The 72,089-nt window shown below is 33.5% G+C and overlaps 4 protein-coding genes across 4 annotated transcripts; 2 read left to right on the top strand and 2 right to left on the bottom strand.

Annotated features, from left to right (window-relative positions):
* The first annotated feature begins 29,286 nt into the window (after positions 1–29,286).
* On the top strand, positions 29,287–35,931 carry LOC109804342 (protein unc-13 homolog). The gene is made up of 6 exons (XM_020366159.3): positions 29,287–29,796; positions 30,709–31,147; positions 32,347–33,225; positions 33,751–34,209; positions 34,336–34,522; positions 34,712–35,931. Exons 1-6 carry the CDS (start codon positions 29,423–29,425, stop codon positions 35,665–35,667), a joined length of 3,294 nt encoding a protein of 1,097 aa, XP_020221748.1. The 5' UTR covers positions 29,287–29,422; the 3' UTR covers positions 35,668–35,931.
* Positions 35,932–38,453: 2,522 nt separating this feature from the next.
* On the bottom strand, positions 38,454–40,497 carry OTP80 (Tetratricopeptide repeat (TPR)-like superfamily protein). The gene has a single exon (XM_020365796.3). It carries the CDS (start codon positions 40,384–40,386, stop codon positions 38,488–38,490), a length of 1,899 nt encoding a protein of 632 aa, XP_020221385.2. The 5' UTR covers positions 40,387–40,497; the 3' UTR covers positions 38,454–38,487.
* Positions 40,498–49,539: 9,042 nt separating this feature from the next.
* On the top strand, positions 49,540–51,859 carry LOC145953042 (uncharacterized). The gene is made up of 5 exons (XM_083066531.1): positions 49,540–49,556; positions 49,673–49,883; positions 49,995–50,700; positions 50,803–51,027; positions 51,837–51,859. The coding sequence occupies exons 1-5, from the start codon at positions 49,540–49,542 to the stop codon at positions 51,857–51,859; spliced, it is 1,182 nt and encodes a 393-aa protein (XP_082922657.1).
* A 9,453-nt stretch (positions 51,860–61,312) lies between these two features.
* On the bottom strand, positions 61,313–63,002 carry LOC145953038 (uncharacterized). Its single transcript, XM_083066499.1, has 3 exons — positions 62,884–63,002; positions 61,602–61,863; positions 61,313–61,528 (listed from the first exon to the last, which is right to left on the bottom strand). The coding sequence occupies exons 1-3, from the start codon at positions 63,000–63,002 to the stop codon at positions 61,313–61,315; spliced, it is 597 nt and encodes a 198-aa protein (XP_082922625.1).
* Between the last annotated feature and the right edge of the window lie 9,087 nt (positions 63,003–72,089).

The raw sequence follows: 72,089 nt of genomic DNA, 5'->3' as shown, positions 1-72,089 counted from the left end.
GGAGTAATATAGGAATGGTTGACCTTCTAGAAGTTTCCAGAAATTGTGTAATTAAGGACAAAACATGCTAAAAAGTTAAGTATTGTGAAATAAAATCCTTGAGAGGCCAAATATGAGTGGTTCGTAGCGACCAAATTTGTGATGTTTATAAAATTTAATAAAATAAAAAATAAATATGTAGCGACCGATTTATTCGGTCACTAATTTAGTCCCATACACTTCAGCGACCAAAATCATTGCAACAATTATGCGACCAAAATTTTCGGTCGCTAAATAGCGATCGAAAATTTTTCTGTCGCTAAACGGCTTTGTGACCAGGGTTTTAGCGACTACTTAAATTCAGTCGCTAATTCTGTTACTAAGGTAAATAGCGACCGATTTTAGCAATTTAGCGACCAATTTTGGTGGTTGTTAAATGCCATATTTTTTGTAGTGTAACGCCCTTCCATATGCCCCACCACATGCATGCAATGTGGTTATACTTGTGTTTTATTCTTAAAAATGTAATTCAAATTTTAATGTTGCGAAATTAAATTATACGCATTAGGGTTAATGTTGACGATTCCTTTCTGTCCATGCCATTTTTTATTATTGCCGAGATATATTCCTTTGAACCCGAGGTTTTAGTGGCTCCTTAATTATTTGGTCAATGTGTAGGCAAATGTGACACCCTTTATCCCAACATACATATGAAATAATTATAAAGCAAAACATCTTATTAGGTTAAAAATCTTTAGAATTAAAACAATTATAATAACATGAGAGTAGAGAATTAACATTCATCAACTTAAAACATTATCAAATGTGGAAAAGATAAAACATAAGTTCTTCCAAACAAAATACATTAATGAAATCCTAACAACACCTAGCTATGCCCCGATGTCACATATCCTATCAGAGCATGCCCAACTGAAGCCTAAGCCTCATCACCAACATCCTCATGCTGATGATCACCTGCAACACAATTGTAAACACATACAAGGAACAACAAGGGAGTGAGAAACATCTCACTTGGTTCTAGATGTAGAAATAATAGTTAGGTAACACACACAAAGCATACAATCACAGTCATAACTACTCATTAATCATATGCAAATTCAAATTATACATACAACAATAACACATGCATAATCATTCATCATGCAATGATCTCATGGACTCGACTCATAGATGCATGCATGCGGTGCCAGTCACGTATCTCATGATCACATTTCTCGTCATATCATCTCTTCATATCATCATGTTACGTTGTGGGTGACCCTAAAGTACACCTTGTTAGCATGTTACATCACTGGTGACTCTAAGGTACACCTTGTTAGCTTATTACATCACGTGGTGACCAAAAGGTACACCTGTTAGCTTGTTACATCACGTGGTGACACAAGGTACACCTTTTACATCACTTGGTGACCAAAAGGTACACCTGATTAGCTTATAAATGCAAATGATGCATGTCACACATTCACAATTTCATGGACTCATCACTTTACTTGTCATGGAATTTCCTGTCTTATCATATTCATCACATCTCACATTCATCACATCTCACATTCTCATGGTTATAGCTTATCTCATTTCATCACATTTCACATCCCCATAGTCATAGTGTTCACATTAGCACATTCTCATTCACATCATGTCTCATGTCATTTGTTCATATTTCACACAGTCTTATTCATAATTGTTTCTTATAGGGTTTCGCACAGGAACCCATAGAGCAATCTAATTTATATCAAAACATATCTAATTTTGAAATTAAATACATATTTACACTTAACATCACACAAGGAACGCAACAAAGCATTCAAAAAGCAAAACAGAAAACATTCCTATTTTGCCTGTTTCACATAGGGTTTCCTGTAGGAACCCATAGAGCATTCTAATACATATCAAAACATGATCATTCTCAAAATCAATCACATATCTACACATCACATCTAAGAAGAAGCCCAACAGAAAAATCAGGAGGCAAAACAGAAAACGTTCATAACGTTCACACGTTGCCTATTCCTAGAAGCATGCATCAGGCAAAGGATTAGAAGCCAATCCTACTACCCAACAATTATTCCCATACCCCCGAGCGAGGTTTCTCACTCCCCCTTACATGGATGAGTAGAAGACAAAGCTAGAGCGAAATCTGGTCGATCTTCTTCTGTTGGTTCTCCTTGGTCTCTAGAGAGTGTGTCCAGAAACACTGCCAAAGTGCTCTATTTATAAATTTCAGGAGTGGTCAGAACGGCTCGTTCTGGATCCTTTCATCATGTGTTAAATTCTCACCTGGAACGGCCCGTTGTAAAACCAGAACGGCCCATTCTCAACTAGGGTTACAAGCCTTTTTGGTGGTTTGGAACGCCCCGTTCCCATCTAGAATCTGTAGGCCATTTTAGTAGTTTGGAACGGTCTGTTCTAGTTTGGGAATGGCCCGTTATGGGCTACTAAATCACACTTGTTTTGGTAGTTTGGAACGGCCCGTTCTGGGCTACTAAGTCACCCTAAAAATTACTAAATTACCCTCATTAAAAAGCATGAAAACTGGGGTGTTACAATTCTCCCCCCCCCCCCCTTTTAGAAATTTCGTCCTCGAAATTTACTAAACACCTGAACGGATGAACTTCATGGATCTTACTATTTACTGCCAAATAACACTTTCCTAATATTTATCATCACGTTTCCGTTGCGCCACTCTGATGTAGAAACTATAATAGTAGAAAATCACATGTAACTTCACTACTTCGCTGATGTACAACTCGATTAATCTTCCCAAGGGACATCTAATATGAATAGGATAGGGTGAGCAACCTTGGTGAATCTATCCATTAACCAAATAAGATCAAATTTCTTAAGCAAATCAGGAAAAACTACAATTAAGTTCATAGATATAGAATCTCACTTCCAAACTAGAACATCTAAAGGCTGTAAAAATCCTTAACGCTTTTAGTGTTCTACCTTAGACTTCTAACATACTAAACATAAGTACACAAATTCCTCTACTTCTCTCTCCACCTTAAGCCAACTGAACATCTTCCTAAGGTCTTGATACACCATAGTAGTTTCCGAGTGAATATTAAGAATACTCCTATGTCCTTCCTCTAAGATCATTCTCTTAATTTAGGATTACTAGACACACAAATTTTGTTCTTGCACCTCAAAACAACGTCGATTCCTACTTAGAACAGGCTATCTACACTTTTACCAATCTTCTCCACTTGGTTCACTATGAAAGGATCTAACTCTTGGACTTCTCTAATCTCATCCATTAGTTTGCTAGTCACTTTCAACATACTCAATTAAATGTTCCTAAGGGTAATCTCACACACCAAGCTTAAGTTTCTAACCTCCTCAATCAGGTCCAACCCTTAAATCATCAAAAATGATAGATGAATATTCATCATACTCAAGACATGTGCTGCAATATCATCTTTACTTCTATGACCTTCTCAATAGATCAAACACCTAAGCGTTAGTTCCCTAGGTACACATACTTGGTCTCCAAGTCTTGTCACCAAAATGAATTAACTAATTATGCTCCTTCAATTTTCCTTTGACAATCCATTAGTTACTCGAGTCATACCTAGTCTCGCATTACTAGGGGTAACCTCATAAGTCAAGCTTAAATCCCTAATTTGAGCCAAAAGATCCATCTCTCTAATCATAAGGGAAGATAAATATAGAAGTTTCCTACTCAAAGCATCGGTCACCACATTGGCTTTGCCCAAATAACAAATAAGATCAAAATCTTATTCCTTAAGAAATTCCAACTATCTCTTTTGTCTCATATTCAACTCCTTTGGTCAAAAGATATTTAAGGCTCTTATGATCGCTAAATACCTCAAGCTTAGAATCATATAGGTAGTGTAAATATCATAACTGCTAACTCAAGGTTATAGATAAGGTAATTCCTCTCATCAATTTTCAATTGCCTAGAAACATAAGCTACTACCTTTCCTTCTTGCATCAACACTCCATCCAAACCTATCTTGGAAGCATCACTATATCACATAAGACTTACTAAAATTCAGTAATATTAACACTAGTCAATCTTTCCTTAAGAGTTTGGAAACTACTCTCACAATTACTATCCCCACAAGGACAACACTCTTCCTAGGCGTCCTAGTCAAAGGTAATGCTATCTTAGAAATTTCCTCAATAACTCTCCTATAATAATAAGCTAATCTAAGAAAACTCTTAACCTCTCTAATTGACTTAGGTATCATGCACTTAAGTACAACTTCTATCTTAGATAGATCTACATTATACCTCCACTAAAATTTAAAAGACCTAGAATACTCACTTCATACAACAAAAAATCATAATTAGGTAACTTAGCCTAAAACTGTCTTGGATAAATCCTCACTCTCAACTCCAATTTGATGATATCACACCTTGAGGTCAACCTTGCTAAACACACAAACATCCACTAATTAATCCATAAGGTCATCTATCCTCATATCAACATAAATACATAACAAATCATATAAGAATACCTACTTCAAACATTCAATATATATCATCCCTAAGCATGTACGAATCAATCACCATTTATTCCATATAGCATGTACATGAACCAACTTTACCACATAGCATCATACAACCTTAAAAAACCTCTCAATCCACATGAAAACATCTCAGAACATCATGACAAAATCGGTTTTTATCCTTGCACTGCCTAACAACTCAAAACATCATGATACCGTACATATCCATTCAACAACTGTTCAAGAAATTGATACCTAGAGAGTTATACTCATCCAACTGATCTCAACTCTATCTCCAAAGAAAGCTAAGAGAATAAGCTACAACTCTTATGAAGACATGATATTCTAAAAATATCATATTCTTAGCTAAAAATTCAAAAATCACAACATATATTCAGCGTTTACAACTAGACCTCTAGTAACCAAAGCAGCTATAACTAGAGTTCTAGACCTCCAATTTACCTGATTCAAGTTCCATTTAAAAGATAACGTCTAAAGCTGCAACTTTCATGAAGATCACAAAATCTAGTTCTATCAATATAGCACTTGTACTGGCACAACAAGACTGCAGTGCAAAGCATCCCCTACACCATACAACAATAGTGTATCAAAATCTAAGGCCACGAAGATACCTCAATCCTTCCAAACTCACACCTCAAATTCATATTCAAGCTTCCCACTACAATTCTAAACCAAAACAACTTACATATTTAGCACAACATACTTAGAAAATAAAAATCACATGCTATCTAAACCATAAAAGGTTAGCATCTAAGCACCAACACTCAAAGAAAATACCAATATTTCACTCTCTCATCACGAATACCAAAACTCCAATTCTCAAGATGCAACCTCCTTAGATTCAATCGCTACAACTATAGGTTTCAAAAAATCCATCAACCATGAAATCTCAATAAATTTGACGAATCAATATCTCACCCCCATCCAAGGTTCTAGTAGTTATACTTGGTTAGCACGATGCTTCATCCACTACTACTTGCACCTATGCTCGCAACACGAGCAATACCACCCAACCACTACTACTTATGTAAGCAAGAAATATCAAAACAAATAAGTCCTCATGAGAAGGAAGGAAAATAATCATAAATAGCATCATCTAAGTTATATCATGTATATCAGCCAAATTCTAAGAAAACGGTACACGATTAAATAAACCACAAACATAATCAATCATCACACTAGCATATTAATAAGCTCCACAATCAATTCATTCCATCATTCATCTACCAAACAAGCATAGTAGACTCATAACTCACGGCCGATAGGATCAACCTGACTCTGATACCACTAAATGTGACACCCTCTACCCCAACATACATATGAAATAATTACAAAGCAAAACATCTTATTGGGTTAAAAATCTTTATAATTAAAACAACAATTCTAATAACATGAGAGTAGAGAATTCACATTCATCAACTTAAAACATTATCAAATGTGGAAAAGATAAAACATAAGTTCTTCCAAACAAAATACATTAATGAAATCCTAACTACACCTAGCTATGCCCCGATGTCACATATCCTATCAGAGAATGCCCAACTGAAGCCTAAGCCTCATCACCAACATCCTCATGCTAATGATCACCTGCAACACAATTGTAAACACATACAAGGAACAACAAGGGAGTGAGAAACATCTCATTCGGTTCTAGATGTATAAATAATAGTTAGGTAACACACACAAATCATACAATCACAGTCATAACTACTCATTAATCAGATTCAAATTCAAATTATACATACAACAATAACACATGCATAATCATTCATCATGCAATGATCTCATGGACTCGACTCATAGATGCATGCATGCGGTGCCAGTCACGTATCTCATGATCACATTTCTCATCATATCATCTCTTCATATCATCATGTTACGTCGTGGGTGACCCTAAGGTACACCTTGTTAGCATGTTACATCACTGGTGACCCTAAGGTACACCTTGTGAGCTTGTTACATCACGCGGTGACCAAAAGGTAACACACACAAATCATATAATCACAATCATAACTACTCATTAATCAGATGCAAATTCAAATTATACATACAACAATAACACATGCATAATTATTCATCATGCAATGATCTCATGGACTCGACTCACAGATGCATGCATGCAGCGCCAGTCACGTATCTCATGATCACATTTCTCATCATATCATCTCTTCATATCATCATGTTACGTCATGGGTGACCCTAAGGTACACCTTGTTAGCATGTTACATAACTGGTAACCCTAAGGTACACCTTGTTAGCTTGTTACATCACGCGGTGACCAAAAGGTACACCTGTTAGTTTGTTACATCACGTGGTGACACAAGGTACACCTGTTACATCACTTGGTGACCAAAAGGTACACCTGATTAGCTGGTTACATCACTTGGTGACCAAAAGGTACACCTGATTAACTCATAAATGCAAATGATGCATGTCACACATTCACAATTTCATGGACTCATCACTTTACTTGTCATGGAATTTCATGTCTTATCACATTCATCACATTTCACATTGATCACATCTCACATTCTCATAGTTATAGCTTATCTCATTTCATCACATTTCACATCCCCATAGTCATAGTGTTCACATTAGCACATTCTCATTCACATCATATCTCATGTCATTTGTTCATATTTCACACAGTCTTATTCATAATTGTTTCTTATAGGGTTTCGCACAGGAACCCACAGAGCACTGTAATTTATATCAAAACATATCTAATTTTGAAATTAAATACATATTTACACTTAACATCACACAAGGAACGCAATAGAGCATTCGAAAAGCAAAACAGAAAATATTCCTATTTTGCTTGTTTCTCATAGGATTTCCCGTAGGAACCCATAGAGCACTCTAATACATATCAAAACATGATCATTCTCAAAATCAATCACATATCTACACATCACATCTAACAAGAAGCCCAATAGAATAATCAGGAGGCAAAACAGAAAACGTTCATAACGTTTATATATTGCTTGTTCCTAGAAGCATGAATCAGGCAAGGGATTGGGGGTCAATCCTACTACCCAACAATTATTCTCATACCCCCGAGCGAGGTTTCTCACTCCCCCCTTACCTGGATGAGCAGAAGACGAAGCTAGAGCAAAATCTGGTCGATCTTCTTCTGTTGGTTCTCTTTGGTCTCCAGAGAGTGTGTCTAGAAACACTGCCAAAGTGCTCTATTTATAGATTTTAGGAGTGGCCAGAACGGCCCGTTCTGAATCTGGAATGGCCCATTCTGGATCCTTTCATCATGTGTTAAATTCTCACCTAGAACGGCCCGTTCTAAAACCAGAACGGCCCGTTCTAAAACCAGAACGGCCCGTTCTCAACTAGGGTTACAAGCCTTTTTGGTGGTTTGGAACGTCCCGTTCCCGTCTAGAATTTGTAGGCCATTTTAGTAGTTTGGAACGGTCCGTTCCAGTTTGGAAACGGCCCATTCTGGGCTACTAAATCACACTTGTTTTGGTAGTTTGGAACGACCCGTTCTGGGCTACTAAGTCACCCTAAAAATTACTAAATTACCCTCATTAAAAAGCATGAAAACTGGGGTGTTACATCTAACGTCTCTAGACTCCGTTCAGGGACGTCTCGGTCTTCACTCTGTGAGTATTCAATGTGCACTTTTCGTGTATTTTTTTGGTATCATTTTAATGCCATGAGGGTCAAGAGAAAAGAAAGAAGGGATGCTTGTATTTTTTTTCAAGAAGGGTTGTTAGAAGGGATTTTTTTCAAAAGGGTTTTTTAGACGAATGGCTAGCCAAGGTGGGCTTTAGTGTTTAGGGTTATTAAATAAAACGTATTTGCTACAGGGAAGTTATCGTTGTGTTTTAGCCATTTTGGAAAGTGAAGTGATGACTTGGAGTCGTGCTCTAATTGAATGATCCCACCTAAGCCGCCTTTCAATTTTTAACTCAGGTTGCTGCTTTAACGTCCTAACTTTTACCTAGGTCACTTGAGATGTGTTCCCTAGCGAACATTTTTCTTTTGATCCTTACTTTAGCCTATAGGTTACCCTTTGTGCTTGTGGGTCTCCTAGTAGATCTTGCCCTAATTTTTGCACAACCCCCTTAGTGGGTTTCTTGCCGGGCTTTCATTTTTGCAATACTTGTGAGGTATGGGATGTCTTATTTTATTAAACCCTAGTCATGTTTGGATTCACGTGATTATTTCTTTGGTACCCTTTCCATGTTATCGTCTGAATAACATTTATGTCGCAAATACGCTTTGTTTATTTAGGGTTAATGGATGAAGCCTAGAGTGAATATTTAGAGAGAGAGAAAATAAAATAAAAAGAATGTTATGGCATTAAGAATGACACTTTCAATTTACACGTGCCTCTTTAACAAAGCTCGAAGGCCCATACATGCCCCGAGTTCGTGATTTGTACATAGAGAGATAGACGGAAGTTACCCCCTAGAAAGTCATGGTTGATATGATCATTTTAAAAACACCCTTCCACTTGTTTGGTGCTTTAAATTCAAAATAAAATTTTTATGGATTCTTGCTTTCGGAGGGAATACTTGAGCCGCCTTTCGATTTTCAACTCGAGCAGGCATTGCTTTTTTATTTTATTTTATTGTTTTTTATTTTTTCATCCCTAACTTTTGCATAGGAATATATCCTATTAGAATTTTGATTCTTTTTTTTCTTACCCTAATTTTGCCTAGAACACCCCTTGCGAGTTTTTCATCCTAGCGGGTTCTTATCATGCAATGCCCTTTTTCTTCAATTGGGTTTTGTCTTGTAATTCCCTAGGAGCAAGGATTCATCCATTCTTGATCATTCTTCCTATCCCGGTAATATTAATGAGTCCATTGTTCACGAACTCTATACGTCTATGCCACTATCTTGTCACTTCTGCATAGGGAAGTCTTGGTGTTTGAATCATCAATTTGGGCATGCCATGCCCCCCAATTATTGGTTTTAAGTTAAGTGTCCCCCGATTTGATGTGTCAGGTTTGCATTTGATTACCAGTGATCTCATTATTTGATTAACACGCACAGATTAGGTCTCCCTTTTTATTCTTATTCATTATTTACAACGAAGGCATGTTATCTATATGAAGTGTTTAGAGAAAATTCTTTGTACAAGATTTTTTGGTGCACTTTGACAATGTCGTAGCAGCCTAGAGAAACTTGCTTGATTGACATTTCTATAGACACTACAAGAAAATGACGATTTTGCGACAGTTATATGGCCTACATTGCGACGGTTAGAACCGTCGCAGAAATGTTCATCACAAGTGAATTTTGTGACGGTTACTGGAACCGTTGCACAAACCGTCACAAAATTGGAATTGCGAACCTTACAGCACTCGTCACACTAACTGCCTCTAAATTAGTCGCTAAATATTTATTTTTTATTTTATTAAATTTTTTAGACGTCTCAAATTTGGTTGTTATTCTTCTTAAGGATTTTATTTCACAATACTTCACTTTTTAGCATGTTTTGTCCTTACTTACACAGTTTCTGAGAAACTTCCCAGAAGGTCACCCATCCCTGTATTACTCTAAGTCAAGCACACTTAACTGTGGAGTTCTGATGAGATAAGCTACAGAAAAGTAAATACATGATGTCAGTATAAGTAGTACAAATTAATTCATTTAAGTCATTCTCAACTATACAATCTCATACTTATACTATCTTTGGATCCCTCTCATTCTGGTATGTCTGAACCGTTATAAATATATAATAATTATATTACTAATAATAATTATATTATATTTAATTAATATTTATATATATATATACTTACTTTTATAATTAACAATCTACTTATTTCTATTTAAAATTAATATTATGATATAATTTAAATTATTTATTATAAATTTAAAAGTTTAAATAATAATTTATATATTTTAAAATGAGAAAGGTTATAATAACACCGGTGTAACTTTTACTAAGTACGTATTACACAGCTTAATAATCTTATATTAAATGTGAATTTTGTAAATCCAACCGTTGGATTGAAAGTTCGTATCACTTTATATGTATATCAAATTTTGTTAAAATTGAACAACTTGAAGGTAATCAAAGTATTCATATTTTAGTATATTTTGAAATGTATATATTACGTCAATTTGTTTTTTACAAGAATGAAGTATCAAATCATCATGAATTAATATAAAATTTAGTATATATGATCTAAGAGTAAAAAACTTTCAATCTAACGGTTGAATTTATAAAATTCACATTTAATATAAAGTTATTGAGCGGTGTAATACTTAGTAAAAGTTACACTGATGTTACTATAACCCTTCTCTTTTAAAATTATTTTTATAAATTAAATTTTAACATTTTAAATAAATTATTAATTAACTTTATTTATTTATTCATCTTAAATCTAAGATATAAAATTCAAAAAATGTATTTATCCTTGTTTTATTTTCTAATCAATTTTTTCTATATTAATTATTAGTAAAATTTAATAATTTTTAATTTAATAATTGGATCGATAAAATTTAACTTATACCATGAGTTATTGAGTGGAGTAACTTTATTAAGAGTTACTTTGTGAGTCATTTGATTCCTCCTCTCTCTCTCTCTCTCTCTCTCTCTCTCTCTCTATATATATATATATATATATATATAATTTTTTTGATGATAATTGTGTATCTCATATTAAACAAAATATATATAAAATTGTTAATAAAATATAAGTTTATTAAGATAATATAATATTTCCAAAAGAAAAATATTACTTTTGGTCTAATCTACTATTAAATTATTTTTAATCCTAAACTTTATCAAATTTTACCGTAATTTTTGAACAAAATAATACTTAGTTTGTACTAAAAAAAACTTTTAAATTCTAATTAAATAGGGATTATATATATATGTGTGTGTGTGTGTGTGTATTATATTCAAACCTAGAAGTGATTTTTAAGTTATTATTTGTGAAAAGATAATTAATTTATCAAATATCTCATATTTAATTAACCATTAAAATAATAAATTTCATAAATTATTTATTATTTTTTCAATATTCTCGATTTAATCCACAATTAAGATGTATTATTAATTTCACTAACACATAAAAAAATGTAACATATATTTGTTTTTTAATTTTTAGCTTCCTAGGATTAACATAAAACTTTTTTATTCTAAAATATTTTAAAAGATAGAGAAATAAAATTAATATAGTATATTAATGTATTTTTTCCTTTTTAACATTTCTAAATGTAATTACATGTCATTATGATTTTATTTTTCAATTTTTTATTTAAAGTAAAATTTTATAATTTTAGAGTGTGCATGACTTTGTGTGAATTTTTATTTCAATTTTTGTCTTGTAAATTGCGACGGTTGGGAGGAACCGTCGCAATGTTGGAAAATTTTGCGACGATTTTGAGAGAAACCTTCATAATGAAAAAATTTTATGACGGTTGGGAGAAACCATTGTAATGTTGGAAAATTTTGCAACGGTTTTGGGAGAAACCGTCGCAATGTTGAAAATTTTGCGACGGTTGGGAGAAACCATCGTATGAAGGGTCACAATATCAAAGCGACGACAGCTTCAGGATAACCGTCGCAATTTTTTCGTCGCAATTCATCATTTTTCTTGTAGTGAGACATGCTTGCTCATTTGTTGATTTACAATTAGTCTTCGTTTCTTCTCAGACTCTTCTTCACTCTTACTATTCCCATCAGAAGTAACTATCAATGAAATAGGGTCTTCGGGTTCACCATTATTTTGGTGATTTCCAAAATTCTTATCCTTATTGACAAGGTTGATGAGTAGGAGAAGAAAGATGCAGTTAGGAGTGATTTGATAACGAGCTAGAGGGGTAAAGGGTGCTTATCATTAACTTTTCAACTTCTTGAGTTCATGATTTCTCATTCATCAACAAAGTTTTTTTTTAGTCTTCCCAACTATGTTCTTTTGAAGCAAAATTTTTTTTTTTTTTACTTTGATTGTTTTGCATACCTCTTTTTAAAATTTTGAATGACTCCAATCTATTTTGAGCATGACATCCTTCTTGGTTGGGAAAAAATCTAAGAAGACGTAGACTTTGTCTTTTGCCGAGAGAATGATGGTAGTCCAAAGTATGGCTAGACTTTCCTAGCATTAGGGAACATGGACTGACGATTCTTGTAGTTTAGAATGTTCTCCTTTCTCAAAGATCTTTGCATAATATGTCTACACACTACAAGGAAAATGATAAATTGCGACGGATAAATTGTGACGGTTATCTAGAAATCGTCGTCGCTTTGATATTGCGACCCTTCATACGACAGTTTTTCAAAACCGTCGCAAAATTGTTCAACATTGCGACGGTTTGTTGTAAACCGTCGCAAAATTTGTTTAACATTGCGACGGTTTATGAAAAACCGTCGCAAAATTGTTCATTTGTTGAACATTGCGACGGTTTATGATAAACCGTCGCAAAATTTGTTGAAGATTGCGATAGTTAATCATAAACCGTCGCAAAATTTTTTTAACATTGCGACAGTTAGTCATAAACCGTCGCAAAATTTTCAACATTGCGACAGTTAGTCAGTTAAATTTTTTTTTTGAAGTATTATGTATATTATCTTAATAAACTTATATTTTATTAACAATTTTATATATACTTCCTTTAACATGAGGTACACGATTTTTTTTTCTTTATATAATTTCAAAATCGTGACTAGAATATAAATTTATTTTTCAACAAACTTATGAATTTATCTTGTATGTAAGATATGTTAAAGTATATAAATAAATATAATTATCATTTTATAACTTAATTTTTGAGTTATCAGATCACATATTATTGAATAATTTACAATGTTAAATTTTATAAATTTTATTTTAAATTCCATCTTTATAACACTATTGAAAATATAAAAATAAATATGTTAAATTTTATAAAAATCCAGTTTAATTTATTTATGATATAAATATATTTTTAATATCTAATATATATTTTAAAATGATACCTTAATTTAAAATATATCTTATAATAACAATTCTAAATGAAACATAAATCTTCAAATTTTTCTTATTTTGATTTTTTTAATTAATATATACAATTTTACTATTTTGATTTTTTCAATCAACGTATACAATAAATAAAAAACACAAAAGATAAACATGCATGGACAAATTTTATTTTATCAAAAAATTATTTATTTTAATATATTACATTATATGTGAGTATTAAGACATATATATATATATATATATATATATATATATATATATCAATATATATATTACAATTAAACTTTTTTAAAAATTAATTCATTATTTAAGAAATTTTTTTTATCACATGAGAATTAATTTCTTTCAAAAATTTGACAGATATCAAATAAATAAATATTTTTTTTCAGAATCTATATTTTATTTTATTAGAATATAATTTTTATTTTTAAAATATATTATTTTTTAGATAAAAAATTATGTATATGTCAAATAGTAGTGGGGGCAAGTGCCCCACTATTCCAAACGTGCATCCGTCCCTGTATATATATATATATATATATATATATAATATAGGGGGTTATACCGGTGTAACTTTCACTAAGTATTATGACGCTCAATAACTTTATATTAAATATGAATTTTGTAAATCCAACCGTTAAATTGAAAGTTCATATCACTTTATAAGTGTATATCAAATTTTATTAAAATTGAACAACTAGAAGGTAATCAAAGTGTTTATATTTTAGTGTATTTTGAAATGAATATATTACATCAATTTTGTTTTATAAAAATGAAGTATCAAATCATCTTGGATTAATATAAAGTTTTGTATATATAATCTATGAGAGATATGAACTTTCAATCTAACAATTGGATTTACCAAATTTACATTTAATATAAAGTTATTGAGCGGTGTAAAAAGTCACATTTAATATATATATATATATATATATATATATATATATATGAGGGGGGTTATAATTACATCGGTGTAAATTTTACTAAGTGTTACACCGCTCAATAATTTTATATTAAATGTGAATTTGTAAATTCAACCGTTAAATTGAAAATCTTTTACTCTTAAATCATATATACAAAATATTATATTAATCGAAGATGATTTCTTATAAAATTAAATTCAATCTGTCGAAAAATTTATATTTTCGATGAGAAAATTATTGTAGGAAAAACTATATTATTGATGGAATATTTGAGAAAAATTTATATTTGTCGAAAATGTAAGAACTGATTTTAAATTTGATATGAAAATATTATGATATAATTAGATAAGATTTTAAGTTAGTATTTTATTAATGGTTGATAATTAAAAAATAAAACAAGGATAAATACATTTTTGAATATTATATGTTTGATTTAAGATAACTTACAAAATAACTCTTGGTAAAGTTATTCCGCTCAATAATTCATGGTGTGTGTTGAATTTCATCGATCCAATTAATTGTTAATTTAAAAGTTATTAAATTTTCCTAATAATTAATATAAAAAAATTAATTAGTTTTGGAATAAATTATTTGCTAATTAACAATATAATTGAAACATTAATTATTTTTAATTATTTAACTAAAATCTTATTGACAATTTACTATATGATCTTAATATTTTTGTATAACTAATATCTGCTTTTAAATTTGATATGAGAATATTATATATAATTAGATAAGATTTTAAGTTAGTATTTTATTAATAGTTGATAATTTGAAAATAAAATAAGGATAAATACATTTTTTTGAATTTTTTATGTTTGATTTAAGGTAAATAAATATATTAAATTAATTAATAATTATTTAAAATATTAAAATTTAATTTATAAGTATGTAATAAATAAATATTTATAATTTTATAAATTATATTATCATTATAAATTATAAAATTAAATAATTTAAATTATAATTTTAAATAGAAATAAGTAGATGTTAATTATAAAAGTAAGTACATATAAATAAAGAATAACTAAATATATTATTATTATTATTATTATTATTCATAATATAAAATAATTATATATTATTATTATAGTACAAATATGAGATTGTATATTTGAGAATAACTTAAATGAATTAATTTGTACAAGTTATACTGACAACATACATATACATTTCGGTAGCTTACTCATCAGAACTTCACAGTTAAGCGTGCTTGACTTGGAGTAGTATAGGGATGGGTGACCTTCTAGGAAGTTTCCTAGAAATTGCACAAGTAAGGATAAAACATGCTAAATAGTGAAATATTGTGAAATAGAACCCTTGAGAGGTCAAATATGAGGATTGTTAAATTAATAAATTTATTAAAATTAAAAAAAAAATTATAATTTTTGACGGGTAAAAAAAGAATCGTAATATTAATTTAGAGGCAGTTGGTGCGACAGTTGATGAAAGGGTCGCAATGTTAATATAGAGGCAGTTGGTGCGACAGTTGATGAAAGGGTCACAATTCCAAGTTTGCGACGGTTTGTGCAACGGTTCTGATAACCGTCGCAAAATTGCCTGGTGACGGACAATTCTGCGACGGTTCCCAAACCGTCGCAATTTTGTCTTTGCGGCAGTTCTAACCTTCGCAATGTAGGTCATATAACCGTCGCAAAATCGTCATTTTCTTGTAGTGACACCTTCCATTTCTAATGAATGTATGTTAATGTACTATCTTAGGAGATGCATGATATTTATTTTATTCCTAAATTTTATTATGTTTTTTAACTAAAGGTTATGATGCATGAATTTTTTTTATTTTGCTATATTTGTTTTTGCTTTTGAAATAAACTATCCTATGTGATGCTTTAGGGCTAGGGTATATAGAAGGGTTTTTTTTTTTTCTTATGGCAAAAATATACTTTTCGTCCCTTATATTATTTATTAGTGTCAATTTAGTCCCACTTTAATTAATTGAATCAATTTAGTCCCACATCTTTAAAATGTATCTCAATGTTTGACTTTCCATTTCCTCCATTTAAATACTTAACGGATGTGACACGCGTGTCATGCCACGTGTCATGCTATCATGCCACATGGCATGACATCATGACACGTGACATGACACATGGCATGCATACATGACACGTGGTATGATGACATGACACGTGACATGGTAGCATGACACGTGTCATGTCATCATGCCACGTGTCATAACACGTGTCAGATTTGTTAAGTATTTAAATGAAGGAAACGGAAGGTCAAACATTGAAATACATTTTAAAGACGTGGGACTAAATTGATTCAATTAATTAAAGTGAGACTAAATTGACACTAATAAATAATATAACAGACGAAAAATGTATTTTGCCTTTTATTATTTATACCTGTTTGTTTGCCTATAATTCTTATCTATTTGAAATGAATAGAAAAAACACAACAAATGCAGCACACATATGCTCAAACAAATGTACACCCGCGAATAGTCACGTCCAAATCCTTGGTCCATGGTCTCTGTCAAGAAAAGTGTGTTGTATAAGACAGTTCTAAGCTCACTGGCCTTTAAGGCTCCCAAAGTTCCCTCGTTATAAGGACCCGGTGTATTAACTATCTTCCATATTTAATAGAATTACATAATTACTATAATTTATTATTTCATAATTATGTGTATTAACTATCTGTTGTATTCAATAAAATTACATGATTTTTACACTTTATTATTCTATAATTACATGATTATGTGTATTATGCATTAATTATCTATTATTGAATATTTCATTACCTTTTATTTTTCTTTTTGCGAAATGTACAACAGAATTGTCCAACACTATTATTTTTATATATATAAAGATTAACCAGTTTTTATATTTTTGTCTTCTCTTTAATGATCTTCACACACAAGTTTGAATTAAATTAAATCATATTTTATTTTAAAGTATATTAATTACTATTGCATTAAAATTTAAATTAAATCATATTACCTATTATTTCCTCTAATCCTTTTTTACACTATAAAAAAATTATCATATAGTGACACACATCTTATAGTGACATAATACTTTTAATTAAAAATTATTTTTATCTATGTTATAAATATAATATATTGATGGAAGAGCATGGACCAAGGGTCCAACCACTAGAGCTATGGCAAGGAGACTACTAGAAGATTTGACTGCTTTAGAGCTTAGTGAGCCTAATGGGCTTGGTGGGCCCAGGGTAATCTTCACTTGGGCTTTGGATGAATGACCACCTTTTATTGCATTTTGAGTAGTGTAGGATTTCATATTGATTGGTCTTCTATTATGGACCTCTAGTGTAGGAATTTTGGGCCTTAGGCTTATTGGGCCTAGTTTTGGGCTTCATGGGCATTTGGGCTTTTGGTACCCAATATTGGGCTCATTTTAATTCTTGTAATTTTTCCTATTGATTGTATTTGGTTGGCCATTGTATTTAGGCCATTAGATTAGGATTATAGAGGGAATACAATAATAGGTCCATTATGCTTAATCTAAGTTTCATTTAGGAGACATTTGACTTGAATTTGGATCACATGGTTTAAGCATGGATGGTGCTGGACATGTGCGCACCAAATTCACTTCAAATAAGCTTTAAATGAAACCTAGATGGAGCTAGACGCATAACTCACATATTAGCACATGGATCACCAAAATTTGAATTTCAAATACCATTTGAAATTCAAATATTGGCGCCAAAGATGCTGGCTTGAGTTGGCGCCACTAGCTAGTCTAATCCAGCCCTATATATTGCCTCCTTCACTCATTTTGTACTCACTTTGAACATTTATGAGAATTTCTGAAAATACTTCAGCCATTTCTCTCCCTCAAAGTCACTTAGAGTCCATAGTTTTAGCCTTAGGAACCCTAGTTTCTAAGCTTGACCGTGAGCACTCTTTTGAATTCCTCGCTTGGATGCTTCCATCTTAGCTTAGGAATTCTCTCATCTTTGATCTCCATTCTGCATTCAAGTCCAGAATTCTTCATCAAGGAAGAAGGTATGTGTGCTTGGAGGAGGAAAAGGAAGCAAATCCTTCACTTCACTTGCCTACTCCATCATATATGTTGGTATATTATTAAAATATGTAGTTATAAGCTATAATGACACATAATATATGTTATTAAATCTCATTTAAAATCAACATCAAAATTATGTATAGATATATGTAAAATAGATTTATACCTATGTATATTGTATGTATAATGACACTTTTTGTATGTCACTATATGTAACATTTTTTGTGGTATTATTGTAACATTCCATTTTTCTAAAAAATAAATGATAAATAATTTAGAATAATTAGTATTATATATGGGAAATGTTTTATTAATAAAATAAAAAGGAGGAAGAGATAAATAAGAGAATTTTGGGTTGGACTTTGGACCCAACCCAAAGGCTAACTAAAAAGAAGAAAAATGAAAGAAATTAGGTATTGCACATCTTCTAGAGCACTCACAAGAGGAAGTCTAAATTAAGGAGACCACAAGGGAAGATGTAGATTAGCTACTAAAGCTACAAAAAGCGTATTGATTTTGTTCTGGCCAAGGGGAGGACTAGGGTTTCTTCCTAGATCAAGCCTCCGAGCTAGAGCATTCAAAAGTGTAATCTGCCATTTTAGCTCTAGGGTTTTCGGTCTTATACTTTTCTGCTCACGAGCCTCGTGGGCCTCGTCAACGTGGAGATTCTTATGACGATTTTTATTCGAGAATATTTTGTCATTAAAGATAATATTTTTATTCTTGATATCGGGTCGTTGCCTATGTAGGAGTTTGAAGTCGGATTCCGACCGACCTGACCCTCCCACGTAGGAGTGTCAAGTCGAATTTTGACCGATCTGATCCTCTATCACAGGAGAGTCAGGTCGGAGGTTGACCGACCTGGCACTCCTACGATAGAGGATCAGATCAGATATTAAACGAGTGCGCCCATGTAGCGGGTTGACATCTGATATTGACCAACATGGTGCAAGAGGTGTCGGTCATTTTCCTATTGACCATCTCGGAAGTAAAACCGAGACGGTACACTTGCCTTCCAGCCTTGAGCCTATAAGGTGAAAGGTTTAAGTGATCATGTCTTGTGGGATCCCCCCGACACATGACGAAGGTGTCGGTGATTTTCCTGTGGACCATCTCAAAATTACACCGAGATGGTAAACTTGCCTTCCAACCCTGAGCCTATAAGGCGAAAGGGTTTAAGCGGCCATATCGTGACCGACCTGACCCTCCTATGATAGAGGATCAGATCGGATATTAAACGAGTGCGCCCATGTAGCGGGTTGACATCAGATATTGACCAACATGGTGCAAGTGTCGGTCATTTTCCTATTGACCATCTCAGAAGTAAACCGAGACGGTACACTTGCCTTCCAGCCCTGAGCCTATAAGGCGAAAGGGTTTAAGTGATCATGTCTTGTGGGATCCCCCCGACGCGTGACGAAGGTGTTGGTGATTTTCCTGTGGACCATCTCGGAATTACACCGAGATGGTACACTTTCCTTCCAGCCCTGAGCCTATAAGGCGAAAGGGTTTAAGCGGCCATATTGTGACCGACCTGACCCTCCTATAATAGAGGATCAGATCAGATATTAAACGAGTGCGCCCATGTAATGGGTTGACATCAGATATTGACCAACATGGTGCAAGAGGTGTTAGTCATTTTCCTATTGACCATCTCGAAAGTAAACCGAGACGGTACACTTGCCTTCCAGCCCTAAGCCTATAAGGCGAAATAGTTTAAGTGATCATGTCTTGTGGGATCCCCCCAACGCGTGACGAAGGTGTCGGTGATTTTCCTGTGGACCATCTCGAAATTACACCGAGATGATACGCTTGCTTTCCAGCCCAGAGCCTATAAGGCAAAAGGGTTTAAGCGGCCATATCGTGACCGACCTGACCCTCTTATGATAGATGATCAAATCGGATATTAAACGAGAGCGCCCATGTAGCGAGTTGACATCAGATATTGACTAACATGGTGCAAGAGGTGTCGGTCATTTTCCTATTGACCATCTCGGAAGTAAATCGAGACGGTACACTTGCCTTCTAGCCCTGAGCCTATAAGGCGAAAGGGTTTAAGTGATCATGTCTTGTGGGATCCCCCCGACGTGTGACGAAGGTGTCAGTGATTTTCCTGTGGACCATCTTGGAATTACACCGAGATGGTACAGATTCATAAGATCATCACTCTAAATAGGAGGGAGTGAGATTATCACATCTATAAGCATATATGAGGGATAAAGCTAGAAAGACGATCTCTAAACCTCTTACGTAATTTGTTTGTTTTATTCACATTGATGCACACACACACACACATATATATATATATATAAATATATATATATATATATATATATATATAGTGACAGATCCAGAAAATTTATTAAGTGGAGCCAATACAATATTTTGTATAATTTTTACTAAAAAAATTAATAATTTTTTGAAAAATATATTTTTATGGTAAAAAATTTAAAATACCTTATTTTAATGAATTAAATTGTCTTATAGAGTGATAATTTTTGTTTTGTTTTTCTTTTTATTTGAGATTATGTTTAAGTATCACTTTATAATTTTTTGTGACTTATTTAATATTAGAGGAATAAAATGGTAAAAATAATAGGATTAAAACAATAAAATTATCAATTTGTTTTCTTTAAGTATTTTCTAAATTTCTATGCTCATTTAAAATAGGAATATTTTATGAGTGCAATGTCTACTTTTTTTTATAAGAGTAAATGTCTTTATTTAAATATGCTTAAGTTAAAAAAAATGTGTGACAATTACTCTCATTCCTCTTAATGTATATCCCCTCCTACCAACACAATATACATATACATGACCAAAGGGTTAAAAAAATAAAAATAAAAATTAAATAATAACATACATTAGTGAACTAAATTATGACACGTTTAATGAGTAAAAAAGTAATAAATCTTTTAGTCAAAAAAATATAGTATATTATAATAATAAAAAATAAGAAGGGATTGATAGACTTACTCTACTAAATAATTCATGTTGTACACCAAGTATTCATCCGATCAATTAAAATTCTTTAATGTATAGATCAAATTTATAAAAAATTTAAAAAAATTAAAAATTATTTGATACTCCATTTCATTAATTTAAATTGATGGATAATTATAAAAAAACATTTTATATGTTATGTTGAATCTATCTAATGAAGTATCATATGATTTTCAATTTTTTTAAAATTTGTAAACTTAACTATACATTAAAAACTTTTAATTTAATAGTTGAATTTTTAAAAATTTGATTTAAAACATTAGTTATTGAATATAGAATAGATCTATCAAAATTTACTTTTAAAGTAAGTAAATTTTTTCTTCATAAAAAATTAAGATATATAATTTTATCAGAGAGAAAGTAATTAAACAATAAAAAAAATATTAATATATTTTATTATATTAGATATAATAAGATAATTAAAATATATTTAATAATATATATTTTATAAAAATAATTAATTTTTTATATAAAAAAAATGAATAAAATTTTAGTGAGGCAACTTCCCCACTACTGTGAACGTATATCCATTGTTGTATATATATGTATTAATTGAGAATTTATTGTTGTTCTATTTTACAAACCTTGAATTTACTCTAATTAGATCTATTAGGTGATGAGTTTATGTATTCTGAAGGTTTAGGTTTTACATGTATGAATTTAGGGATTTTGGGTTTAATTAGATGAAGTGATGAGGTAGTGATATCATTGGAATATGATATTTAACTTTGGGATGATTATACATATATTAGATAATTTTATGATTTGATGCAAAATATAAAAGAAAATGATGAGAACCATGCATGAATCAATTGAGGCACGATCGTTCTTGAAGAAAGCATGCCTGTGTAAACATGTGGTGGAGGTACCACATTATTGGTGTTTAAGAAAGCACACTCGTGCATGACCTAAATTGAGAAAATCACGACTATGCTTAATAGAGCATTCGTGCATGCTTTAATTTAGTGAGACAACCGACCCCGTACCTCGCTAAAAACTAACTATCAATGAAAAGGAATTTTTTTTTTTTTTTTTTGTCCCTGGAGTATCTACTGTCGATAGCAGTGATTAATCTCCTCGTTACGTTGGAAATAACAGTGATTAATCTCCTCGTTACGTTGGAGGTACCTCAAAAGATAAGATAGTTGATCCCAATCTTCTATATTATTTGAGAAAAGAGAGGTGTAGAATAATATGAAATGAGAAACTAATTCATTATCCTTTAATAACTCCCCTTAACCCATCCACATTCATTGGATTATAGAAATTAACCCAAGTCAAACATCTTAGATTCTATTCTTTTATTAATCATAACAATTATAACACCTCAAAATAACACTATATTATATAATTAATATTTTCACAACCCTTCATTTAACTAATTTTAAAAAAAAAAAACATTTAATTTTATTAATTATTTTTAGAAAACTTAGAGTCTTATATGCCTGAATGCAGTCATGGAATCGTGCAACGATGCAAACTCAACGCAAGAAACCCATCACCCACTCACAAACCCCAAAGAGGTGAGACCTTCTACTGGTAACCTAACGAACCATGTCCACCACTCGCACCCAACACGCTGAGGCCTAACACCTTAAACCCAAAGTAATAGCAATTCGTAATTTCACTAAAATTTATAAGATAATAGTTTGTTTATATATAATCTTATAAGTAGTCATGTTGTCCTTGATCTAAATTTTTATTTTTTAAAAAAAAATTAAATTATATCGGAAGATTAAAAGTCTCGAGAGATGAATAAATTAATTTACAATCTGTAGACCTCGCAATTGTTTTAAAAATTGATATATGCATATTGAATCAATATTTTGGGGCAGTACAAGAGAAGATTAATGAGGATTAAAATTGCATTACCTAATTTTATGATGCTGATTATTTATTAATTATAATAATTAAAAATCATAAAAAAGGAAAATACAATATTTTTCTTAGGAGATGAAATCAATTTTAATGATATTAAAAGTAAACAATAAATGTATAATATTATATTATTTAAAACATAATTATAAATTTATAAAGGAAATTATATACGTTATATTAAAAATGAAAATATAATTAATTTCATAAATACATTATTGTATTATAAATAAAAAATATGAATTAATTATGTTTTTAGTCCTCTAAATTAAGGGTAATTATTTTTTTTATTCCCAAATTTAAAATTTAAGTTTTTAGTTTCTGTAATTTTAAAAAAAATATTGTTTTAGTCTTTATATATTCTTTTGATCTCTCAAACTTAAAACATGTGTTTTTAGTTCTTAAAATATAAAAAATATTATTTTAGTCCCTCAAATTTTCAGTCTCTTAAATTTAAAATTTATCATTTTAGTCCTTGTAATTTTAAAAATAATTTTAGTCTTTTATAAGCATTGATAGCATAATTGATACTTACACATTAAGATAATTTTATAGCATTAGTTGTTTTAATATGATATTTTTTACTGATAATAATACTAGTAATAACATAATTGACAATGATAATTTAAGACAATTTTATAGTATTAGTAATAATATAATTAAAAGTCATAGATTAAGACAACTTTGTTGTATTAGTTGGTCTAATGTGATGTTGTCACAAACAATGACACTAGTAAATTAAACAATTATATGTGACAAACTAATTAATGACATTTGAGCATAGAGGTTAAAATAATATTTTTATATTTTGGGACTAAAAACATATTTTAAATTTGAAGGACCAAAAACATAAATTATGAATTTTAGGGACCAAAACAATACATACCTCAAATTTGAAGGATTAAAAACATAATTAAGTCTAAAAATATATATAAAAATATAGTTTGGACACACATTCAAAAATAAATTAATTGTATTTATTTAATACTTACTTAAAAAAAAGACATTTCGAGCATTCATGTAATTTATGTAAAACAATAAAAATAAAATAAATTAATGTTGAATATGTGTGAGCAGTTAACTATTAGAATGTGTGAGCGATTCTGGAGAGTTATTTAAAGAATGTGAGATATTTGAAAAAAAGATTAAGTAGAAAAAAAATGAATAAAAATTGAAAGAAAAAAAAAATGGGAAAAAGGGTGTTTTGATATTTAAGAGGCAAAACGATCAACAAAATGCGTGCATCAAAATGGCATGTCTCCTTTATTAATAGTATCAAAAAAAATTAATTATCTTAACTTATACGTATGTATGTATAGGAGAGATTCACTTACTTCAAAAGTAAGTCTTGTTAGACTTACTTAATTCAATAACTTATGTTCTACATCATATTTCAGTGATGCAATTGTTAAATTAAAAGTTTTTAATGCATAAATAATGTCTACACTTAAAAAAAAATTATTTGATATTTCGTTTCATTGTTTCAAATTGACCGATAATCATAAAAACATTTTATACATTGATTTGAATTTTTATAATGAAGTATCATATGATTTTCAAATTTTTGAAAATTTAGTAGACTTGATATATACATTAAGAAATTTTAATTCAACAATTGAATTATTGAAATTTGATATAAAATATGTGTTATTAAGTAGAGTAAGTCTACCAAGATTTACTGTTTATATAAGTGGATCATTTCTCTCTCTCTCTCTCTCTCTCTCTCTCTCTCTCTCTCTCTCTCTCTATATATATATATATATATATATATATATATATATAAAGGAGGGATCCATTTACTCCATTCAATAACTCTTTGTAACACCCAACTTTTATTTTTATTTTATTATTATTATTATTATATTATTAAAGGTATTTTCGTAAATTTATTAAAGTTATAGGGGTAATTTGGTAACTTGGAACGGGCTGTTCCAAAAATGGAACGGGTCGTTCCAAGCATTAAAAATGTGTTGTTTTTGTTGTTGCAGAACGGCCTTGGAACGGGCCGTTCCGGAAGAAGAACGGGCCGTTCCGGAAGAAGAACGGGTCGTTCAGCTGAGATGGAGAACGGGCCGTTCTGGTTTCAGAACGGGCCGTTTTGCTTTTTGGGAACGGGCCATTCTAGTTGAAAAATTTTCCCATGTTTGAAGGATCCGGAACGGGCCGTTCCGAAATCAGTACGGGTCGTTCCGGGTGCGTCAGATTGCCTATAAATAGGGGCAAGGGGGTGAAAATTTTATACAGAGTAAGAAAGTGAATTCCTAGAGAGAGAAAGAGAAGAGAGAGAGAGAGAGAGAGAGAGAGAGAGAAAGAAAGAAAGAAAGAAAGAAAGAGAGAAGGAAAGAAAAAAAGGGAATCCAGAGGAAGAGACCCTGCCCAAGTTTCAACTCCGCTTATCCAGGTAAGGGGGGAGTGAGAACCTCGCTCAGGGGTGTGGGGATAATTGTTGGATAGTTTGTCGGATTGGCCCCCAATCCCTTGCCGTTGTTCTGTTTGATTTTCTATTTACTCTACTTTGTTCTTTGTTGAAGGTGCTGTTGTTCTGTTTGATTTTCTATTTACTCTACTTTGTTCTTTGTTAAAGGTGCCGTTGTTCTGTTTGATTTTCTATTTACTCTACTTTGTTCTTTGTTGAAGGTGTCGTTGTTCTGTTTGATTTTGCTCTTTGTTGAAAGTAATAAATGAATATGAAATTAATGTTAATAATAAATGAGTTTTAATATGAACAAGAATGCTCTTTGGATCTCTGTGAATGCCTGTGCGGACCTTATGAGGAGTATTTATGACATGACCATGTGAAATATGGACAAATGACATGAGACCTAAGAATGGACTATTGAGACAAACTATGATTATGAGACTATGACAAATGAGGACATGATATACTTGATGAAATCTTGTAATAAGTTAAATGTTGAGTTAATGAAATAATGAATGTGTGACATGCATCATATGCATATATTACTCCAGGTGTGCCGTTGAGGCCGCATACCAGTGATGTAACTTGCTAACAAGGTGTACCTTGGGGTCACCAGTGATGTAACTTGCTAACAAGGTGTACCTTAGGGTCACCAGTGATGTAACCAGGTGTACCTTAGGGTCACCAATGATGTAACCAGGTGTACCTTAGGGTCACCAATGATGTAACCAAGTGTACCTTTGGGTCACCAGTGATGAATTGTGAAACTTCCTTATGGCGCCAATGCATGCATTTATGAGTCGAGTCCATGACATCATAGCATGATAAATGAATATATATGTGATATTGATTATTTATGTATGTTATTTACATGTGACTTATATTTGTTGTGTGTGTGGGGTATTTAACCTTTATTTCTGCACCTGAAACTGAGTGAGATGTTTCTCACTCCCTTGTTGTTCTTGTATATGTTTAAATTATGATGCAGGTGATCAGCATCATGAGGATGTTGGTGATGAGGCTTAAAGGCTTCAATTGGGCATGCTCTGATAGGATGTGACATCGGGGCATAGTTAACTTAGTTTAATATGTTATTGTTTTAATAACTTTAGTTTCTCTTCTTTTGTAATTTCTAACGAAGAGATAACGTAGATAAAGTTTATAATTCAAGGAAAATATATGTTAAGAATTGTAATTTGAATGTTCTTGATAAAAGACCAGAATGAATATCTTTGTTATATTTTTATTACATGATTTGGAAAATATAAATTAATCCCTAACCAGGAGACACTGCCACCTTTACTGGAGTTAATTTATATTTCCTGTATTATTATATATATATATATATATATATATATATATATATATATGATTTCTTGTTATCATTAAATTGTATTAAAAATCTTAACTTCTTTTCTTTTATAATTTTTACATTGGAGTTATGATTTATGAGTTATGAATGTGAATCTTCTACCTTGTGATATTTGAGACATTTGTCAACTATGAAAGATTTTATTTACTCAAAAAGAAAGAAATTTTTTTTTATTACATTTGTTGTATATTAATGTTGGGGTAGAAGGGTGTCACACTCTTGCTCTATATCAAATTTCAATTATCCAATTGTTAAATTTAAAGTTTTTAATACACAGATCAAATATGTAAATTTTTTAAAAATTTAAAAATCATTTGATATTTCGTTTCATTAATTCAAATTGACGGATAACATGTTTTTATGATTATCTGTCAATTTGAATTAATGAAATGAAGTATTAAATGATTTCTAAATTTTTTAAAAATTTGCAGATTTGATTTGTGCATTAAAAACTTTAAATTCAATGGTTGAATCGTTGAAATTTATATTTTTCTTTATCATTATATTGTCCTCATCTTCATTATTACAATCGTCATTTTCGCCATATCACCATCACCATTGTCACCACCACAACCATTGTCATCGTCACCACTAACATCACCATCTCCACCATTATTGTTATCACCATCGCTATTGCCATTAATGTCACCACTAGTGCCAGTTGGTTGTGGCAACGATGATGACAACGATTATGATAGTTGTGGCAACAATTGTACTAACCATCACCACCACCGTTGTTTGTCACCGTCGTCACCACCACCATTACTGACAATGATGAATTTCGTGGCTATGATAGTGGGGGTGTGGTAATATGGCAAAGGTGTGGTGGAGGTGGAAGTAATAAAGATAATGACAACAATGATAAAGAGAACTGGGATAGTAAAAATACATGGTAACTTTATTTGTAATTTTTTTTTTTATCTAAAATGTTTATTTTAATCTAATTAAGAGATTTTATTAGTCGTTCTCATGTTCTCTTATTAACAAGTTTTTTCACTTGAGTCATCATATATATATATATATATATATATATATATATATATATATATATATATATATATATATATATATATATATATACATACACACACACATACACATACACATAGAGGGGTAGAAAGGATCCACTTACTACAAGAGTAAGTCTTTATTAGTAGATTTACTCCACTTAATAACTCATGTTGCACATTAAATTTCAACAATATGACTATTAAATTAAATGTTCATAATATGTAGATCTAGTCTACAAATTTTTGCAAAGTTTGAAAACTATATAATATGTCGTTATAGATTCAAATTAATATATAAAATACTTTTTAGAATATTGTTCAAAAAATTTTAAAAATTCATAAATTTGATATATGCATTAAAAACTTTAAATTCAATGGTACAGTTGAAATTTGATATAAAATGCGAGTTATTAAGTAACATGAATATTAATTTACTCTTAGAGTAAGTTGATCACTTTTCACATACACATATATGTGTAATCATAATTACACACTACGAATCTGATTGGTTGAAAGGAAGGAAGAAAAGAAGAGGGAAGGAGTTAAAAATTTTATATTTGATTAATAAAAAGGGAAAGGATAAGGGCTGGCATTTTTCTTGTCTGGTTCTCAAAAGGATAAAAAGCATTTTAAAAATTAATTTACCTTTATATCTATGTAATTCTAAACCCTAAACATATAAAATAAAGATATTTTGGACATTATATTAAAAAAAATTTCCATTCCCTCCAAATCTCTCAATATTAGAGGAAAATTAAAATTAGGTGAAGAGAGATTTTGCTCCCCTTCGGTCTCTTCCAACCAACCATAATGTACATAAAATTATTAGTCACAATTATTTTAAATTATAATATATATTTATCACAATTATCTCAAATATGATAATTGCATAGTTATAAAAAAAAGTAAAATAAAAATAAAAATTTCAATTGTATTTTGGCAAGAACAAAAATAAAATGTAGTGTCATAAATAACTAATAATTTATAAAAATTGATAGCGTGATATGATCATAAAACCCATCTTTAAAAACATGGTATTGAACATCGATTATGGAATAGCAATAGAAGGAAAGACATTGAGAATTGAGAAGTGTTGATTTGTGTTTTCTTTTTTTAAACGGCAAGGAAAATTTTAGATAACTTTGCTAACCCAACGCATCATCATCACCAATATAGTAATACCACTTTCTCAAAATCACAACCGTCACTAACAGAAAAACCCGCCAAGAATATCCTATTCACAAGTTCATCACTTCCCTCTCTCTTTTCTTTTTCTCTCCATTCTCCACCGTATATATTAAAAAAAAAAACCAAACAAATCAGCCTCCACCACCCTCTCTCCACATTTTGCGTCGCATGCCACCACCTCATGGGTCTCCACGCCCGCCGCCGCGACTCCGCTCCCGGCCCCTTCCCTCCACTGTCCCCCACCATTTCCATCCCTCCGCCACAAATCCTCCATCACCATGACCCCACCCCGGATCCCTTCCCTCCCTCCGCTTTCGACGCTCGCCGCACCGGGGGCCACAACCGCCGTGAATCGCTACCCGGCCCGCTGTTCCCTCCCCTCTCGCCGCCGCCGACAAATGTCCACTCCCGCCGTGACTCCTACCCCGGACCCTTCCCCAACTTTCCCTCTCCCACCTCCCATGAATCTGACTCCGGCCTCCTCCCTTCCACCTCATCGCCCTCCGTCCACCACTATTATCATCGTGATCTTGGTTGCCATTCCAACAAACGAAGGTAACCATCATGTCAAAACTATTTCATTTTAAAGACAAAAAACATTATAAAAAATGATCGCAATGAGAAGGGATCAAGAAAAAAATATCAGCAATCACTGAATTTATTACGGGATAGCTCATAATGTTTCTATCGATCTATTATGCGTCTTTGCATCTAGCATTGGGTAGACCCCATATAGTTACTGTGTCATAGCTCTACCCTATATTTTATTTCAGTTCTTCGGCAATAATCGCACAAACTTTTTAAATTATGGATACAAAAATCCAAATTCAATATGTAATTTTAGTATTTAAAGAATATTCTTTCATAATCTAATTTTTCAAGATCAAACTTAATCTTAGCTATTTATCAAAACTATCTAAAAGTATAAAATGAATTTTTTTTATCAATTGAAATCAACGCATGTATTCATTCTTCATAAAGACTCTTTCATCCGAGTCCTAAATTGTTGTCTACAAATCATAACTGTGATCGCAACGTAAAGAATTTTAGATTCACCAATAGAACTACAATTGTGACTATATCAATACATAGAACCATGAATTTCATTTAACGTTTTTATGTATCATACATGCAATAGTTGAATTTAATTTATAAAAAAGTTTGATTATATATACATCACTTTAAATTCACTACAATCATGAATCCCATTTAACTTTTTCATATATTAAACATGCACATGTTGATTTTAATTTAGAAAAATGTTTGATCACGTAAAAGGTTTTAGATTCACCGCGAATGGATCAATAATTTAGAATCCTGAATTTCATTTTCAAGTTTTTTACGTATCAAACATAAGCAACTGTGGAGAAATTTATTTAGAAATCATGTCATGTTATTAATGAAAAGAAAGATCATATGCATGCATGTATCATCTCTAACAAAATGTTAAGTACTATTTTGTTACAGGGTGTGTCTCCACGACAAGGAAAGCGACCTAGCGTGGCCGTTTGACAAGCTTGAAGGTCTTGACCACGATGACATAAGGGAAACGGCGTATGAGATCTTCTTCACGGCGTGTCGGTCCTCGCCGGGGTTCGGTGGCCGGAGCGCGATCACGTTTTATTCTAAGCACGAGGGGAACGGTGGGGGGACGAGTCCGGCGCCGGCGTTGCAGACGAGTAGGGTGAAGCGAGCGCTAGGGTTGAAGATGCTGAAAGGCTCCTTGTCTCAGAGGATGATGGGGTCGGCGGCGCCGGCGTCTCCGGTGGCCGACAGGAGTCCCCGGTCTCGGGGCGTGCCGCGGCGGACGATGACCATGGCGGAAGTCATGAGGCTGCAGATGGGGGTGACGGAGCAGAGCGACAGCCGCCTGAGGAAAACCCTCGTGAGGACGCTTGTTGGCCAAGTAAGACAACATGTGCATGCGAACAATTGTTTTTAGTTACGTTATTTGTGCCAAATATTCATTAGACTAAGCTCTCTAAGTGCTAAGAAGAAACTGGACATTTAATTTAGTGAACCACGTTTTTTCCATCGAAAATACTTGGATCTAATACTTGCGTAAAGAATCTAATCTAATTCCATTTAAACCAATGCGACTTCTTATATGTCTTATATAAGGAAAACAAATTTTTATTTGATTTTTTTTTAATTTAATTAAAATACACTGAAAATGTTTTTTTACACCATTATTTAATCATTATTGTAGTGCAAAATAGATTATTGAGTTTTCTAATATTTAAGTTATATTCAAGGAATCTATAGTATAAAAATATTTATGTTGATAGTAAGTTAAAATTAAATTATAATCTTTTGTTCTTTAAAATGTTTGTTGGTTTCTTTTGGGTGGGGTTCTGAATGTTATTTTTACCTTTTTTGGCTGTGGTTCTAGTTTTGCATAATGATCAATGACTAGATTGATGACAAATATTTGGGTTGAAATGGCAATGTAGTCCCTATTTTTAGTTAGTTGAATTGAGTTATCAGCTAATCTTTAATAAGAGTGTTTTGCCAATAAAAGGACTATTTTGCTAATTTTCTTCATGTAATAAATTTTAATAATGTACTGTTTCAAGAAAAAAAAAAGAATAATTATCTTTTATTGATTTTAGTCTCTCCAATAATGTATTTCGAGTTTGTTTAAATGTAAGTTAGACGCATTTTTTAGAATTTCTTTATTAAATTTTTTTTTAATTTTAGTAAAGAAATTCTCAAAAATCTTTCTAAATATATATTTAAAAAAGCTCTCGGTCACTTGACATTAAATGGTTGATTATATCTGAGGTGTTAGAAACTCTTTTAATTTGATCACATGTATCAGGAAATCACATTCTCTGAGAGAAGTTCCGGATCTATAAATAGAGAATATTGCCTCTAGTGTTTGCTCTGCATGATTTTGCAAATGCTTAAAATTAGTATCTTATTTTCTTCATCCATAAGTATTTACAGAGTAGTTTATCCAAATTAACAAAGTGGACAAGATGGATTAAGAAAACAATGAATCTAACAACATATAAAAGGCTCTTGTAACACTAAATATACCAACACATGTACACTAATGAAAAGTTCTTGTTTTTTTTTCCTTTCAAAACACTTGAATTGCAGCTTGGTCGACAAGCAGAAACAATCATTCTCCCTTTGGAACTCCTTCGCCACCTAAAGCCTTCAGAGTTCAACGATTCCCATGAGTACCACTTGTGGCAAAAGAGGCAACTCAAGCTCCTAGAAGCAGGTCTCCTCTTGCACCCTTCAATCCCCGTAGAAAAGACAAACACATTCGCAATAAACCTCAGGGGCATAATCCGCAGTGCAGAATTCAAGCCACTAGACACAGGCAAAAACTCAGACACAATGAGAACCTTCAGCAACTCAGTGGTGTCGTTATCCATGAGAAGCCCCAATGACAGCACCACCAACATTTGCCACTGGGCCAATGGCTACCCTGTCAACATCCACCTCTACATTTCCCTCCTCCAATCCATTTTTGACCTTAAGGATGAGACTTCGGTGCTTGATGAGGTTGATGAGCAACTTGAGTTGATAAAGAAAACATGGTCAACACTAGGGATCAATAGGCCAATTCACAATGTGTTGTTCACATGGGTGTTGTTTCAACAATATGTGGAAACTGAGCAGGTGGAGCCTGATCTTCTTTGTGCTTCACATGCCATGTTGAATGAGGTGGCAAATGATGCCAAGAAAGAAAGGGAGTCCTTTTATGTAGAGATATTGAAAGCTGTTCTTAGTTCACTGCAGGAGTGGGCAGATAAGAGATTGCTTAACTACTATGAGTATTTCCAGGGAGCAGATATCGGACAAATTGAAAACCTTCTTCCAGTGGTGTGTTTAGCATCCAAGGTTTTGGGGGATGTTACAAGTTCGGATGGAGGAGGGCAAGAGAATGGAGATAAAACTAAGGTGGATTCCTCCGAGAATCAAGTTGATGATTATATTCGTTCTTCAATCACAAATGCTTTTCAAAAGGTAGGAACAATCCCAAATGTTGATGTTAGAAGAATATATATATATATATATATATTTTCCATGAGCATAATTTACACAGTGTCTGAAAATAAATAATTAAAAATTAATATACGTTCGTAAAACATGACTTCTTTTATTTAAATATTATTTTAATATTGACAAAAATTGGTCTTGGAAGCATCATGTAGACCCGTATGCATATAATTTGGCTTAAATATATTCTTGGTCAGTTGGTCATTAAAAAATATGATTATTATATTTTATTTTAATCTGTGTTTAAATTTTATTAATTTGTTGTTCTCACATTTCAGAAAAGCTGCATTTTTAGTTGCTCTCCAAAGACTAAAAACCTGTATTTTATTTGTATTTTTAAAGGACTAAAATTTATTGTGTTTGAACAGATTTAAAACATGTTTAAGCCTAATGGACTTTTTATACATAATGGTTATTTACTTGTTGAACTTTCTGCTTTTTAGTTCAGAAGTGAAAAAAAATAATCATATCTTTGTTTTTTGATGATTGCAGGCAATGGAAGCAGCTAATGCAAAATGTGCTGAATTGGAATCAAAGCATGAAATAGGTGAATTGATGTTTCAATTAGCTCAGGAGACAGAATATTTAGCAATGAGAGAGAGACAAAATTATAGTCCAATATTAAAGAAATGGCACACCATAGCAGCTGCAGTAGCAGCATTGACACTTAACAATTGTTATGGGCAAGTGCTAAAACAATTTTTAAGTGAAACGACCGTATCAATAGTAGCTGAGGTAATTTTAGTATTGCAGAGGTCTAAAATGCTAGAAGATGTTTTGGTTCAAATGGTAGTTGAAGATTCAGCTGATTGTGAGGATGGTGGCAAAACAGTAGTGAGAGAGATGGTTCCTTTTGAAGTTGAGCCAACCATATTGATTCTTGTTAAGAAATGGATAGATGAATCACTGAACAAAGGGAGAGAGTGTTTGCAGAGAGCAAAAGAAAATGAAGTAAGTTTTACCCTCTTTCCTACAAATAAAACAGGAGGGAGAACACAACATATTGTGCATTAAGAAAATTATGTGATATATTTTTGTTTTGAAGTTAGTTTGTGCATTGTTTTCTTCTTTATTCAGGCATGGAATCCAAAGTCTAAATCAGAGCCATGTGCAAAATCAGTAGTAGAGCTGATGAATTTGTCCAAGAAGATTGTGCAAGAATTCTTTCAAATTCCAATACCAATAACTGAAGATTTAGTTCAAGAACTTGCTGATGGGTTACAAAAAATCTTCCGTGATTACGTTATGTTTGTTGCAGCATGTGGTAAGTACTCTTAAAGCTAAATTTGTTTACTCTAAAAAGCTCCACAGACTTGTTTTGTTTGAATTTTGAAATACAAGATAGGAAATGTTATACTAATAGTACTTGTTATTTTAATCAAGTCACAATGACTAGGAAGCAACAAAGATTATAACATTCTGATTTTTCATATTTTGATCTAATGCCTCTCAGGTTTGAAAGAAAACTACACTCCCACTCTTCCCCCACTAACCAGGTGCAACAGGAATTCAAAGTTTCACAAGCTGTGGAAGATAGCTAGTCCTTGCAGTGTTAGTTGTGAAGATCCACACATATATGGAATATATGAAGCTAATCATCCTCACTCATGCACTAGCCGTGGAACGCAACGCCTCTACATTCGTGTCAACACCTTACACTATCTCCTTTCTCATATCCCCTCACTTGACAAATCACTCTCCTTAACACAAGGAATTGTTCCTTCAAATCGCCACAGTTCCACAAACAGCACTTCATACTTTGAAACAACCAACACTGCCATCCTAGCAGCCTGCCAGCATGTCTCAGAAGTTGCTTCTTATCGTCTCATGTTCTTGGACTCAAGCACTTTCTTCTACGACAGCCTCTACGTCGGCGATGTAGTCAATTCTCGGATCAACAACGTGTTGACAATCCTTAAGCATAACATCAAACTAATGACAGCAATTCTGACAGAAAGAGCTCAGTCACTTGCTGTGAAGGAAGTTATGAAGGCCTCATTTGATGCATTCCTCACGGTTTTGCTTGCTGGTGGAACCACCAGGGTGTTCAATGAATCTGATCACCAAAACATACAAGAGGACTTTCACAGTTTGAAGCAGGTATTCCACTCTTGTGGAGAAGAACTGATAGCAGAAAATGTGGTGGAGAAAGAGGCTGAGGTAGTGGAGGGAGTGATAGCACTAATGGGAATGAGTACTGAAAAATTGATGGAAAACTTGACTACCTTATCAAGTGAGATAAAGGGTGTCGGAGTATTTGGGAATGGTCAGAAGTTGCCAATGCCACCAACTACAAGAAAGTGGAGTAGAACTGACCCCAACACAATATTGAGGGTGTTGTGCTATAGAAACGATCGAATTGCGAATCATTTCTTGAAAAGGACTTTCCAAATAGCAAAGAGGAGATGACAACATAGAGGCATATCAATAAACTTTTTGTAAAACATGTAGCTACTTAGTTCTTTCCTTCTAACTAGGATGAACAAGTGTTTAGGAGAGGGGGTGAAAATTCTATTAAAAAGAAATAGAAATTGTGGATTAGACAATAGGGAAGATATCAGTTCAAGAAAGAACTGTCTTGCTTTTATCTCCAGGCATGTTCAACTTTCAACTGATTCAAGAAACTATTGCAAACTTCAAATTATATAATTCTGAATTGCGTTTCTGTTAAAAGGGATTATTGTACCTTTTGTGAAGAAAAGGGCGAAGGAAAAAAGCACAACTTCGTCATGTAATTCGGTATTGATGCATTTAGTTCCGGAGTAGATAGTAGCTAGGATGTTGCCACCAATTATATTAGTCTACAGGGTGCAGAAAACAAAATTGCTCGTAACTGAACGAAAATCAGTTATCTTTTACCTTAGTAAACTTAGTGAAAATAAAGGGCTTAATAAGAGAACTTTTCTTGGTTAAAAAGAGAAAAAGATAGAGAGGAAGAGAAGGGCTTTTCAAAAAAGTTATTCTCACAATAGGTTATGCACATAAGTATACAATATACATGAAACAACTAGTATGCTCTTTTTTCATTTGAAACACATTTGATCTTGGATCAATAAAATTTGACGCCAAAACAATTTCAAGAACTTGGCAAATGACAAGGCAATGAGTCATTATATATATTAGCTAAGTCCCTACGCTCATATTTTCTTTGAATAGTAATCCAAATAATGTTCTTTGCATTTGACTTTATTATCTTAAGCTTTATATATACAAGTAAATTATTGGAGATAGGACGGAGACTTCAATGATGTCATTTTTTTTAAGACTCTTGAAAATTTGACAGCAGTAAAAAAAAAAAAAAAAGAAGAAGAAGAAGAGAAATTTGGTTTCTAGGTTTTGATGTATATGGAAGGAGAGAAATGATAATGTGTGAAATAATGTAGAGTTTACAACTACTTTCACTTCCACCTGACATTGTAAATGATTCATAATTGAAAGTTTGCACTAGACAATGAAAAAATAAACCTCATACTCCAATCTTGACTCATGCAATTTCATCATGGTCAATGTTTTGTTGGAGTACTAATTGCAATATCAATGTTGATGTTTTTACTAATTTTGGACACTATGGATATGGAGTTTGCATATGTGTTCATTGTGACAAATTCTTTTCAACTTTAACCAATTGGTATCAAAGTAATATTAAATGTTTGGAGACAGAAACAATGACTTTATTCTATGCATTGAGTCATTGACTTGAGTCATCATTATGAATCTCACGTAATTTGTCATTGAATCTGACTATCAGAAAATTATCAAAGTAGTAACATATAAAAAAAATATATAAATTATGAAACTAACTTTATTTTGAGGAAGTGTGAGGAGATTTTGATTAGAAATTCAAATTTTATTGTCAAATTTCTTTATAAGTAAGCCAATCGAATCGCTCATGATTTACTTTAGAAAGTCTAGATTTCATGTTAATCTAAATGTTCATAAGTTTATACCCTTTTTGTATTGTTTTTTTGTCCAAAAATAGTTGGCTCCACCTAGTGGTAGTTTTAAAATTGCCACTATAATAATTTTATTTTATGAAATTAGATTTTTTTAAAAGTTACAATATTATATAATATAGTTTTAGAATCGCCACTATATTATATTAATATTTATATCATTATTTTCATTGATAGATGTGAATGCTAGTATTTTTGCTTTAAAGATTATATCAAACGTCATATATACTTTAGAGTCAACCATAAGTATACCATAATTTAATTCATTTTTGAAAGATAACACGAATGATGGGACAACAATGTATTTATGTAACATGCCAAAAGTAATACCACCCTTTTAGTTTCTAATAATTTGAAATTTTATATCTAATTACTTAAGACAATATGCAACTTCCCTGCTGCTGCTAAAATACATTTTTGTAAAACAGAATAATTTAAGCTAAGAACAGAGTCTGTGAAATGTTCATGGGTATGATATGTTATATATAAGAATAGTGGTGGAAGTTTTTCAAATAAAAGTTACTATTGAAGATAATTTCATAATAAAAATGAGTACTATGTATAAAAACATGTCTTTCTCTCCATCTCCTAGAAAAATCGGGAAAAATCGGATCTCAGAGAGACAGAGGAGTTATCTTTATTTTTTATTTTCTTACATCCACATATGAGACTCTTACATCTATAACATATAATAAAAGAGATTGTCTCATTTAGTATATATAATTTTTAGATAATTTTATCTTTAAATTTTTTAATTTAAAAATTAATCATTTTTATAAAGATAAAACTCGAATTCAAATTTAAAAATCAAATGCAAATCGATTGATCTACTAAACATTGATAATTTTTAAACATTTTTATTAATTAAGATATAAGGATACAAAATGTCTTAAACCTACAAATAAAAAATAAAAGAGACTCGATTTAGAAAATAATTGGTCGTCCTATATATATATATAAAAAAAAAAACACCTATTTAATACCTTTTTTCTTTCTTATGATGATATATCACTCATTATATCTAAATTAATCTTTCTCTAATCTCTCTCAACGTCCCAAATAGCATGAAGTTCTCATATATTTTTATCCTTTCATTTAATATTGTTGCAGTTGTTTTTTTAATCTGTTTATAGAAGCTATAATAATACAGATTATATAAAAATACAATTAATATTCTTGTTTATATTGAAGAAAACAATATTTCTTATTGTCTTTTTCTCTTTTATCAATTGAACTCTAACATTTGTTTTCAATTTATACAAAAACTGTTTATTACTCACCAGTAATCCTTACAAGAACATTCTCCGTTTTCAAAATGGTGGAATCTATTGCGATCTCTAACCACAATTTTCCGCCTAGTAATCTTTGCTACGAGCTTGATCATTGCGTGGCAATCATCACATATCCTTAAATTTTTCCCAATTCTAAGAGTCGTGTAAGCTTCAGTTGAGATTAATCCATAGCATATAGCAAGTCTCTCACTATGTACAGCCAAAGCCAATTCCTTCTTTTTATCATCAATATCATGTAAAGCAACTTCAGTTGCTGGTGAATAACCTTCCAACTTTGTCAAATAGTTTAACTCCTCCAACTTCTTGTAGATTCTTTTCCTCTCTGGGTGTCTAAGGTCTCCTGAAAGGAACTCATGAATTGCATTATTGACTTCAATAGAACTACAACCTGGTTCCTTTATGATTCCTCCCTTCTCCATCTTTTCTCTAACATCTGCAGCATAATTCCATCTTCCCAAAGAAGCATAGAAATTTGACAGCATGATGAAGGATCCAGAATCTATCCTAGAATGTTCGCTCAAAAGTTTTGCAGCCTTTTCTCCTATCTCTATGTTCCTATGGATTTTACAAGCACTTAATAAAGAACAAAGCATTTTATCATCAGCTTCTATTCCCATCCTCCCAATGAAGTCAAAGGCCTCTTCAAGCCTACCTACCCTACCAAGAATGTCAACCATGCAGCCATAGTGCTCCACCTCTTGTTCAACCCCATGAACCGTTTCCATTGAATGAAATATCTCACAACACAGATCCACCAACCCTCCATGGCTACAAGCATTCAAAACCCCAACAAATGTTATACCATTTGGCCTAATCCTCTCCTCAAGCATTTCCCTAAACAATTCAACAGCCTCGATGCTCTTCCCATGCAAAGCCAAACCCCCAATCATGGAATTATAAGTAGACACATCTTTCATTCTCACCCCATCAAACAATGATAGTGCCTCATCAATGTCACCACACCTCGAATACATGTTGATCAACGCGCCGGCGACAAACCGGTTAACCTCAACCCCACACTTGCGCATGTAAGCGCGAATCCATCGACCGAGCTCCAATGCTCCCAACTGAGCACAGGCAGACAACACACAAACAAAGGTAACCTCATTAGGCTCCACACCCTTCACCTGCATCTCCCTAAACATCTCCAACCCCCTATTGAACTCCCCATTCCTCACCAACCCATCGATCACCGCCGTCCAACACACAGTGTCCCGCGTCCTCATCTCATTGAACACCCCAATCGCCTCCTCAACCCTCCCACAATCAAAAAACGAACCCATCATAACGGTACACGCCACGACATCTCGTTCAGGCATTTTACCAAACACCTTCCACGCATCTTCCAACACCCCGCATTTCCCATACAACTCAATCAGCTTCAACGCTATGGACCGATCCAAACACAACCCAGATTTCAAAACAAGCCCATGAACCTCTCTGGCCCTTTCCAAAGCGCGTTGGAGCACGCAGGCTTTCAACACTGCAGTGACCGCATAGCTATCAGCCATAACAAGGTTATGACCCATTTGGCAAAACAAGTCGATGGCATCGTTGTAAGAGCCAAAGGACACAAACCCATCAATGAGGGAAGTGTAAAGGTACACGTTTGGGTTTTGGGTGCAGCGGAAGAGCTTGGTGGCGTGGTGGATGGTGTTCAGCTTGCAATATAGGCGAAGAAGTTCGAAGGCTACAAAAGGGTCTTGTGAAGTTCTGGTTTTTATGGCTTGAGCGTGTATTGATTGAACATGTTTCAGGTTCTTGCGGTTCTCGTTAAGGAGTGAGATTAGGGTTCTACGAAGATGGGAATCATTGGAGTTAGAAGGTGGATTTGACAAGTGGTGTAGGTTTGCCGTTATAGATGGCACGGTAGAAACAACCATTTCATGGACAAGATTCTTGTTCTTCTTCCCCGTTTGGATATGGGGTTTCGCAACCCAAAATCAGCATATTTTACTTTTGTCTCTTAACTTATCTAGAATCTACTTCTATAAAGTGGCATTTCATGCTCAAGACGATTTCATAATCCACATTTTGAATCCACATTTTCTTAGTTGTTTTTTAGATAAAGTATCACAATTTAATATTTATAATATAATATTTATCACAAAAATTCAATCTATTCATTAATTAAAAAGTACAATCATCGAATTACTTTGTTTCTAATTTTTCTTACATTACATTCTGAAAACATTCTTTGATACATTTGTTTGAAAAATTGTAAGTGTAGCTGTAGCCTCCATTTTGAGATGTGTTTTTGTTATAGAACACAAATTATATAAACAAGTGGGGCCTCGATGTATTTCTTGTAAAATAAAAAATAAAGAAAATAAAATGAAAAGAAAAGTTATGTTAGTAAATATAAGTGAGTGTACGTAAAAATAATTGGTGAGAAATGTTAAGCAAAGTGAGAGAAGAGATGTTAAAAAACAAAAATTAAAGGATAATTGATGCATATATAATGTAATTTAATGTTAAAATAGTCCTAATAAAATAGAAATAAAAAGTAATAGATAAAAAGTGACTTTTATTTTTATTACAAAATAAATAAATATGTATAATAATAATACAAGTTGTATAATACTTATTAAATTAGCGCATTTTATTATACTTTTAAGAATGTCCCTTTTTAATTTTGATTCTTGAAAAGGAAATTTTTTTTTTAATGATATATGTTGTTGAGAAATTGGATTGACCATCCGAATTTCTCACGGCAACTTTTTTTATTTATTTAATTTTAAATTTAAATTTAAATTTTGAAAGATTAATTTAATTAAGTTAACTCATAAAACATAATTAAATAATTAGTAAATAAAATTATTAATTTATAATTAAATTTTTTATTCTATAAATTCACAGGATTATACCTTAGAAAAATAATCTGATTTATAAATTTAAAAATAATTTTGTCAAAATTAATTTAATTTAGGCTGTGATGATAATCGGTGATAAAAAAAATAATATGATTTATCTAGTTAAAAATATTTTAAAAATAATTACTTTAATAAATATTGTGATAATAATTAAGTAATGATAATTAATTGGATAAATTTTTAATTATTATTTCCATAGTTAAATTAATTATTTATAATCAAATAATATTAATTAAATTGAAAAGTGATGAAAAATGTTATTTGATTAAAATTTTAAATTAAAATTACATGTTAATAAAAATGATTAGTCGTCATAATAGTGTCTAATTTTACACGACGATTGTCGTTTGATATGTCCTTAATTTTGACGTGATTGTACATATTGTTGGGTTTGATTTTGTTAATTACCAATTGTTGATTGTTATTGATACACATTCTCTTGTGAATTTAAATTGATCAAAAAGAGAGACAACGATGACTAATAAGTTGAACAATTGGAGTCATACAATGTAGAAGAGCTATCTGGCTCTAGTTGGTGAATTGGTGGAACACTAATTGGTTACATACATCAAAGATAAGTCTGGACTAATTTTGGCATACTAAGGTTTTCACCGAACAAGTTGTTTATAAACTCATCTCTTGAAGGAGATGTAAGAGAGCTTTGATGATAGTCTAAATTATTTGTTAGCAATTGTTATGATGGATTGAATGCAAATGAATGACGATGCAGAGAATAATGAGATGATTTATTTCCTTGGTTATTATTATGTCGACAATAGGAGGTTGAGTTGCCTAGTTCTAGTTGACATTTGTACATGATAATTTGTGTTGCATTCAACTACTAAATCGAAATTGTTGTTGTACAAATAGAAAATGAATAGAATTGACACGATACTATTCTACGTATTCACGTCTGTGCATTAGAGGGCCTTGGGTAAGTGTTCCCACTAAGATTTGTTGTTACCTATTTTGCCAAATATTGAGCCATTTCGTGTGTGTTTTAGCCTAATTTGTGTAGTAGTTTCCTCTCATGTCCATGTGGTAAAGATAATCCAAATTTTGTGGTGAATCTGAAACATCTTAACACAATCCAAATTGTAGTTTGACTCTATTAGTTTGTTGTCATTCAATGATTGAAAAATAAACTAAAGCAATACAAGTTGTCCACACATTGGACTTATGAAATGTAGTACGTGGCAAAATGTTTTCTAAACCTTTATAGGACATCCATCAAACTGTAAAAATTAAACTTAGTACAATATAAATAAGTTGAGTAAAACACAAGAGTATTTTCTAACATGCTCTTGAGTCACGTGGTTAATTCTTGATCTTTATCTAATGATGTCACTATGAGGGATTCTAGTGTATTTAACCCTCGTCCACCCCATCTAGTCACATAAATTTATATTTTAGTCTATTTGGTATATGAGTACATATAGCATAATGAATGATTATTGTTTACCTGACCGCAAGTGGATATGATGGTTCACAATTAACTCGTGGTGCAATGAAAGGCATGCAATACCATGCCCAAAATTGCAACAACGTTGCACACCCACCAATTGTGCGAGAGTTTGGATAAGTTGTATGACACAAGTCTCTATATAACATCGCCAAACATCTTGTAAATAACCAGGTCTCTTGTCAATCTAAATAACCAGGTCTAGTAATAGCTCTCTTGTCAATTTTGATACCTAGGTGTACTATAACATCTTGTAGAGTTATCGTACATTCCTTATTGGAAGATGAAATATGTGAGTTTCTATACTCCATCTTTTCATAAGATATGTGATTAGAGAATGATCAATCTTGAAGTGTCTAATCTTTACAACTTTAGCAAACCCAACTCTCTCTAACAATGATTCTATCAAAGGATTTGGAGGGGGATTGTAAATGAGTATGATTCAATAAGATTTGTGATGGGGTCCTGTACATATAAAACTAATGAAATCAATACAATAATGAAGATATATGGAAAAATAATGCTAGGATTGTGCTAAACTCAGCAATGGACGAAGATCTATCGAGAAATTGTCTCCTAAGTAAGGGCATATGATCCATTAGATTACTATATTAGTACATGTGTGTTGTTGATTTGTGTTAAACTCACCATTTGAGCAATGGACACATATCTGTGGAGAAATTGTCTCTTAAGCAAAAGCATATGATCCATTGGATTACTATATTAACATGTGTGTCATTTATTTGGTTGGGTCAATCTTCGCCATCCATTTATGGTAGTGCCATTGGAGGTTAATTATGGTTATTGCATCAGAGCATTTGTGTGCCTGACTGTCATTATGTTCCATTAATGACACCACATCAAAACATTGATATACGTGTCTATCCTTATGTGTCATTAGTAACACCATGTTAAAGCCTTTGTGTGCATGCATGTTCTTATATATCATTGATTACACCGCGTCAGAGCATCTGTGCACATGTTTATCTTATGTGCCATTTTAATCCTTGATTTTTACAAGTCAAATTAAATTAATTTTGACAAAAATATATTTTTAAATTTATAAATTACATTATTTTTCTAAAATATAATTCTTTAATTCTACAAAATATAAAATTTAATTATCAATTAATAATTTTATTCACTAATTATTTAATTATTTTGATAAATTAAATTAATCATTAAAATTTAAATTTTAAAACTAAAAATAAATAAATAAGTTGTTGTGAGAAATTTTGACGGCCAACCCCGATTTCTCATTAAAAATATTATAAAAGCACAAAATCTCCTTCGAAGAATGGAGATTGGAAAAGGAACATTCTAAAAAGTATAGTAAAATCTGTTAATTTTGTAAATATTATACAAATTATGCTATTGTTATATATATATATATATATATATATATATATTACAATAAATAAAAAAGCCATATTTTTAAAGAACGATTTATATAGAAACAGTTTTTATTATAAAATCACAAACAAAAAATAAAATATTCAAGAATCAATTAGTTGTTTAAGATGTTGTACCTTTTGAATATTATTTAATTATTTATACTAAAAATTATTTACTTAATTTTAAATATTATTTTATAAATTTAATATATTTATTTATATGGATTCTTTTTTATGTTTTTTTAATATTTTTTTGGAGCATTAAACTTAGAAAATAACTCTTTTAAATAAATGTTTGAATTATAATGGATCTTTTTAAGAAAATTTTTTATATTAATTGAATGAAAAATCTAACAAATGGACTATAATTAAAATTACAATAGAATGAAATTCTCTTTTAAAATAATATTTAAGCTATCATAGTTTTCTTGAAAAGTAAATGGTTTGTATTTATTGAATGAAGAAGTAAACAAAGCAAATGAAACAACAGTCAATTATCACACTATATATAAATAAATTATTACAATAACATTATTTTAAATAATCTTACATGAAATTACTACATGATAATAATTTAAAATTATAATAAATAATTAATTTTTTAATAGATACAATATTATTAAACATTAACATTATTCAGTAGGTGTAAAATAAATTAATCGATAATTACCTTAAATATTATATGCATTAGTTATAATAAGGTCAATAGGTAATTATCTTAAATATGATATGCATTAGTTATAATAAGGTCAATAAATGTATAAAACTCATTAATGTATACATTAATTTTTAAATTCTTTACAATCAACTTTTCTATTGTAAATTAAAAATAATAATAACTTTTCTTTACACAAAAAATAACAATAAGTTAAAACTATAAAAATACACTTAAACATATTAAACTAATAATACATAATAATTTTTTATTATATCTATTAATTATTATTATTATTATATAAATTAGGTTTTAAATTAAATACCACATTAATTGTACAAATAATCATTGTTGGAGGAATAGATACACATTAGAAGAGAAGTTGAATAGTGTATATCAAAAATTCGCATTTTTTTCAGTAAGATAGTGAGAAACACAAACAGATGAAGTGGTGGAAGGTAATCAAATGAAGCAGTAGAAACAAATGAAATGACACAAGTGTTTTATATAGTTCGTCTCCAACCTAGAAACTACGTCCAGTTGTAACATCCTGAAAATTTTTACTAATGTAATAATTAATTGTTATTATTATTTTTATATATGGAGATTAATTCTTATGATTATTTTAACCAATTAAATGGATTTTATAAAGTATTTTAGATATTTTTAATGAATATGAATATTTTAATGATAATTATTTACGAAAAAATATTTTATATTTTAGTAGCCCAGAACGGGCCGTTCTGAAATTGGAACGGGCTGTTCCAAACTACTAGAATAGCATATTAATCTTGCATCGAAACGGGCCGTTCCAAGACATGTTTTTATGAGAAAAATTTGAAACCAGAACGGGCCGTTCCGATTTAAGAACAGGCCGTTCCGGTACACGATTTTATAAGAAAATTTAGAATCCAGAACGGGCCATTCCAATTGAAGAACGGGCCGTTTCAGTTATATTTTTTACATAGCATTAATAAGTCCAGAACGGGCCGTTCCGGCGGCATATTTTTGGGGTGACGAAGGAATCCAGAACGGGCCGTTCCGGTTTCAGAACAGGCCGTTCTGGCCACGGCCTGGTGCCTATAAATAGAGCTTTTTGCACTCTTTAAAATTCATTTCTTCATTTTCTAATCTTTTTCCTCCTTTCTCTCTGAAGACGAAAGGGAACCTAGAGGGGGCGACCATCAAGATTCGACTCCTGCTTATCGAGGTAAGGGGGGAGTGAGAAATCTTGCTCTGGGTGTGGGAATATATGCTGGGTAGTGGGATTGGCCCCCAATCCTGTGTTTGCTGTATTTTTTTTGTATGCTCATTTGTGAGGGATTTCTCCCAATCGTATCTTTTTTACTTATTATTTTTCTTATATGCAATTAATTGTATGATTTAGAGTGTTCTATGGGTTCCTATGGAAAACCCTATGAGAAATAGGCAAAATATAAATATTTTCTGTTTTGATTTCTGATTGCTCTATTGTATTCCTTGTTAAATGTAATGTGTAACTATGTGATTAATTTTGAGAATAAATATGTTTTGATATGAAATGTGATAATGAAATATGATGAGATAATGTGATGATGTGATATGACCATGGGAAATGATAATGTGATATGAGAATGCATAGAGTCTTGATTGACATGCATCATTTGCATAAGTGTTTTAAGGGTACGATATGGAATGCACCGCCAGAGAAGGCCCCCTGTAACACCCAAATTTTTATTATTATTATTTTAATGGCATTTTCATAATTTTAATAAAGTTATAGGGGTATTTTGGGTTCCGGAACGGGCCGTTCCAAAAGTGAAACGGGCCGTTCCAAATGTTGAAAATGTGAGGTTTTTGTAGTCCCAGAACGGGCCTGGAACGGGCCGTTCTGGTATGGAGAACAGGCCGTTCCGGAGGGAGAACGAGCCGTTCTGCTGAGATTGAGAACGGGCCGTTCTGGTTTTAGAACGGGCCGTTCTGCTTTTTGGGAACGGGCCGTTCCGATTTTGGAACGGGCCGTTCCAGTTGAGAAATTTGCACAAATTCGAAGGATCCGGAACGGGCCGTTCCGGGTACACCAGTTTGCCTATAAATAGGGCCAAGGGGGGTGAAAATTTTATACCGAGCAAGAAGTGATAATCTTAGAGAGAGAAAGAGGAGAGAGAGAGAGAGAGAGAGAGAGAGAGGAAGGAAGAGAGAAAGAGAGGGAAGAAAGAGAGAATCCAGAGGAGGCCCTGCCCAAGTTTCAACTCCGCTTATCCAGGTAAGGGGGGGAGTGAGAACCTCGCTCAGGGGTGTGGGGATAATTGTTGGATAGTTGTTTGTCGGATTGGCCCCCAATCCCTTGCCGTTGTTCTGTCTGATTTTCTATTTACTCTATTTTGTTCCTTGTTGAAGATACCGTTGTTCTGTTTGATTTTCTATTTACTTTACTTTGTTCTTTGTTGAAGGTGCCGTTGTTCTGTTTGATTTTCTATTTACTCTACTTTGTTTTTGTTAAAGGTGCCGTTGTTCTGTCCGATTTTCTATTTATTCTACTTTGTTCTTTGTTGAAAGTAATAAATGAATATGAAATTAATGTTAATAATAAATGAGGTTTAATATGAACAAGAATGCTCTCTGGATCTCTGTGAATTCCTGTGCGGACCTTATGAGGAGTATTTATGACATGACCTAGTGAAATATGGACAAATGACAGGAGACTTAAGAATGGACTATTGAGACAAACTATGATTATGAGACTATGAAAAATGAGGACATGATGTATTAAATGAAATTATGTAATAAGTTAAATGTTGAGTCCATGAGATTATGAATGTATGACATGCATCATATGCATATATTACTCCAGGTGTGCCGCTGAGGCCGCATACCCACGACTAACAAGGTGTACCTTATGGTCACCCACGACTAACAAGGTGTACCTTAGGGTCACCCACGACTAACAAGGTGTACCTTAGGGTCACCCACGACTAACAAGGTGTACCTTAGGGTCACCCACGATGTAACATGCTAACAAGGTGTACTTTAGGGTCACCAACGATGAATTGTGAATCTTCCGTATGGCGCCACATGCATGCATTTATGAGTTGAGTCCATGACATCATAGCATGATAAATGAATATATATGTGATATTTGATTATTTATGTATGTTATTTACATGTGACTTATATTTGTCGTGTGTGTGTGGGCTATTTAACCTTTATTTCTGCACCTGAAACTGAGTGAGATGTTTCTCACTCCCTTGTTGTTTTTGTATATGTTTTAAATTGTGTTGCAGATGATCAGCATCATGAGGATGTTGGTGATGAGGCTTAAAGGCTTCAATTGGGCATGCTCTGATAGGATGTGACATCGGGGCATAGTTATTTTAGTTTAATATGTTATTGTTTTTATAACTTTAGTTTCTCTTCTTTTGTAATTTCTAACGAAGAGATAACGTAGATAACATGTATAATTCAAGGAAAATATATGTTAAGAATTGTAATTTGAACGTTCTTGATAAAAGACCAAGATGTACATTTTTGTTATATTTTTATTATATGATTTGGGAGTATAAATTAATTCCTAACCAGGAGGCACTGCCACCTTTACTGGAGTTAATTTATATTTCCTTTATTATTATTTGTATATATATGATTTCTTGTTTTACACTAAATTGTATTGAAAATCTTAACTTCTTTTCTTTTATAATTTTTGCACTGGAGTTATGATTTATGAGTTACGAATGTGAATCTTCTACCTTGTTATATTTGAAATATTTGTCAACTATGAAAGATTTTATTTACCCAAAAAGAAGAAAAGAAATATTTTATTGTTACATTTGTTGTATATTAATAATGGGGTAGAGGGTGTCACACCCCCTAGTGTAAAAGCTTTGGGGATTAGTCCTTGGGGATAGCTCGGTTTGGAAGTCCCAGTCTCGCCCATTGTGTGCATGGGATGTATCTTTCGCGGCTTAGCTATCCCGACGAGACTCTGGTAGTATATCCTTCTAGTGAGAGTGCGCAGAGGGTGTGACCCGGCATGTACTCCTAGACTACTCTTCATGTATTGCTAGCGGCAATATGCCATGTGATGTTTTACTGGCGCCACATGCATGATAACATGTAGTCCGTGTCCATACACGTGCATTTTCAATGTTATATAATTAATTGATATTTTTATGTCTTGGATGAGTGAGATGTAATATTGTTATTAATAAATCTCTGTTATATCTATCTTGTTTGTGTTTGGCTATTCGGTGTGTATTTCTACACTGTGAGCTAGAGTGAGATGTTTCTCACTCCCTTTTCTTTTTGTTGTTCTCCTTTGACTGTTGTACAGGTGATTATCAGCATGAGGCTGGAATTGTAGGTGATGAAGCTTAGGCTTCAGAGTTTGGCTTTGCTCTGATAGGACATGTGACATCGGGGCGTACATAGGATTAAATTAGAATGTTCACTTATTAAATTATTTTTGGAGACTTTACTTTTATTTTATTTTTTTTAAAATTTTGCTGATTTTGTTAAGTTATGCATGTGGTACTCTCTATCTGAACACGTTGGATTTTTTTTTAATTATAAAATGTTTTATTATTCAAATTTTATTATTATGTGTTATGATATGCGGGGTAGAGGGTGTCACATTTAGTGGTATCAGAGCAGGTCGATCCAATCGGCCGTTAGTTATGAGTCTACTGTGCTTGTTTGATAGATGAATGATAAAATGAATTAATTGTGAAATTTATGCTAGCGTGATGTTTGATTATGTCTTTTGTTTATTTGATTTTGTGTACTATTTTCTTAGACTATGGCTAGTAGAAATGATCGTGCGATTGCTGATGCCCTCCAAGCATTGGCACAAGCTGTGAGTAACAATAATAGGGCTGAAGTCGCTCCTAACTGGTTGGAGCAATTTCAACGAAATAATCCACCTACTTTCAAAGGAGGATATGACCCAGATGTTGCGATGAATTGGCTAATGGAGATCGAGAAGATTTTCAATGCCATGGAGTGTCCTCTTGCTCAGAAGGTGAGGTTGGCTACCTTCATGTTGACTGCTGATGCCCATTTTTGGTGGGAAGGAGCACTTCAAAGGATGATTGATGGAGGAGTGCAATTGAATTGGGACAACTTCAAAAAGGTCTTCCTTGAGAAGTATTTCCCGGATGATGTGAGGAGTCAGAAGGAAGTTGAATTTCTCGAGCTGAAGCAAGGGAATGATACAGTGGCAGAGTATGCTGCGAAATTTGATGCTCTGGTTCGCTATTGTACTCATTATCATGGTGAGAGTGGTGAAAGGGCTAAGTGCATTAAGTTTGTGAATGGCCTTCGTCCTGAGATAAAGACAGCGATCAATTATCAAGAGATTTATCACTACCCGACGCTTGTCAACAAGAGTAGAATCTACGACCGTGACAACCGTGCACGTGCTGTTTTTTACAAGGGAGCTGGAGGTCCTATGCGTGCTGCAAGTTCTAGTGCTCCAGGTAAGAGTAAGCCTTACTCCGCTCCTGCCAAGATTCAAGGAAATCATGCTAAGAGTAGATCTGTTGCTGGAAATTCTTTCGTAAGTGGTGCTGCTAGTGTAGGAGGCTCTGTTTTTACACCTACTAGTCGATGCAAGAAATGTGGGCTACGTGGGCATGAGCACTATAACTGTCCTGACAAGGAAATAACATGTTTCAACTGTAATGGCAAGGGTCATATTAGTACTCAGTGTCCACAACCGCCAAGGCAACGTATGATGGGAACAGGAGCTAGTTCTCAACCTAAGCGTCCAAAGACTACTGGAAGAGTATTTGCTCTTAGTGGTGCTGAAGCTGCTCAGTCTGACAATTTAATACAAGGTATTTGTTTCATAGCTGAGAATCCTTTTGTTGTACTGTTCGACTCTGGTGCAACTCATTCTTTCATTTCTTTTGCCTGTGTCCAAAAATTGAAATTGCCAGTGTCTTATTTGAGTTATGATCTAGTTGTAGAAACCCCCACAGATGGTCCCATAACTACTTCTAGTATTTGTCTTAAATGTCCAATTGTTATTTCTGAAAGACAATTTCTAGTTGACCTTATCTGTTTGCCTCTTAGTCAACTAGATATCATTCTTGGAATGGACTGGTTATCTTCCAATCATGTCCTACTAAATTGCTTTGAAAAATCCATATCTTTTGGTGAGAGTAAGTGTGCGGAGTTTTTAAGTGCTAATAAAATAAAAACTTGTTTAAAGGAAAATGAAAAGGTTTACATGATTCTTGCCTGTTTAACACTTGAGAAAAACCATGAGCTTGGTGAGATTCCCTTAGTGAGTGAGTTTCCTGAAGTTTTCCCTAAGGACATGTCTAGCTTACCACCTAAGAGAGAGATTGAGTTTTCCATAGACTTAGTACCTGGCACTGCACCCATATCTATAGCACCTTACAGAATGTCCCCTAAGGAGTTAGCTGAACTCAAGAAACAAATAGAAGAGCTTCAAGAGAAACAATTCATTAGACCTAGTGTCTCGCCTTGGGGAGCACCTGTTTTATTGGTTAAGAAGAAAAACGGAAGCATGAGGTTGTGCGTAGACTATAGGCAACTGAATAAAGTGACCATTAAGAATAAGTATCCTTTGCCTAGAATAGATGACCTTATGGACTAACTAGTTGGGGCTTGTGTGTTTAGTAAGATAGATTTGAGATCAGGTTACCACCAAATTCGAGTGAAATCTGAGGATATCCCAAAGACTACTTTTAGGACTCGCTATGGGAACTATGAATATTTAGTTATGCCTTTTGGTGTGACTAATGCACCTGGAGTATTCATGGATTATATGAATAGGATCTTTCACCCTTACTTGGATAGATTTGTAGTGGTCTTCATAGATGACATCCTTGTATATTCTCAAGACTAGGGAGGAACATGCTGAGCACTTTAGGATTGTCCTTCAAACCCTTAAGGAGAAGCAATTATATGCTAAATTGTCTAAGTGTGATTTTTGGCTTAATAGTGTCAGCTTTTTGGGACATGTGATCTCTGAGGGAGGAATAGTTGTAGATCCTTCTAAGGTGGAAGTGGTACTTGAGTGGAAAACACCTAAGTCAGTTTTTGAGATTAGGAGTTTTCTAGGACTAGCTGGGTATTATAGGAGGTTTATAGAGGTTTTTTCTAAATTAGCCTTACCTTTGACCAAATTGACTAGGAAGCACCAACCTTTTGTGTGGGACTCTAAGTGTGAAGAGAACTTTCAGGAGCTTAAAAGGAGGTTAACTAGTGCCCCTATTTTAGTGTTACCTGACCCTAGTGAAACCTTTGTAGTGTATTGTGATGCCTCTAAGATGGGTTTAGGAGGGGTGCTTATGCAGAAGGGAAAGGTAATAGCTTATGCATCTAGGCAATTGAAAACCCATGAACAGAACTACCCTACCCATGACCTTGAATTAGCTGCAGTAGTATTTGTTCTTAAGTTGTGGAGACATTACTTGTTTGGATCTAGATTTGAGGTTTTTAGTGACCATAAAAGCCTTAAGTACTTGTTTGACAAAAAAGAATTGAATATGAGGTAGAGGAGATGGTTAGAGTTCCTTAAGGATTATGATTTTCAATTGAATTACCACCCTGGCAAGGCTAATGTTGTAGCTGACGCTTTAAGTAGGAAATCTTTGAGAATGTCCTCTTTGATGATTAAGGAATTGCGTATGATTGAGGAGTTTAGAGATATGAGCTTAGTGTGTGAGTTGACCCCTAAGAGTATTAAGTTGGGAGCCTTGAGAGTGACTAATAGCTTGATAGATGAAATTAGAGAAGGTCAAAAGGTAGATCCTTTCTGATTGAGTCAAGTAGAAAAGTTGAATCAAGGTGTGGAGAGTGAGTTTAGAGTTGGAGTGGATGGAGTATTGAGATTTAAGGACAGGTTATGCATTGCTAGTGTGCTTGAGCTTAAGAGAGCAATCCTAGAAGAAGGTCATAAGAGTAGCCTTAGTATCCATCCAGGAGCCACTAAGATGTACCAAGACCTTAGAAAAATGTTTTGGTGGCCTAAGATGAAGAGGGAAGTAGAGGAATTTGTGTATGCCTGCCTAATATGTCAGAAAGCTAAGGTAGAACACCAAAGACCTTCAGGTTTGTTACAACCTTTAGATGTGCCTGTGTGGAAGTGGGATAGCATCTCTATGGATTTTGTAGTTGGGTTACCCAGGACAGTGAAGAACTTGGATGCTATATGGGTCATTGTGGATAAATTGACTAAGTCTGCCCATTTTATTCCCATTAACATTAGATACCCTTTGGAGAGGTTAACCAAGTTGTACATAGGTGAGATTGTGAGGTTGCATGGAGTTCCTACTAGTATAGTTTCTGATAGAGATCCTAGGTTCACCTCTAGATTTTGGGAGAGCTTGCATAAGGCTTTAGGCACTAAGTTTAGATTGAGTTCAGCCTATCATCCCCAAACAGATGGCCAAACTGAGAGAACCATACAATCTTTGGAAGACTTGCTGAGGGCTTGCATTTTAGAGCATGGGGGTAGTTGGGATAGTTTCTTACCTTTGATAGAGTTTACCTACAATAATAGCTACCATTCTAGTATTGGGATGGCCCCTTATGAGGCTTTGTATGGTAGAAGATGTAGGACCCCCCTATGTTGGGTAGAGCCTGGAGAGAATGCTATATTAGGACCTGAGATAGTTCAACAGACTACTGAAAAGGTTAGGATGATCCAAGATAAAATGAGAGCATCCCAGAGTAGGCAGAAAAGCTACCATGATAAAAGAAGGAAGGACCTTGAGTTTAAAGAGGGAGACCATGTATTCCTTAAAGTAACTCCTTGGACTGGAGTTGGTAGAGCATTTAAATCTCGCAAGCTTACTCCACGATTCATTGGTCCCTACCAGGTCCTTAAGAGGATTGGTGATGTAGCTTACCAAATTGTGTTACCTCCATCCCTATCAAACCTTCATAATGTCTTTCATGTTTCCCAACTCAGAAAATACATTCTGACCCATCTCATATTGTTGAATCCGACAACATTCAGTTAAAGGATAACCTCACCTATGAAACTATACCTTTGAGGATTGAGGATAAGAGGGTAAAGCAACTAAGAGGTAAGGAAATTCCTTTAGTCAAGGTTGTTTGGGGAGGAAATGTTGAAGAAAGTGCTACGTGGGAATTAGAAAGTCAGATGCAAGAAACATATCCGTTTTTATTTGCTTCAGGTAATTTCGGGGACGAAATTTCTAAAAGGAGGGGAGAATTGTAACATCCTGAAAATTTTTACTAATGTAATAATTAATTGTTATTATTATTTTTATATATGGAGATTAATTCTTATGATTATTTTAACCAATTAAATGGATTTTATAAAGTATTTTAGATATTTTTAATGAATATGAATATTTTAATGATAATTATTTACGAAAAAATATTTTATATTTTAGTAGCCCAGAACGGGCCCTTCCGAAATTGGAACGGGCTGTTCCAAACTACTAGAATAACATATAAATCTTGCATCGAAACGGGCCGTTCCAAGACATGTTTTTATGAGAAAAATTTGAAACCAGAACGGGCCATTCCGATTTAAGAACAGGCCGTTCCGGTACACGATTTTATAAGAAAATTTAGAATCCAGAACGGGCCATTCCAATTGAAGAACGGGCCATTTCGTTTATATTTTTTACATAGCATTAATAAGTCCAGAACGGGCCGTTCCGGCGACATATTTTTGGGGTGACGAAGGAATCCAGAACGGGCCGTTCCGGTTTCAGAACAGGCCGTTCTGGCCACGGCCTGGTGCCTATAAATAGAGCTTTTTGCACTCTTTAAAATTCATTTCTTCATTTTCTAATCTTTTTCCTCCTTTCTCTCTGAAGACGAAGGGGAACCTAGAGGGGGCGACCATCAAGATTCGACTCCTGCTTATCGAGGTAAGGGGGGAGTGAGAAATCTTGCTCTGGGTGTGGGAATATATGTTGGGTAGTGGGATTGGCCCCCAATCCTGTGTTTGCTGTATTTTTTTTGTATGCTCATGTGTGAGGGATTTCTCCCAATCGTATCTGTTTTACTTATTATTTTTCTTATATGCAATTAATTGTATGATTTAGAGTGTTCTATGGGTTCCTATGGGAAACCCTATGAGAAATAGGCAAAATATAAATATTTTCTGTTTTGATTTCTGATTGCTCTATTGTATTCCTTGTTAAATGTAATGTGTAACTATGTGATTAATTTTGAGAATAAATATGTTTTGATATGAAATGTGATAATGAAATATGATGAGATAATGTGATGATGTGATATGACCATGGGAAATGATAATGTGATATGAGAATGCATAGAGTCTTGATTGACATGCATCATTTGTATAAGTGTTTTAAGGGTACGATATGGAATACACCGCCAGAGAAGGCCCCCTAGTGTAAAAGCTTTGGGGATTAGTCCTTGGGGATAGCTCGGTTTGGAAGTCCCAGTCTCGCCCATTGTGTGCATGGGATGTATCTTGCGCGGCTTAGCTATCCCGACGAGACTCTGGTAGTATATCCTTCTAGTGAGAGTGCGCAGAGGGTGTGACCCGGCATGTACTCCTAGACTACTCTTCATGTATTGCTAGCGGCAATATGCCATGTGATGTTTTACTGGCGCCACATGCATGATAACATGTAGTCCGTGTCCATACACGTGCATTTTCAATGTTATATAATTAATTGATATTTTTATGTCTTGGATGAGTGAGATGTAATATTGTTATTAATAAATCTCTGTTATATCTGTCTTGTTTGTGTTTGGCTATTCGGTGTGTATTTCTACACTGTGAGCTAGAGTGAGATGTTTCTCACTCCCTTTTCTTTTTGTTGTTCTCCTTTGACTGTTGTACAGGTGATTATCAGCGTGAGGCTGGAATTGTAGGTTTTGAAGCTTAGGCTTCAGAGTTTGGCTTTGCTCTGATAGGACATGTGACATCGGGGCGTAGATAGGATTAAATTAGAATGTTCACTTATTAAATTATTTTTGGAGACTTTACTTTTATTTTATTTTATTTAAAATTTTGCTGATTTTGTTAAGTTATGCATGTGGTACTCTCTATTTGAACACGTTGGATTTTTTTTTAATTATAAAATGTTTTATTATTCAAATTTTATTATTATGTGTTATGATATGCGGGGTAAAGGGTGTCACACCAGTTCTCAATCTAATCAGATTGAGTTTCACTATTTTCGACAAGATACAAATATTCTTTAACAAGTAACTTTTGGCTCAAACCATATATTCTTTCACCAAGCCTCTCTAGGCTCAAACCCAAGTATTCTTTCACTAGATCTCTCTAGACTCAACACTAAGTATTCTTTTAAACAAGTCTCTTCAAACTCAATCTTTACAAATACAATTAATAAGAGTTGCAAAAATAACTTCGTCTTTTCTAGGTTATGCTATATAGAGAATTTTTAAATAAAATTTGAGATCTTTAAGATTTTATTATTTTTAATAAAATATATCGAATAAGAAAGTTACATGAAAATGAACATATTATTAGTTTTTTTATTTATTTATGCAATACAATGCAATAACTTTGAAGACACTCATTCATTTGACTCAAGTTATTATTAATGCAAAAGATACTAAAGATAATTTCAATCTGATCACTTAATGCAATAACTTTGACGACACTCATTCATTTGACTCAAGTTATTATTAATGCAAAAGATACTAAAGATAATTTAATCTGATCACTTAAGTCTAAATCTCCCAAATCAAATTAATGCAAAACATACTTTACTTTTATTCCACCATGTGATAAGGATTGAGTAGTATATATTGAATCTCGATTTGAACCTTAATGTGTTATTGTAATTTTGATGAATAAAAAATTAAAAATATATTATATTTCACTTAAATAAATTATTATATTTAATTATTTATTATATTTTAAATAATTAAATTCAATGTATACATATATTAATAAACCCCAAGCGTGTAGTTCAGCGGTAGGGGTTGATCCACGCTTAAGCAAGGTCAGGGGTTCGAATCCTGCCTTGTGTATGCAGTCGCGTTAAATCTTGGGACCAGCTGAACCAAAAAAAAATATATTACTTTTAAATTAATATAGGACAATTTGTTCCAATTTAACAAGTAATTTTAAATATAAATTATATTATATAGAGAAAATTTTGACATTTATAAATATTCTGTCGGAATAAAGTAGAATTATCTCAAGAGAATGATATCTTTCTTTATATATAGAGATATTAAATTAAAATCATAAAATTTAAATAAATGAAAACAATAATCTATATACATCAATCATTAGAGATTGTCATGTATAATAAACTTCACTAGTACAAAAGGGGTCTTTAACGTCGGATATTTGAAGCCTTTTACGTCGGAAAAGCATCCGACGTTAATACGGGAGACGTAAATTTACGTCGCCTGTCAAAGACGATGTAAATTTACATCAGAGATTTACTCTGTCCGACCTAAAAAGGGGCTTAAAAAAGGGAAAAACGTGCCAGAATTTACGTCGGACAAGACCATGTTCGACGTAAATTTACATCGGCCAGTGCTAGGTCCGACGTAAATTTACGTCGGACATGGTCTTGTCCGACGTAAATTCTGGCTTTTTTCTTTAAAAACGTTTATTATTTTTTGATATACCCAACACCTACATATATATATTGTCCAGGATATCAAACCTAAACCAGGCAGTCCAGAATAGAAATTCGAATTATATTTCAAAATTGAATGACAAAAAGAAAATAATATATAAATCTTAAAAAGCATAAATTATGACAATGTAAATCCTATTATCCTAAAAAAACTATAAAACATATGTTTGTCAATGCTATCAAACTATAAACATAATATCTAACTAACTAAACTTAGAAATCTAACTATTATATACTTTGAAGAAAAAAAGTTGTCCATTGTTCTCTTATCTTGATCATCTCATCTTCGGGCAATGGAGATGGATCTTGAAAGACCTGAAACATTAATTTAAGTGTCATTAATATATGCAATGTTAATTATCGTAAAGGTAAATATACTTAAATAAATTTTGATATGAATTACCTGGGCCCAAGAATCAATAATACCCGCAGAAACTATGGCTCTCATCCAATACATGATGTAATAGCCACATTCAAACGAGTCTTGTTGCTTATTACACTAAAATGAGAAACAAATAACTATTATTTCCAAAGTCAATAAATTTAAATATTATTGGCTGTATTAATTAATTTTCTAACCTTAGGGTATATGAAGTGCAATGTCTTTGATGATCTGCTTCTTCCACTTAAAATATTAACTCCAGACACGATTCTAATTAATTAAAATAAAAACCGATGTTAGCCAATATATATAATTACAGTTTTAAAAGATAATGAAAAATTTTAGTTACCCTTGTAATTGGCATTTAATATCGTGGCTTGGTTTTCGATGTAGTGAACAAAACCACACCATGGTGTATTCCTTAGGAATGATTACCATTAACTGCCAATGGGACCTACATTGTATGACAAACAAATTAGGTATAAAATTACCATGATTAAAAAACCAACTAAAAAACTAACCCATCAATGTATGGAGCCATGTATATATCTCTTCGTGAGTCACTCATCCATGTTTGCATATATTGCTGGATGTGGACTTTAGTGTTTCCTGATTTTTGGATGGATTGAGGCTCAATAAATCTATATACTTGTGCTTGTACTTGCTCCATGTTAAGTCTCAATTTTACCTCTTTTTGGATGAGACTTATTGAACAAATTCCACTCATCCTTTGAACCATTGCAATATAATTGTTCTCTTTTTGGTTCATTTTGTGTGCAGATATAACTAACCCAAATTCATCTAACAATACCTTAATCCACCTCATTTTTTGTGCAGGTATTGAGGAAGAGTGGAAAGTTGAAGACTCTTAGGATTGGAAATCTAAGAAGCTAAGGAGCAGAGAAGAGGTTCTGCGCCGGGCGCAAGGTGATCCGCGCCAGGCGAGCAAAACAGAGTATCTCACCTCTGGGAGCCATTGCGCCGGGCGTAATGTGAATTGCGCCGGGCTTGTCCTAAGGCAGAGAGTATCTGGAAGGCCCCGCGCCGGGCGCGAAGACTTATGCGCCGGGCGCGAAACCCTAATCTGACTCCCCAAGCTCGTATTTGAAGCCATTTTCGGGGGAGAAACCCCCATTCTCACATTGGGCGCCTCCAGGAGCTGCGGAAGGGATTCCCAGGGCTTGGGATCGTCCGTGTGCGGATCTTTCCTTCGGTTCTTCACTTCCTCTTCCATCTCTATTTTGTATTTGCCCTCTTTGTTGAGTGGTTTCACCCATTTTTTGTGGGGTTAGATGTAACCAACGAATACTATTGTAATCCTTCTGGTTTTTATGATATATATACATGTTGTTTCATTCATTGTTGTTTATGTTTCTATTCTTAATGCTTGCTTTGGATTGATCACCATTTGCACGATTTAAGGTTCCATGGGTATTGGAAAATAACCTTTGAAACTAGTTCTGAAACATATGCCTAGTGGTGATTGTATCTAGGGATAGAGCTTGACCCATTAGTAGTCTTAAACCCTAGCCCGTAATGCGGGTGTAGATATTGGGTACTCAAGGAATTGATATTCAATATCCGCACCTAGGCTCTTTCTCTAAGGGATTAGGTTTGAGTAAACTTATGGGTTGACTAAGCAATGAATTCAACAAGAGATTAAGGATACATTAGTGTTACGTTTGGTGAAATCTGACCCCCACAACCTCACAATACCACAATACCATTCCTTACCTTTTCCACTCACAAAACAATATTTATTTACAGCTTTCATTCCAATAGTCACAACTTTGCATTCACTGCACAAACTATGAAATTGGAATTATTCTTTAGCCACGAATAGTCAATAAATGCTTATATTACCTTCTAATCCCTGTGGATACGATATTTTTACTACTTGAACGGCCGGTATACTTGCCGTGTTTGAGACCGTTGATAGAATTAAACTAAATTTCAATTATAACAAAAGTGTTTCAACGAAATTTTCAACACTCCACACTCAATTTGTCCATGTACCTAACACAAATAATTATTATAAGTTAAATGTAATTATTGTAAATTTAGACTCATAAAAGAAAATATGACTTACATGGCCCACAACTGTATGATAGATATATTTAACATGGAGTTTCCCCCAACAATCTCTAATGCATCAGGCAGGGATATGTATAGTGGAATATCAGAGCTATCAACTCCAAAAACTCTAATGTCCCACTGCAATTGAATTGGTTTCTTCTTTAATCGTGGTAATATGGGTAGAAGCCTAGATATGGGATCATCCTCAGCTTCTGCGATATTAGCATGATCAACATAAGGTTCTCTCATGACCTCCTTACCACGATTGATAAAATCCTAAAGAAATAATCAAAATTAGTTAAACAATAATAGAATTATAAGAATATAAAAGAGTAATAATAGTATTACCTTTGCCCGTGCTGAAAGCGGCATGACCAAACGCTTTGGCCAAGCTAAGAATGTGTCGGTTGCCTGCCCCACTAGTTGAACCTCTGTATTGGGCAAAGGCACTGGAGCAGCAGCATCTGGAACTTGGTCAACCACAACCCGTGTCCAGTCTGGCTATAGAGGGACACCATGGATGGTTGAGCCACCCTCAAATACTCGGCCAATAGCCACTAACCGTGGGGGGTCATCCTCAACATATAACTCACACTAGTTTGGTACATCAGTGTGAGTCTGTTCCGCTGAGAGATCTGGAACAGCACAACTCCCTTTAGTGCTGACTCGAACACCATCATGAGCAACTGTAGTCTGTTGCTGAGAACGAGCCAAAAGTTCAAACTTCTGTTCAAACTCTTCTCGAATGTTCTTCAATTTCTCTTCAAACTGCATCTCCATTCTCTGCATAGCCTCTTGACTGCAAGAGTCAACAGTGCTCCATCGTGCACCAAAGAAATCTCGGTGGCTCCAAGAACCACCAGCACCACGCACGCGGCCTACGTGCTCTGGCCTTCCCATGGCCGTTGTGAGGATATCATCCCAACCATGGGAAATAAATGAGCCCTGGGTGGTCTACTCAACTAAACCCTCCTGCAACATATTAATAATAAGTATACCCTAAACTACACTTATGAATTAAATGAGTTGAAATGAAGAGTCTTAGTTTGTATATTTTTACTTACTATTTTATCAGCAACGACCCTTGCAGACTCAGAAGTCATTTGCCCATCTGATTTTGTCCGGGCTTCTTTCCACATCTCATGGAGGGGAGGTGACTCCACACGGTTAGCAAACTCAACCCCTGCTGCCTTTACCCTAGCCTTCTTCATTTTATTTATTTTTTAATTCATATCCCCCTCTTGACAATAGATGGGGTGCATCATTCTTGCTCTGTCGTTCTTGGGTAGTTATTCTTTTGGCTTGCAATAATACAAAAAATAAAATGAGATTAATTAAAATATACCTTAAGTATTTGTGTCAATGTAAGAGTTATCAATAACTAACCTGCCAAGAAGGGTCCAATCGAGTGGCTTGAAATTGCATCCACTCCTCATCAGTGATCTGGTACTTTAGACAAGGAGTCTCATTTTGTCGCTCTCCAAATACATACTCCCGTGTCAAGAAAGTCTTGAAGTCTCTCCACCTGGTGGCAAGGGCAGATAACATCTTCCTCCTCATGACCTCAGTGTTGGGAATGTCAAAATTTTGCTATGAAAATAACAAAAATTAATAAATAATGTATTTAAGTTATATAATATTGAAGGGATGTGAAAGTATATACCTGAATATCCTGCCACATGAGGTTCTTGTCAGCCTCCTGAACGTCATCCCATGATGGAATGATAATAGAAACATGTCGTCGAGCTAGGACTCCCAAATAGCTCTTAAACTTGGCAGCATTTGGGCCTGACGCCTTGCCAGAACGAGGATCCACCTCAACCGTTGTCCTCTCCTTGGCAATGCGTCCAGCTGTCAACCCAGACAATCGGGTGACAGATCTACTTTCCCTCCTTCCACTGCCAGACCTTGAATCCTCCATAATCCTGAAAAAATTAAACTCTCATTATTAAAACAAAGAATTAACTTAATAGACAAATAAAGTAAAAAAGATAATAACAATATAGCAACAAAAAACTAATAAAAAAACAACGAATACAAAAATAGAAACCTATTAGGTTGGAATGTTTTCCCATATTCCTTCATCATGATCACTTTGAATAGCATGTATTTCGTCCACTTCATTGTCCACAATAGGACCAAATGATCTGCTTGAGAAAGACGGTGTCTCATGCATATCTAGAGACTCATCTTCGTGAGTTCCATGCATGGTTCTTCCTTCGAGGACCACTGACCATTTCTCATTACGTGGATCCCTAACATAAAAAATTTGTCTTGCTTGATATGCCATAATAAAAGGTTCATCCTTATAACCAACCTTATTCAAATCAACCAAAGTAAATCCTAAATCATCTGTCCGCACACCCGTATTGCCATCAACCCATTTACACTTGAACACAGGCACTCTAAACATAACATAATAAATTTCCCATATGTCTTGTATGACTCCGAAATAACTCATGGATGTTGTAATGGGATTTTTATCTTTAGAACTAGCAAAGTGCACAGCCTCAGCCTGAATTGTAACCCCACTTTTTTGTACTCTACTTTTGTCATCTTCTGTCTTTGTATAGAAACAATATTTGTTAATGTCATACCCACCAAATGTAATGACATCGTTATTAGGCCCACGTGCGAGTCTCAAAAGTGTATTAGAAGCATTAACCTCACCGTAAACCTTTTTCTTAAACCAAGCTAAGAAACTCTTGTTATGTTCATTCAATACCCATTTCTCATTCATTCGGGGGTGTGCTATCTTGATTTCATCTATGTGTTCAGATATGCAAGGAATTACTTCATCAGTATTGTTCAATATGTACAAATGTGCTTGGTCAACTTTTGTTCGACTCACAGTTCTAATCTTTAAACTTCGAGTACCCTTACCAAATTGTTTCCCATCATGTCGAGTCTTGGGAATTCCTATTGGTTCTGATTTCGGCATGTACCCTGAACAAAACTCAATTGCTTCTTCTGCAATGTACCTCTCCATAATAGAAGCTTCTGGGCGGTATTGATTCTTGACATATCCTTTTAAGATCTTCATGTATCTCTCAACAGGGTACATCCATCTAAGATAAACCGAGCCACAAAATCGAATCTCCCTAACCAAATGAACAATCAAATGCACCATGATATCAAAAAATGAAGGTGGAAAATACATTTCCAATTGACACAAGATTTTGATTACTTCATTTTCTAACTCATCTAACTTTACAGGGTCAATTACTTTGTTGCAAATGGCATTGAAGAATAAACACAATCGAGTAATAACAACTCTAACAGAAGATGGTAAAATGTTACAAATAGCCACAGGCAAGAGTTGTTGCATTAAGACATGACAATCGTGAGACTTTAAACCAATTAACTTCAAATCTTGCATAGACACCAGACTCTTAACATTTGAGGAGTACCCTTGTGGAACTTTCACACTGCGTAAGCACTCACAAAAGCTTTTTTTTGTTTTGATAGAGTGTGACAAGCTGGAGGCAAGTAAGTGCGTCTTCCAATAGACTGAGGATGTAACTCAAAACGTATACCCATGTCCACCAAATCTTGTCGTGCTTTCTCTCCATCTTTAATCTTTCCTTTGATGTTTAGCAATGTCCCAATTACACTATCACAAACATTTTTCTCCACATGCATCACATCTATGCAGTGTCTAACATCTAGCTTGCACCAATAAGGAAGATTAAAGAATATTGATCGTTTCTTCCAGATATTTTTCTCAGTTGACTTCTTTTGCGTCTTTCCGAACACAATGTTAATGTTCTTCACCCGCTGATATACCTCTTCACCATTGCGCGGTGTCGAGGCAATTTCATCCTCCTGACATCCATTGAATGCTTTCTTCAAACTACGGTATATTTGACTGCGAACAAGAAACTTACGATGCCTAGTGTACACAGTCTTTTCCCATGTTTCAATTGGGTATAACTTGTGTTTTCTTCACATATAGGACATGCATAATGACCCTTCACACTATACCCACTCAAGTTACCATATGCTAGAAAATCATTTATTGTGCAAAATAACATTGCACGCATGGTAAATTTTTCTTCACGATATGCATCAAAGACCACCACTCCTGTCTCCCACAACATTTTCAAGTCATCAATCAATGGACTAAGATACACATCTATGTCATTTCTTGGTTGTCGGGGTCCTGATATCATCATAGATGTAACGACCCACCTTAGGTCATCACATCAATAACCAACCAAAATAAAAGAGCATTTATAATAAAAAAAATAGAGCAAAAGCCAGCTACGCTAGAGTGTAAAAATTGTTTTCATAATAGCAAACATAAGTATATTAGTCATTCTCAGTAAAATCATACAGTCATCCAAAATATATTAACATTAACCATTAACAGAAACACCCTAGGTGCTGGTCAAGCTCTAAGCCTAGCCACTTCTCAAAGCAGCTACCCAGAAGACTCCTTGCTATCCTATGGCTTCACACCTGATCTGCTCCCCCACATAGTGAGATCATCACAGTTCCACCACATGGAAACATAAGGGTTAGCACGTATAAAACCAACCATAGTATAAATATCATTTTAACAATTATTTATTCAAACCAACCAATATAATGTATACACATCCATGCCAATGCATACATATTAATTAAAGAAATCCATAACCAAAGTATACAATTCATACCATATATATATACATAATCCACATCCAAAGCAAAGTCACACCACCGTATAATCCATGATGTAACCAACACATCCAAACCAAATGTTGGCCTCAACACCTATCCAAACCAAGTGTTGATACGGTGAAACATGTCAGCAACCCATGTCTCACGCCTAACCTCTCATGGAAAGTATACAGTTGGATTACGTCGTCACGTAACCCTGGTGGGGTCACCTCATCCATCGGTATGACTCGACCCAGACCCATACCGGTAGCAAATAGATACTTAGAGGAGTACTTCAGAATCCACCTAACATCTGAAGTGGTTTACTATATAATCCTTGGAAAAGTTCCAAATTGGAAATCCTCACAATGGGATTCCGAAATTTCATATTTTCTCCAAAGATTATATCCCTGATCTCACCAAGAGATCTCCATCCATAACCTTACTCCTCTCAGTCCTATTTACTTTTCCAAACCACATACACATAACATACTTCATAATTATATATATAAATATAATCATAACCATGCCAAATTAAATATCCAAAACAACCACCAACTTGAATAAATAACAACCATCAACTTAAATAAATAACAACCTTCATACAAACAAAATAGCATATTAAAAGTTATACTACTCCTATCATGCTCATGTATACTAGATTAAGTCTTATAAGTACTACCCTTACTTAGCATACTAGATTAATTTTATAAATGCCACCCTTACTTAGCATACTAGATTAATTTTATAAATACCACCCTTACTTAGCATACTAGATTAATTTTATAAATACCACCCTTACTTAGCATACTAGATTAATTTTATAAATACCACCCTTACTTAGCATACTAGATTAATTTTATAAATACCACCCTTACTTAGCATACTAGATTAATTTTATAAATGCCACCCTTACTTAGCATACTAGATTAATTTTATAAATGCCACCCTTACTTAGCATACTAGATTAATTTTATAAATGCCACCCTTACTTGGATAATCCTGAACTGAAACTCGGGCAGAAACTGAGACTATAGCACAGCTGCCTCCCCAAGGCTCCTTCCGTCTAAAATAGGGGCCGGAGCTAAAACTAGGACAGAACCTCCTCCTCTAGATTTCCCTTGGTCTTCAAAGAGAAGAAGAGGGAAAGAAGAGAGTATGAGAGAAGAGAGAATGAGAATTGAGGGATGAGAAGTATTTCTTGGGATGGTTTGCAATGGAGAAGTGAAGGCCTATTTATAGCCTCCAAAACACATTAAAAAAATGTAAAATAATGGAGAAAAGATAGACAAAACTAAGTGGAATGAATTAGTGGAATGAATTATAGAAGTTGGTGGGATGAATTAATGGAGTTGGTGTGAATTAATGGAGTTGGTGTGAATTAATGGAGTTGGTGCCATGTTCTTTTCCGCACCGACTTTGGCTACTGATTTGGACCTTATAGACAGCCGAATCTGAAAATATTTCCTTCATGAAAGTTGTAGGATTTTCTCTTATCTTTCCATAGCCACCAAGTTTGTATCATTTGAACAACAACCGACCAAGTTATACCCCAAACACCGAGGCTTGCCAATCCGCCCAGCGAGAAACAATTGTATTAATAAAAGTCCAATTTTGACCTCCTAAACGACCGATTTGGCAAATGGCTATTTCTGCAAAAGTTGTGCGTTTTTCTCTTAGATTTCCATTGACACCAATTTTGCATCATTTGGACCATCACAGCCCAAGTTATGCCTCGGACACTGAGACTAGTCAGTCAGCCCAGCGAGAAATGATTCTAAAAAAAAAATTTCACAACTATCTAATTAGATCTAACAACACACATATCTTTCTAAGCATAAATGGAGTGTGAATTATCTATAATTGAAGTAAAATATAACCACCAAATTATGACCAAATACCACATAGTAATAATGACAATAATAATAATAATAGTAATAATCATGTTGAAAACTGAGATGTTACAATTCTCCCCAACAACAAAAATTTTCGTCCTCGAAAATTCACTTACTTGAAAAGAGATTTGATCCTTCATCTTATCTTCCAACTCCCAAGTGGCTTCATTAGTAACCTCATCCCAAATAATCTTTACCAAATTGATAGATTTTCTCCGCAAATGTTTAACTTTCTTATCTATCATTGAGACTGGCTGTTTCTCAAAAGTTAAATTCTCCTTAACTTGTACTGCCTCTGATTCCAAAACATGACTCGGATCGTGAATATACTTTCTCAGTTGTGAAACATGAAACACATCATGCAAATTAGACAGGAATGGAGGTAATGCAATCTGATATACCACTGATCCAATCCCCTTGAGAATTTGATACGGCCCAATAAACTTAGGATTCAACTTCTTAGCTTTAATAGCTCTTCCCACACCTGTGGTAGGAGTCACCTTCAAAATACATGTTCTCCCTCTTTAACCCAACACAAAGGTGTTCTACATTTCCTCCCATATAGAGCCTCAAATGGTGTCATTCCTATACTTGCGTGAAAACTATTATTATAAGTGAACTCGACCAAAGGTAACATTTCTTCCCAACTCCCTAGATGATCCAAAATACAAGCCCTCAACAAATCCTCCAAAGATTGGATAGTTCTCTGAGACTGTCCATCAGTCTGTGGGTGATAAGCAGAACTGAGTCTCAACTTAGTCCCTAATGCCTGATGCAAACTCTGCCAAAATCGAGAAGTAAAACGAGGATCCTTATCAGAAATAATACTGGAGAGCACACCATGTAATCTAACAATCTCCTTAATATACAACTGAGTTAACTTTTCCAAGGACCACTTTATATTCACTGGAAGAAAATGAGCACACTTAGTTAATCTATCCACAATCACCCAAATAGAATCACAATTCTTAATAGACCTTGGAAATCCAACAACAAAATCCATAGTTATACTATCCCATTTCCATTCTGGCACTTCCATCATCTATAATAAACCTCCTGGTTTTTGATGTTCTACCTTAGCTTTCTGACACAATGCAAGATGCAACATACTCGGCCACCTCCCTCTTTATACCATTCCACCATTTTTGTCATACCCTGATGTACACTCAACTTGCTTTTTATGACCTTCCTCAAGTATCAACTTCTTCAATTCTGCATCTTGTGGAATACAAATTCTGCACTTGTACCTTAAAACTCCATCCATATCTTGTTCAAGATTCTTCCTAAACTTCCTAGGAAAACCCACAACAAAGTCTATACACATTATCTCATTTTCAAATAGGAACATCTAAAGGCTACAAAAGTCCTAAAAGGCTTCTAATGTTCTATCTCAGACTTATACTATACTAAATATGAGTACACACCATCCTCTATTCCTCTCTACACTTAAGGCCACCATGCTTCCGTTGCACGACTTTGATACACCTTAGTAGCTCCTCAATGGATACTAAGAGAACACTTGTGTCCTCCCTTTAAGATCATCTTCCTAAATTCAAGATTACTAGGCCATAGATCCTATTATTGAACCCCAAAACATCATCAATTTCCACTCGTAAAGGGCTATTTATACCCACCCCTACTAATCCTCTCCACTTGGTTCACTAAGAAAGAATTTAACTCCTAGGCTTCTCTAATCTCGTCCATTAATTCATTAGTTACTTTCAACATACTAAATTCAATGCTCCTAAGGGTGAGCTCACACATCACGCTTAAGTCTCTAAGTTCTTTAGTCAAATCCAACCCTTAAATCATCAAATGTGGTAGGCGAAAGATCATCCTACTCAAGGTATCTGCCAGAATAATATTTTCATTTCTACGACCCTCTCCAAAAATCATGTGCCTAAGCGTAAGTTTTACACAGAATCAATCTCCAAGTCTTACCACCTCATCTATACCGAAGGCAGCTCTTATCCACTACCTTGTCCTATATCCTCTTGTCTTGTTTTCAAAATGAATCAACTAATTATGCTTCTCCAATTTCCTTCAATAATTCACTTGTTACTTTAGTCATACCTAGTCTCATACTACTAAGGGTAACCTCATAAGCCAAACTTAAATCTTTAGACCAAACCAAAAGATCTATCTCTCTAACCATAAGGGAAGATATATCTAGAGGTCTTTTACTCAAAGTATCAACCACCATACTAGCTTTGCCCAAATGACAATTAAGATCAAAATCCTAGTCCTTAAAAATTCCAATTATCTCTTCTTGTCAATAGATATTTAAAATTCTTATGATCGCTAAAAACCTCTAGCTTAGAATCATATATGTAGTGTCTCCAAATCTTAATTAAAATTGCTAACTCAAGGTCATGGGTAAGGTAATTCCTCTCATGAATTTTCAATTGCCTAGAATCACAAGCTACTATCTTTCCTTCATGCATCAACACTCTTCCCGAATCTATCTTAGTAGCTATAGGAAAAGAAAGCAAAGCGATTCCTGTAGTAGAGGCGAGTGAGATGAGAGTAGCCTAAACCTCGAACTGCTATCTTAGAAATTTACTTAATAAATCTCCTATAAATTATCCTAAGAAAACTCTTAATTTTACTAATTGAATTAGGTATCTCTCACTACAACTTCTACCTTAGGTAGCTCTATGTTAAACCTTCACAAGAAATTACATGGCCTAAAACACGCACCTAATACAATCAGAGTCATACTTAGATAATCTAGCCTAAGTTTATCTTGGATATATCTTCACACTTAACTCTAATATGATGGTATCACATCCTAAGATCAAAACCTTTCATTAACACACAAATATCCACTAATTGATCCATAAGGTCACATACTTGCATATCAATTCATATTAGAATACTTCCTTCACATATACTATCCCTAAGCATATATGAATTGATCACCATGAACCAAGCATATCATTTTAATCAACCTTTCAATGACCAAACCTCAAAACATCACCAAATCTATTTTATCCTTGTTATGCCTATCATGACAGTATATATCTATAGAGTTATACTCATCCAAATGATTTCAAACCTGTCTTAAATGAAAGCTAAATGAATAAGCTACAACTCTTAAGATTTCAAAAAGATCACCTTCCTAACTAAAATTTCAACAATCACTTCAAGTATATTCAGCTCTAACAACTAGACTTCTGATCACCAAAGCAGTCATAACTAGAGTTCTAGACCTGCTTTTTACCTGATTCCAGTTCCATTAGAAAGATAGTATCTAAAGCCATAATTCTCATAAAGACCACAAAATCAGATTCTATCAATATGATACTCATACTGGCACAACAAAATTTCAACAAAAATAATCCCCATATCATACAGCATTAGTGTACTAACATACCTTAATCATTCCAAACTCACTCCTTTCCACCTTAAACTCATATTCAAGCTTTTCATTACAATCCTAAACCAAAACAGCTCACAAAATAAAATTCACATACTACCTCAACCATAAAAGTTATCATGCAAGCACCAACACTCAAGGAACGTTCCAATCTCCCATCAAAACTTCAATTCTCAGATACAACCTCTTTGGATTCAATCACTACTACTATAGATTCCTAAATTCCATTAATTGTAAACTCTTGCCAAATCAATGTCTCACCTAAATCTAAGGTGTCAATAATTTCTAGTTGATTATCAAGGCTTTATTCATACTATTGGTACCTAAGCTCACCATAAAGTATTCTATTATCCAATAGTAGCAGCAATTAGCTCCATAGCTCGAGCAATTTGCCGCCCATCCATGCTTGAAGAAGAATTAGAATGATTTCCCCTACCAGTCATCCTAAAAAGGTCAAAGAACTTTATGAGTTTACACGAAACTCATAAGAAATTCCTAATCAAGATTAAGAAACTCATGAGTTACTCATGAAGTTCCTTTCAAAATTCGTTTCCATACAACGGAAACATAACAAGACCATTCCCCACAAATCCTAAAGAGACTTGACCAGCTCTGATACCAAAATTGTAACGACCCACCTTAGGTCATCACATCAATAACCAACCAAAATAAAAGAGCATTTATAATAAAAAAAATAGAGCAAAAGCCAGCTACGCTAGAGTGTAAAAATTGTTTTCATAATAGCAAACATAAGTATATTAGTCATTCTCAGTAAAATCATACAGTCATCCAAAATATATTAACATTAACCATTAACAGAAACACCCTAGGTGCTGGTCAAGCTCTAAGCCTAGCCACTTCTCAAAGCAGCTACCCAGAAGACTCCTTGCTATCCTATGGCTTCACACCTGATCTGCTCCCCCACATAGTGAGATCATCACAGTTCCACCACATGGAAACATAAGGGTTAGCACGTATAAAACCAACCATAGTATAAATATCATTTTAACAATTATTTATTCAAACCAACCAATATAATGTATACACATCCATGCCAATGCATACATATTAATTAAAGAAATCCATAACCAAAGTATACAATTCATACCATATATATATACATAATCCACATCCAAAGCAAAGTCACACCACCGTATAATCCATGATGTAACCAACACATCCAAACCAAATGTTGGCCTCAACACCTATCCAAACCAAGTGTTGATACGGTGAAACATGTCAGCAACCCATGTCTCACGCCTAACCTCTCATGGAAAGTATACAGTTGGATTACGTCGTCACGTAACCCTGGTGGGGTCACCTCATCCATCGGTATGACTCGACCCAGACCCATACCGGTAGCAAATAGATACTTAGAGGAGTACTTCAGAATCCACCTAACATCTGAAGTGGTTTACTATATAATCCTTGGAAAAGTTCCAAATTGGAAATCCTCACAATGGGATTCCGAAATTTCATATTTTCTCCAAAGATTATATCCCTGATCTCACCAAGAGATCTCCATCCATAACCTTACTCCTCTCAGTCCTATTTACTTTTCCAAACCACATACACATAACATACTTCATAATTATATATATAAATATAATCATAACCATGCCAAATTAAATATCCAAAACAACCACCAACTTGAATAAATAACAACCATCAACTTAAATAAATAACAACCTTCATACAAACAAAATAGCATATTAAAAGTTATACTACTCCTATCATGCTCATGTATACTAGATTAAGTCTTATAAGTACTACCCTTACTTAGCATACTAGATTAATTTTATAAATGCCACCCTTACTTAGCATACTAGATTAATTTTATAAATACCACCCTTACTTAGCATACTAGATTAATTTTATAAATACCACCCTTACTTAGCATACTAGATTAATTTTATAAATACCACCCTTACTTAGCATACTAGATTAATTTTATAAATACCACCCTTACTTAGCATACTAGATTAATTTTATAAATGCCACCCTTACTTAGCATACTAGATTAATTTTATAAATGCCACCCTTACTTAGCATACTAGATTAATTTTATAAATGCCACCCTTACTTGGATAATCCTGAACTGAAACTCGGGCAGAAACTGAGACTATAGCACAGCTGCCTCCCCAAGGCTCCTTCCGTCTAAAATAGGGGCCGGAGCTAAAACTAGGACAGAACCTCCTCCTCTAGATTTCCCTTGGTCTTCAAAGAGAAGAAG

This window comes from Cajanus cajan, chromosome 1 (genome assembly GCF_000230855.2).
Source record: "Cajanus cajan strain Asha chromosome 1, NIPB_CcT2T_4, whole genome shotgun sequence".
In the NCBI taxonomy this organism is placed as follows: Eukaryota; Viridiplantae; Streptophyta; class Magnoliopsida; order Fabales; family Fabaceae; genus Cajanus; species Cajanus cajan.
Note: the sequence above shows the minus strand (reverse complement) of the source record. Positions and strands in the feature narration are given on the sequence as shown.

What these genes read in the sequence shown, in the direction of transcription:
- OTP80 (XM_020365796.3), bottom strand. Translation starts at nt 40,386, where the DNA reads ATGGTTGTTTCTACCGTGCCATCTATAACGGCAAACCTACACCACTTG.
- LOC145953038 (XM_083066499.1), bottom strand. Translation starts at nt 63,002, where the DNA reads ATGTACCCTGTTGAGAGATACATGAAGATCTTAAAAGGATATGTCAAG. An exon ending in GCAATTGAGTTTTGTTCAGG is followed by an intron (nt 61,864 to 62,883) that starts GTACATGCCGAA and finishes TAATTTTTTCAG; the next exon opens with GATTATGGAGGATTCAAGGT. An exon ending in TCATGTGGCAGGATATTCAG is followed by an intron (nt 61,529 to 61,601) that starts GTATATACTTTC and finishes TTATTTTCATAG; the next exon opens with CAAAATTTTGACATTCCCAA.
- LOC145953042 (XM_083066531.1), top strand. An exon ending in AGTGTCCTCTTGCTCAGAAG is followed by an intron (nt 49,884 to 49,994) that starts GTGAGGTTGGCT and finishes AACTTCAAAAAG; the next exon opens with GTCTTCCTTGAGAAGTATTT. An exon ending in GTCTGACAATTTAATACAAG is followed by an intron (nt 50,701 to 50,802) that starts GTATTTGTTTCA and finishes TGAAATTGCCAG; the next exon opens with TGTCTTATTTGAGTTATGAT.
- LOC109804342 (XM_020366159.3), top strand. Translation starts at nt 29,423, where the DNA reads ATGGGTCTCCACGCCCGCCGCCGCGACTCCGCTCCCGGCCCCTTCCCT. An exon ending in TGCCATTCCAACAAACGAAG is followed by an intron (nt 29,797 to 30,708) that starts GTAACCATCATG and finishes ATTTTGTTACAG; the next exon opens with GGTGTGTCTCCACGACAAGG. An exon ending in TGAGGACGCTTGTTGGCCAA is followed by an intron (nt 31,148 to 32,346) that starts GTAAGACAACAT and finishes CTTGAATTGCAG; the next exon opens with CTTGGTCGACAAGCAGAAAC.